Source organism: Phodopus roborovskii, unplaced genomic scaffold (genome assembly GCF_943737965.1).
Source record: "Phodopus roborovskii unplaced genomic scaffold, PHOROB, whole genome shotgun sequence".
NCBI classification, from domain to species: domain Eukaryota; kingdom Metazoa; phylum Chordata; class Mammalia; order Rodentia; family Cricetidae; genus Phodopus; species Phodopus roborovskii.
Window position 1 is genome coordinate 22,002,751 of NW_026126416.1, and position 72,089 is coordinate 22,074,839.

Here is a 72,089-nt window from a genome sequence, read left to right on the forward strand (position 1 = left end):
CTGAAGTTGCTCTCTGGGAAGTAAGCGGCAAATATTCCCTACAATTTCTAGTGTAATGTCTGCTTTAGTTTAGCGTCTTTGTAATATTTTAGTCTCACCGAAGGGTGTCAAGACGCACAGTTATTGCTCAGGGATTCCTGCGTCTTTCAGGGTGTGGCTTCCACTCCACACACAGGCCTGGGCTTGTACCTGTGAGTCCTGAAGTGCTCCTGAGCAGCTCTGGGCTATCCTGAGCAGAAAACCTGAGGGAAGACAGACCAGGGGAACCCCAGCTCGGCTGCTTCCTGTCTGTACTGGATGGCGACTACAGCAATGTAAACCTCAGTTTCCTGGCTACCCCCATGAGCAGGGAATCAGGTGCAGTGCACAGCAGTTTCTGCATTCTTTGGTTGGTCTATCACCTATTGTAGCTGCAAAAGTGGGAACAAGTCAGGTCCTATCCGGGTGGGGCATGGGGGCACTGAAACGCCTTATTAAACACACGCTGGGGAGGGGAGTACTTGGGAGAGACTTTTGAAGTGCCATGAGTTGCTACCCATTGGTAACTTCAGGACACTGGGGACTAGAGAGGGAGGACTGGGGTACCTCTGTCCACCTCTGCCGGCTCACCTCTGTGGCTGCCAGCCTTGTTTATTTTACAACGAACCAAATGAAACCCAGCAGGCAGACCATTGCTGGCTGGTCCACAGTGACTCGCAGTGCAGCTCCCCTTTCCAGCCAGAATTCACAGCGCTTGGTGGAGCAGATCTCTTTGATCAGCCGCCAGAGGACTCGCTGGTGGAGCTTGCTATCCTGCTTCTCCCGGGAGAACTCAGCCTGGTTGGCCGCCTGGGTAGCATTGATGCAGCTGGCCACCAGCATCTCCTTGGTCACATTGGCATCAGAGCAGCCTTCATAGTAGATCCCATCCGGGAACTGCCAGTAGTTGGTGGCATAGTACCTGTTGCCCTCTGTTCCGAAGTCGATGTCCAGCTTTCGGCCTTGCTTGATGAAAGTTCCTGGACGGTTCTCAGCCACACGGGCTTCGGTGATCTGGCCGCCGCTGCTGGGCAGGACCTTCCGGTTCCACTTGAACCTGTGCTTTATGCCCCTTGCCTTGACCGTGGAGAGGTGACTTGCAAGCAGCATGCAGAGGATGGCCAGTCCCCATGTACCCAGACGGTTCCTCATGGTGTGAGAATCTGTAACGGAAAGACTGGGTTGTCACCCTTCCCACAGGCCTTGGCCTCTCACCCTCCAAGAGGTGACAGATTTCAAAGGAAGCTTCAGCTCACAATGATGTCTCTCCCATGCACGGTCCTAGGGCTAAGGTCATTACCGGCTTTCTTTGTTTTGCATAGAGATTACTCCCCTTGGTCTGTGCTCTGCTATTTGGGAAAATGAGACCGCAAGGTGCCATTAGAAAGCTGTTGACCATGCATAGGAAAACTGATGCACAATGAAGGCAGCTTTCCCTTGTGTTGCCCAGGTCTTTCAAGCGAATACCCCCTGAGAGGTAAGAGTTGGAACCAAAGGGCCTGATCTAGGCTGTATTTTTGCTCTTCCTTATTTTCTATTGCCCCGAGTTGGCACTGTCCCAGACACAGTCCACTGTCCACTGTAAGAAACTTGCTGCTGATTCTTAAGAGGTCAGTGAGAGGAGGTGGTCATGATGGAGGGGGAAGGGAAGATGGGCATGCAGCCAGAGGTCCCCGTCTTCTGCATCACCATCAAACTGTGCTGTTGGTAGCTTTTCCAATCTCACCCTGGGGCCAATGTGTGCCCTCTGCTCATCCTAATAGCTTTTATTCATACACTTATTAAATGTTAGCTACTACTTCAAACCCTTCTGTGATATGATCTAATTCTCACAAGGATAAAGTACTTTTATTCAATTTTTTATAAGAATTTGTTCTGGGATTCAGACATATAAAGTAATTTTCCCTGAGCTGCACTGTAGTAGGTGGACAACTTGAATTCAATGGTGATTCCGAGAGCACATACCATTAACTGTCCCACAGCCCTTGGGGAAGTCAGGGGCCGGTGCTACTAATGGTTTGTGTCTCTGGGGGCATGATGGCTCCTAAGCCAACAGAAATCAGGGCTGTTGAAAGGTTTCAAGAGACATTAGAACAGTGGTTCTCAACCCTCTGGGCTCACATATCTTATATACTGCATATCATTTATTTACATTATATTTCATAACAGTAGCAACATTACAGTTATGAAGTCACAACAAAATTGCTTTATGGTTGGGGGTCACCGCAACACGAGGAACTGTATTGCAGGGTTGAGGCATTAGGAAGTTGGATAACGGCTGCATTGGAGGAAAGGGATGTTAGCAAGACTTGGGAGACTGCCAAGATTATCCCACGGTCCAAAGAGCTGCTGATCTCAGGGACTTTCCCACATCCTCATCATCACCAGTTGTACCAGCTGTGACATTTTGCTCCTGAAGCTAGCCACTGTGGAAATCCATCCTAAACCAACACCAGAGTGCCCTAGCACCAAGCCCTTTGCGTTGACCAGGGCCATAGGGAGATTCCTACAGCACAGTGGGGCAGGGCTGTCACTAGATGAAGACTTACTATGGGTCCCTGGAGTGCCATAGCAGACTTCCCCAGACAGGCCCCGTGCTCCTGTTACAGTGTTTGACTCTGGGGTGACACTGATGCTTATTTTACAAACAAAAACCAAAACAAGACCCAAGCCTATCCTAGCCTGAGAGCACACCCTGCAGCTTCTGGAGGATGCAGAGGGTCCTCACTGCCCCCCCCTTGTGGACACTGCCTGGCTCAGCCCTTGGGTGGGTAAAGTACCCAGCCCCCGGCACCTCCCATATCGACGGATCACAGTGAACGCAAACCAACTTTTCCCCAAAGAGGTCTAAGTATGAAGTAAATGCACATTGGTCTCCCCAAAAGGGGCATACCGCATGTTATCAGACCATGGGTCTTAAATAAGAGCAATATCATGGAAGATGTCTGAGTGAGTAAATATTTTTTTTTAAATGAAAGCACAGATTTCTTGAGAAAGGACTTAGTGTTCACAGATAAGGGTTTAAAAGCAGAAACGAAATTCCCGCCAGTTAGCCCTGAAGTAGCATTTCCCAGTAGCATCAGAGCATAGGAACGCAGGGGTAGCTGCTCCCAAAGCTTCCCTGCCTGGCACCCAGCGGCAGGAAGGGAAGTCACAAGCCACTGCTTAGGCTGGGAAACCCCTGCCACTTACCTCGATTCTCTGTTCCTGTGACCTCTGGAACCTGGAGCCTGCACTTCTCCGGAACACTTTCCCCAGGCCACCACTCAGCTATATAGGCGCTGTTGTTGGGCGGGGTAGGGGATGGCGGCAGCGGGGGGGGGGGGGGGGGTTGAGTGGGGGGAGCTCTACCGCCCTCCAAACAAGGCAGCCTTCCCTTCCCTGCGTGGCAGGACCAATCAAGGGCTCCCGGGTCACTCCTCCATCCTGGAAGCTCCTTACTCTTCACTGATGAAACCGCATGAAGATCTTGAAGTTAAAAAACGACCTGAGAACAGTATTCAGAACTACAGCTTGGGTGACTTCCACTGCCAGCAGGCAAGGGGGCTTAAGAAAGCCTCCCTGGACACATCTGTTGTCCTGCCCCTTCAGACAAGCTTCCAGCGGCAAGGGGCCTTTCAGGCAGCCTCTAAGGGAAGAGGAAATTAAGGACTGGCATTTGCCTGCCCCTAACGCCTTGTAGCTGGAGCCCATGAAAGTGGAAGAGTTACTAGGCTTCTAGTTAGGTGGGAAAGCAGGATGGAGTGAGTATAGAGACAAACTCGAGGACTTCCCAGAACTTTGGGCTGTTTGGGGTCCTTAGGGACATTTGAGGATCAAGGTTAGCCCCAAGGCCAATAGGTCACAGACCTGTGAAAACTGAGGAGGTAGAGCTAGATGGAGCAGAAACTAACCGTGCACTGAAAGTGTATTCCCTCAAGGGCCTTCACTACCTCAGATGCTCAGGTAGTGAGGAGGAGGGGCTAGAACATGCCTCCACCCAATGGTAGGAGGCTCTCAGGTACGGGTGACTGTCTCAAGGCCTTGAACATTGGGACTTAGCGGCGTGTTCCTGTTATGATCACTACGGAAAAGCAAAATTAAAAGTGAGTTCTGTAGGTGAGGATGGGTAAGATTGTCTGCAATGCGGTTTTCATGTGACCCCACTGCTGTTGGTGGCATCTCCAATTCTCAGCTCCGCAGCCAACTAAATTAAGCTGCATTTCCTATAGTAGTCAGCAGATGGCACCAGAAGAATGTACAAAGATTTTCAGCCTGGAGGCTAACTCATGCTGCTGCCCACCCCCAACTACTGTAGTTGAATTGAGATTTCCAGCTGAGCTCCTACCCCTTGCCTTTTAAATTTTTTTCATTTCCTCTTTTAAGAAATGTTTTCATTTCTTTGTAGACTTACAAACTTTCTGTGCATGTGAACACACATGACACAACACTCCCCCTTGTAATTCTAGTGAAGATTATTTGCAAAATGCAGAGAAACAAAAACAAACAACAACAAAACACTTCTAATATTTTACTACCCAAAGACAATTATCACTGAGTATATATATATATATAGTTTGCTGCAGAAGGACCCAGAATCTTCCAGTCTATCAACTCTGTTCTACAAGCCAGATGGGCCCAATGCCACTAGCCTGGTGGCAATGCAGCCTGTGTCTTCACCCCTCCATATTGATCCTGTGTACTGTCTCCGAATCTGCCCACCTCCCTCGGCTCTCTATTCCTTTTCTGAGTAGGGCTTTGGCCGAGTATGGTGGGAGGCAACATCCAAACTGAAGAGACTGCAGAGCCCTCTTGATAGTGAACAAAGGGCTGTTCTCAAAGGCACCAAGAAGTGTGGAGGACAGAACATGCTGGAAAAGAAGGAGGAGCTCTGAAGCAGCCAAGGAGACACATGTGAGCCAGCTGCGGAGCCGGCATAGCCAGCCCTGCCTACAGAGGGCCTTCTAGCCCGAAAGGATGGGAATGAACTGAGCCAGAGGGAGGGTCCTTTACAGGGGCAGAGACCAGGGCCAAGGGCAGTGTCTCCCCACCCTCACAGTGACGGGAAGGCTACCAGGGTGTAACGGGCCACCCGGCGTGTGGGTGTTCCGGGACCCTGGGGTCTAGGACACATATCTTGTGAATGTACAAATATCCTAAATGTAAGTGTGTCGAGAAGAAGTAACAGGGGAAAAGGGGGAACTGTTGTATGCACGAATGGGTCTTTATTTGATAAATTCTTCAATTTGATTAGCTCTTGGATGAGTTAAGTACACTTAAAAGTAAATACAGTGCCCATCATGATGCAACCTCCAATGTGAAATAAACTCTACTTCCAAAGGCAGAAGATCATTCTCAGCATTCATGCCAAGGAAGAGAATAGAATGGATTAGGGGAGCCAGGAAGGGTTAGCAACCAGGAAGAAAAGCAGAGAGTGAGGGACACACAGACACACAGACACACACACAGACACACACACACAGACACACACACACAGACACACACACACACAGACACACACACACAGACACACACACAGACACACACACAGACACACACAGATAGACACACAGATACACACACACACACACACACACACACACACACACACACACAGAGCTCCTAGCCTCGAGATGAGGTAGGGCCATGAAGAGACCGTTAAGAGACCGTGAAGGATGACTCCCAGGAGTGGACTTCGTGCCCTTGTAGAGAGGCTGAGAAGCCCCTCATTGCTGTGCCATGGGAAACAAGCAAAAGACAGTGTCTATGAAACAGGGAGCAGATCTTACCTTCACCTAGAACTTCCTTGTTGTGATTAATTTTGATCGTCAAATTGATGGGATTGGAGAAGTCACCTCTGGGGTGTCTCTGAGAGTGTTTGCAATACTGGTCAGATTCCCAGGGCTCTGACCTACTGACAGGATTCAACCTTCGGTGGACTGTCAGAAGGTGGAATGGTACAAGGCAGGCTTGGTTGGAAGAGAAATCCTGGACAGCTTCATCTTGCATTGGCCACTACTTCCTGCTTGGCCCTCTTCTCTGTTCCTGTCTAAGGTGAGGCGAGGACTCAGCATCAGAGAATGGAGCTATGGTATAGCAAGTTCCTCAGACTGAAGCTTCCCCTCCCAGGAGGAGAGGAAAGCTGGTTAAGACTTGGGAGCTAAGCTGGATGTGGTGGTGCATGCCTTTAACCTCAGCCCTTGGTAGGCAGAAGCAGTCAGATCTCTGTGAGTTCGAGGCCAGCCTGGTCTGCAAAGTGAGTTCCAGAATTGTCAGAGTTATACAGAGAAACAGTCTTGAAAAACAAAACAAAACAAACAAACAAAAAGGCTCGGGAACAAAACAAAGCTTCCAAGTTTCAGAAAGCTGAAACCTAAAGGATTCACAAGCCTCTCCCCTCCCACCCACGAGAATATATGATTGGCGGGGGACAAGTTACCAGAGGAGCCACCAGCTTTACTTGTGCAGGGACTCCAGGGATGCAACTGATCGTCACCGAAGCTTCGTGGTGATGCAGCAGCAGCTTCCTTTCAGTCAGTCATGTGTGCTCCCTACTCACATTCCTGGAAGTCGCAATAAACTCTCTGGTGCACTGAGCTAGACTTGAGTGGAGGTGTTTCTTGACTCTGTCATCCGGGACCTCTGTGTTACGGTAGACATTGGTTTGTGCCATCTGGGGAAAAGTCACACAGCACAATTGGCACATGAACAGGGACTGAGAGAACCGCAGGTGAGTAGAGGGCGAGTGACTTGGTGAAGCCAAGAAGGGGTCGAAGCATGCCCCAAACTCAGATTTTCTCACCCGGAGTGTGGCAGGAGTTTGGCAGACCCCGGCAGATAGACTTCCCCAAGTGCAGATGTGCCCAGATACACATAGCAATTGGTAAGCTCATACGTCTCCAAGGCTACAGGGACTGCCTGGTCAGATAAGAAGTCCTTATAGGGGCTGGCCTTACAAGGGCTGGGCTTCCTATATGACCCTATAAATTCCTTCTCCTGTCTCTTGTTACTCCCGGGTATGCAAATGAAGTGCCCTCCATGTTCTTGCCCCAGCCAATAACACCACATGAATTCAACCAGCGGTTCTTCTTAGGGTATAAATGTCCCTTGCCTCCTCCAAATAAATGAGCTATCTTCTGACACAGTCTCCTGGGCCTTCTTTCCGGTGCTGCTGGGATCCACTTTTGGTCCTGCCTATGCTAAGTTTCTCTAGTCTGACCATGCCAGGCAGTTGAAGCAGGGCTCAAGCCAGGCAGCCCTGCACTGGTAAGGAGCAGCTGCGTGGCCTTTGCACTGGGGAAGAGTGGCTATATGGTTCTGCACTGGAGAGGGGTGGCTATATGGCTGTCCCTGCATTGGGGAGAGGGGGCTGCATGGCCCCTGCGTGGGAAGGAGTGGTTGCATGATCCTGCTTTGTATACTGACATACGCGGCCAATCTGTGTGAGATGAGCAACTGTGTAGCGGGCAGTTCCCCCTGGCTCTTTGTCCCGTGCGGTATGAGGTGATGTGCCTATGTGCCTCCTTGAGGTGATGATGGTCGCATGCTCTTTGAGATGAGTGAGAGGACATGCAAGCAAGGCTAAGGCTGTCAGAGAATGGGTGTCCCTGGGGAATCTTAGGGTAGCCGTCTTCTCTATGATAAGGAGTGCTGTGTTTCCTTGATGAGCTACCACGTGAATGTGGGGGTGCCCCTTGAACCTCTGGTGAATAGAAGGTGCATTGCAATCCCTGAAGTATCATATTTGGGATTGAAAGCAGGCAGTGGCACCAGTTGCATGGCTTGTGTTGTGGGTAAATGAGTCATGTAAATAAGTCTCAGCTGTTTTTCCAGAAAAGAACACGTCTGTGTAAGGGGGGGGGTTTACAATGGGGAAATATGTATGGCTGTGCCTACACATTCGCCTCCAATTTGTCAGGGAAAGTAGAAGAAGGGAGGAGATGGAGACGCTGGCTTGCTGTTTCTTATAGCTAGCAAGATGCAATGGCAAGAGAATGCAAATTAGATATGTGCTGAGGAGCTCTTCCTGAGATCCAAAAGCTTGGAGCCTGTGAGAAAAGCTGGATAACAAGGAGGAAAAGAATGAGCTGAAGATGATTAAAGATACCTTTTGGGATTGACCTTTGGCACAAAGGAAGGGGGATATTCACTCCAGCATGTAGGTGGAACTTTAATAATGACCCGGTACCAAATACTATGTAATCAGGGAATACTCAACATCTGAACTGCTTGGGATGGAGGAACTTTTAAACACGCCCTGAAAGCATCACACCTTGGTCTGTGAGGCCAGGGGATGTGGGGATGAATGGGACCACTGAGTGCCCTGGAAACAGGAGAAGGGGCTAACACGACTGTTCAGCCCTCCACGAGAGAAAGGCTGCATAGCATGGAACAATACAAGGGGCACCATGATCCAATGGACTGGCTCCTGTGAGCAACTGGGGACACTTACGTATTGCCTAATGAGGTCCCCACAAATGTAAGGGACTGACAGACAATGCAAGAAAGACAAGCATTATTGGGGAACCGAGTATGAGAGTGTGGTGGTTCACCACGCTGGTTAGGGCTGGATTCGCAAGGGAGTTAAGAGAGACACCGATTCAGCAGGGACCTGGGGAATGGTATGCGCCTTCAAGTGGCTTTGCTGAGACCCATGGTGGAGTGTGATCATTATAAGGGAGGAGAAGCTCAGTGAATCCGAATGATTTAGAACAGCTCGCAAATAGATTCATTAACTGAACTCAAGAGGGGACGAGAGAAGGGCAAAACAGAAAGGGGGTCTGTCAGGGTCACTCAGAGGCAAATGTGCTGAGAATCATGCGAAGCTGGAGTTTTTAGAGGAAATTAACAGTCAGATGCTGAGCTGAAAGCATGTGGAAGGCTCTAAAGCCCGAGAAGCAGTTCACAGAATGCATAGGCAATAAAACAATGCAGACGAAAAGGCTTGGGCAGGGGGTGAGTGGTTCTCTCCCCTGACTATGCAGTCTCTCCCTGTCTGCCCGGTTCAGCTATCCAGTTGCCCAGTTCTTGACAGCCTTGTGTGGCCAAAAGAAAAGACTTTAGTGCTGGCCTGCAGCATGTTAGAACCAAGGGCTCCACTCCAGAGGCAGGCATGGTGGCTAGAGTGAAAACCCTCGGACTGAGCTGAACTGAGCTCTGCAGAGACCACCAACAGCAGCAGGGTCACAGAACGAGGAGTCAGGTGGCTCATGGAAGGCGGCTGATATGGAGAGCTCGAAAAGTACTGGTTTCCATTCATGCTGCCATATCCAAGGCTGTCTTTTAGACAAAGCAACCGACAGACACGATGAGAACATGTCGTACTGGACCTTGCTAGCATTTCTTTCTCAGCATCTCCATAGCTAAGGATGGATGGATGGCGGCCTTTAGAGATCTTGCCCATCCCCCACAAGAAGATTTCACTGTATAATAAAAAACGGTTTATGCCTTACAGATTTCTTTTCTTTTTTTAATTTTTATTTTGAGATAAGGTCATACCATATAGCTTTGGCTGGGTTGGAACTCACTATGTAGACCAAGTTGGCCTGCCTCCTGAGTGCTGGGACTAAAGGCATGCCACCATGACTGGAAATTCTACAGAGTTTTAAAAGCATCTGGAAGAACAGGAAGAGAAGAAGTTAAAGAGTTTAAATGAGGACACTGTGTGAGTAGGAAAAGGACATTCCTACGAGTTGTTGGCCAGGGAGACCCTCAAGCTCTTATAAATCATAAAAGCCATTTCCACTGCTGTTGGTTACCTGCCAGAACTAGATGGTAAGCACCTATTGCTGCAGACATTGCACACTTTGCATTCGGGACATGGGAAAATCAAGATGGGTATGAACTGGAAGTTCCCTCCAAGCTGACTGGCTTTGTTAGTGCCAAAAACTCCCATGTGGGCTGCTGGGGGAAAACTGTCACCAACTGTCCTGGGTGGCTATACAGCCTTTAGGTATGCAATTACCACATACATGCCAGGAAAGATATGCTCCCTCGTACAACTGTGGCACAGCTGTTAGGGCATAACCAACTGTTTTCCAATTGGATTTTCAGGCCCAGTCCACAATATGGGTCATGCAGCTGCCTTAGTCCCCCACACTCCTGTAGGCAACCCTATTACACACTCCTCTAGCAACCTCAGTAAATTCACTGGCTCACTAAGCTAGACCTGAATGGAATACTTTCTTTAATCTGTCAGTGTGGTCTTTTGGGTGGTGAATGAGCTATTTGTTCACATCTCCCCAGGAAAAGTCACACAACAGGGGCCAGTAAATAAATCATGGATGGCATCCTCTCAAACTATGAGCAAAATAAATCCTTTCCCCTTATCTGTGTCAGGTATTTGGTCTTAGTGACAATAAAGTGACTAATACACTCCCACCTACATCGTATGAGAGATAAACCTGTGCTGTTTATAAGCATAAAGACCCTGGTACTTTGTCTTGGAAGCATTGTGATACACCACAAGAAGTACAAGGCTGCTACACCTCACCAGGAAGGAGCAGGTGCTTGTGAGGTAGACTTTGGTTATAGAGAAAACAGTAGAGACTTGGAAAGGAGGACCAGAGTGGCTATTGTGTTTTCAGATGACCTCGGGACTGTCTGGAAATGAGTGGACCAGGAAAGGGTGGAGATTCCCAGCTGATGGTTGAAAGACTGGAGGAGGGACAGACAAGGCCATGCTCCTCCATCAGTTTAGAGTTCCTTGTTCTATGTTTCTCACTGTCTCTGATAATTTGAAAGCACGAGTAAGCGAGACTTGAACTTGAGCTTCTCTGGACTCAGACCTCTTGAGTCATGGGCTGACTACTTGATCTGCAGTTTATGCTGAATGAAATGAGGATATGACTGCTCCTAGGTGTGGATGAAGAGAAGATTTTTTATTGTAGACACAAGGGAGAGCACAGCCAGAGGCATCTGGAAGACTGAACATGGCCAGCAGAATAGACCAGGCCATGGCGGGTGGGGAGAGGGAGCCAGAGAGGAAGAAAGCAGAGAGGGAGCCAAGCAAGTGTACCAAGAAAGAGAGAAGAACAAGAGAACGAGGACAAAGAGGCCAAGAGAACTTGTGGCCAGAATGGCCGGATTATATAGGAAAGAGAAGCAGGGGCAAGTGAGGTTTAAGGTAGGAGGCAGGGTGAGCTGAGCAGGACCAGGACTCCGTAATAGCTACTTGTGATGTTGAGAGATTCTGGTCAGCACTGTCATCATCCTGGGTGGTCTTTTCTCTCAGGGAGATCCTCAGGTGTCTGCCATGAGCTCTGCCTATAGCCACTACAGTTATCATATTAGAGGAGAGTATGGAAAGAACCCTATGCCTTACACAGACACTGCTGTGACTTCTGGGCATCTCCGGGGGAGGCCACAGTTAACAATGACAATTGGGTTCTATCCTCATGGCACTACAATGAAGGCTTATCAAATGCTATAGGGCACATACATTTGGGAGGACAGAGTTCCATACACACCCTTCCCCTGAAATAGTATAAAGCATTCTAAGTTTACAATGGCTGCTTTGACTACACAGGCATGTGTTAACATGTTAATTGTTGACCTATCAGAAGCACTAATGAAGTATTAAGGGCTGTAAAAACAATTGGCAAAGAATAGAGAGGTTGGTGCCAGAGACAGGATCTGTGATAACCCTTGGTCTCAAATCAAAGCTCTCTATGCAAGTTAGTTTTGGTGAAGAAAGCAATTACCAAGCTGCAGGGCCAGACAAGAAATGCCAAGGAGGTCACTTCTCGGGACTAGATCTGGCAAGAAATAGGAATTAGGGACTCAGTATTTCAAGTGCTCTTATTAAAGTATAACATACAGAAAGTGTACACACACAAATATAAAATTCAGTCATTTTTAATAAACACTATACCTCTAGCTATATATGCAATAGATTATTCCTAGCACTCAGGGCTTGGGTGTTACCCAATGTCTTGACTTCTAATATCAAGTTGTCTTTCATATGGAATATGGATGAAATTGCATGGTAGTCTCTCCTTTATGGCTGGGTTCTTTTGACACCATGTGTGTGAGTTTCACCAGCATTATTATCTGAGGGACATGATCTTTTGATTCTCACTGCTGGTACTTGGTTATATAAACAGAACACGATATACTTGTCTGTGAATGAATCTATTACTATTAAAATTCTGTTGTAGGTCTTGGTAAACATAGATCCCATTTCTGTTGTGCAAATACTCAGGAGTGGAATTCTGGGCACTGGTGAGGCATCTGGTATACCCTTACAGTGACACCCACTTCCAAAATGGACATCCTCAATTTAAAAGATTGGCTAAATCCTCATTTCCCTCTAACCATCCCAGGAAAAAAATGTCAGATTTTTGCATCTGGATAATAACCAACAGTCCATGGAATTGACAAGCAGGTGTGAGGGTACACAGGGGAGGGACACCAGGTATGAAAGGAAGTCAGTGCAGGAAAGGCCAAATCATCCCAGACATGAGTCAGACAGGACAACACATTCTTAAGAGATTCGGCAAGGGCAGAGGAGAGGCAGCAGGTGAAGATGAGCGAGGAGGGATGAAACGTGGGCTTCTGAGATGCTGAGCCCCATGTGAAGCCTCCTCTTGCAATACCTGGCATTCACATGACCCAGGCTTTCGAAACATCTTAGCATGTGACAAGGGCACACCCTCACCACCTGCATAATTTCCTTGGAGGTAGAAAAGCAACATCTGGGCAGAATAAGAAACCAGGAGGGAAAAACACCAAGTTTCCACCAGGTGGAAGAGAGCTGTGGGGTGGGAATAGTCTCTACAAGGGCCACTTGGAATGAGTAGAGAAGGTAGTGTTGGACTTGTCTGGGGCCTGAAGCAACCCCTACAGCCCCAGAACACGCAGCATCCATTCTTTCATGGCCCAGAGCTCACCCCCAGAAAATCTTAGCTTGACTCTGAATGAACTTTTGGTCCATGCACATTCAAGAACCTTGTCCTATTTTTACTTTCTTCATGATCCCCGTTTTCAGTTATGAATCCTTAAAGGGGTCATTATTCAGTTTAGTAAGCTGGTGTGTAGAGAAAGGGTCTTCAGATTGGATTGTGAGAATAGACCAGTGTTCATGGTCTTTTTTTTTTTTTTTTTTTTTTTTAACTGAGTTCTCTGGTCCATGAGTCCACAATGGGCCACAGCAGGTGACACACAGCAGAGGGCCTGGAGGCTAAGGAATCTTCCACGTAGTTTTCCTTCTGCAGTGAAGTTGGGGCCTTGGAAAGGCTTCATAATGAGCTTTATTGTGAAGCTGAATGGATGGCTCTAGCATGTAAAGACACATCCCTTGCCTGAATGGTGTTGTTAAAGTGGGTGGCAGGCATGCCCACAGGGTGGGCTTTGCGTCATGAAGGCAGACGACCTTGCCAGCTTTCCACACTCCCAGTGAATTACAGCCCACATTCACTTCTCAATGTCAACTCATAATTAGTCTAGCTTCATGCCAGGACTGTTGGCCACATTATCTATGTGGGAGGGACACTATCTGGCTTAGAGTTTTTGCGTCTTCACAGACATCAGCCAAACTAAACAGATTTGGTCGAATGTAAGGAATAAGTTTTTCCACCCGCTGCTGGTCTTGTCCCGCCACCGCGCCAGCCCCAATTAACACACCGAGACTCTGTATTTGATATAATGTTGGCCAGGTATTTCCACGTGGTCTTTTCTTACCGGGGAGAGGCGGCTGGAGGTTCTGCTCTCCCCAGACTCTCCATCTTGCTTCTCCTTACTATTTCCTCTTTCCTCCTTGTCTCCTAGTCCCTCCTATCTTCCTTTCCTATTGGCCAACAGTGCTTTATTCATTAGCCAGTATGAGAAACATATTTACAGAATGACATCTCCCATCAGTTGAACATGAAACTTTTCACTTGGTGGCAGACCTCATGGTGCAGTGGTTGAGCTATATACAGAACGAAAATATTTCTGTTTGTTCTGCACTGGGCACAAGCACCAGTGCAGGGCACCTTGGTGATCCTAAAGCAAATGCTGAGCAGTGACATCCATCTGTGCAAGGGCGCAGAGGATACCAGATCCAAGTAGAGACCTTGGAGAGAGCCCAGAAGGCCCACACTGTTTTGAGGATGTCTTACAACTTTGTACAGAATGACAGGTACATTACTAGGATGCTTACAGAGATGGTGTCAACTGAATTGTGTCCTCACAGAACAGATAGGTTGAGATTGTAACCTAGTGCTTCAGAATGTGACTGTATTTGGAGACCAGGTTTGTAAAGGGGAGATTATGTGGTTAGGATGAGGTCATATGTATGAGCCATAATCCAAACACAGAGCAAGTCCTTATAAGGACAGGTGACTATGACACAGACATGCACAGAGGGAAGCCTTTTGCAGGGAGAAGGTGGCCTCTGTACCAGATTCCTGAGCACTAATGACATAGAGTACTTTTGGGACAACTAATGCTGTGCCTCTGGGCAAGTGACAGAAGAGTGTCTCTGGGTGTCAGCTTTTTAAATTGGAGACTATTCTGAGGACCTGATAAGGCCATATGTGACAAGAGCAAAGCACAGAGACTAGGCAGGACCCATGAAGGCAGTGGGCCAGGATGGTGTGTACTCTGAGGGGATTAGAAGTAATAATCACTAGTCTTCTCCCCTCTGTTCACTGAAAAAAAAAGCAAAATAGACAACCACGCAGAGCTCTCCTGAGAAACAGAGCCCAAAGTATTACCACGTATAGAAAAACACATGTATGATATGTAATATATATGTCTGAGAGGTTCATTATGAGGAACTGGCTCACATAATGGCAGAGGCTAAGAATTCCATGATCTGCTCTCTTCTAGATGAAAGCCTGGGTGTAAACCAGCAGTACCGGTGTAAACCCCAGGCACAGGGCTCAGGAGGTGAACACTCCAGCTGAGGTAGGCCAGTAGGAAGCGAATTGGGCAAATTCCTCCTGCTTCCCACCCTTTTGTTTTAGTCAGATCCCCTGGGGGATTTCATTCTGCCCAAACACAGTGGCAAGGACACTCCTTCACATAGCCTATTGATCTAAATGCTAATTTCATCGGCAAACACTCCAATAGACACTCTCAGATTAATGCTTTATCGGAACCCTTTGATGTATAAAACAATCATATTGTATTTTTTGGAAATATGAAAAATTAAAATAAAAATCACCATCCAGCAGTAACTGAAAGATCAGTATCGGATCAGGGCCCCCAAGACCAAGTTCTCAGCCCAAAGATTTATTTGTTCCAGAGGGACAGAGGGCAGGGAATAAGAGACAAGAAGAGGAGATAGAGGATGAGGGAAAAGGGGAAGGGAACAAGGGAAAGGTGGCAGGGATATTTGTCCTGGAGGACAAAGGATTGCCTCTGGATAGAGAGGAGACAGACAGGGCTCAAAGGCAAATGGCAGTTTATAAATGTAAAGGTGGAAACACCCTGTTAGGATGAGATGTTTAATTTTAATTGGGCATGTTAATTAGGTGAGTCAAAGAGGATTTGATTGCTAGACTTCAATACTTTGATAGCTGGGACTTTGTAGTCAGCCTCATGAGGAGGAATTGGCCAAATGAGGAACTAGACCTTGGTGGCTAGCTTGAGCAATATATACTAACAGCTTTTAGCAAGGCAGAGGGAATGGGAGAGAAGGGCAAGGCCTGCCAGAACCATGGCCACCACACTTGAGCTGGCCAGAGTCCCTTCAGTAACCACCACTGATATATCATTTTTAGTACTTTCCATGTGTATTTAATTTCTTTGTCTCCTAAAAATACATATATACCTACAGATTTGTACTATGATTTTTATAAAATAATATACAAATTTAAAGAGTTTTATAAGTATAAAAACTATATTCCACATATTATATATATATAGTTCCTTTTTTGTAGGAAACAAATGGGATATTTATGTATGTATGTATGTATTTATTTATTTATTAACTAAAAAGCAATACTGAGAAGACAGGGTAAGAAAGTAAACATAAACACAAGTTCTACCCTAGCCCTATTAACTCAAAGTAGCATAACCAGATGGACTTGTTGCCCAGACCACCTGGGCAACGAGGATGTAGCAACAACATCTCAAGTCTGGACTCCTGTTCATCTTTGTCCTCCTCTCCTCTTACCTTTGGTGGACCCAGAATGAGCACCAGTCAACACTGACGGGGGCTGGCGGTTGCATCAAATCTTGAGCATTAGTTCCTCCTTGGCAACCTGAGCCTCTTTGTATGTTTCATACTCAGCTAGAGTGCATCCAAGTATCCTGTACACCTGTCTGAGTTAAGGTGGATGGTTTTTATTTCCCCATATCTGGTGAATTTGTCACGGATATCTTCTTCAGTGGCTCCTTTATGGACTCCAGTGACAAAGAAAATCCAACCTTCAACAGAGGGTTGTGGTCCAGGTTCATCACCATTCTGCTTCACACTGTCACAATCCTCTCACACACGCATGCTTTCGACCTCTCTTTGGAGCCAAAGCTGCTATCCAGCTCTTTCTTCACTTTTTCTTTTAGTTTGTGGACTTCCTTGAAGTAACAAGTGTTTTTGGAAGCACAGTTTTTAGTTGCTGTGAAACATTCTATTGCACGAGTATATTGTATATGTATTTTAAAACTTAAATTGTGCTCCACTGCAATGTTAAAATCAAGTTGGTCTGAGGGTCAGAGTTCAGAATCAAGTGCTATCATATTCTCCAGTGGGATCAAGTATACTCTGGTTGTCTGATCAGTGGGCTCCTAACAATCTGAGACATGTTGTCATGGTTTATATTCTATGAAAGACTCATGTGTTGGAAGCTTGGTCCCTATCCAGTAGATGTAACCATTGAGAGATGACTGAGTTGTGTCAACACCAACCTTATTAATGGGTTAACCCTTTAATAAGTTCACACTGAAAGGGCTATTAGGAGGTAGGGCTTCTTTGGAGAAGGCAGGCTTCTGGGATGCCTTTGGAGGGCTAATTTATTCCTGGCCCCTTCCTGCCCCTGTCTCTCTCTGCTTTCTAACCATGAGGTGAGCAGCCAGCCCCACTACATCCTTCCCACCATAATCTTTGCCATCGGACACCCACAACCCACAACAGTGGTACCAAGTGACCATGAACTGAAACATCAGAAACTGTGGTCAAAGCCAAGTTTTCCTCCGTTAAACTGTCATCAGGTATTGATGGCAGTGGTGGAAAGTATAATTAACATGGATGCTAAGAAATTTCTGTAGCACTGGCCGCTTCTAGGGGGTCACCAAGAAAGTCCCTGGAGGAGAGACTCTCAAGGGTGATTGAACTGGCCAGAAGTTACCAATGTGACAATCTACTAATTTCTATGTATGAGAGGTGCCTTCTGTGAACATAAGACAATTATTTCATCCAAAGGAAAACTTAAAATTCTTTTCATGATTTGGGGCATTTGTCAGAGTAATGTAGAAATCCATCACATGATTGTAAAAATCCTTCACTTTCTTTACCATGGATGCTTTAGGACAGGGTTGCCTATGTATGGTATTAGCAGGGCTGAGAGAAGGAATTTAAAGGGAGGCCCTCAGCCTGTGCCCACCCCTCTTCTCTCTACCTTAATGAGTAAGGGTCTGGAGTTCATAGTCCCGCCTCAATGATTCCACCAAATGTCTGTCTGCCGCTAGAGAAGTATAAATGACTCCAACGTCCACATCCTTGTTTTTCACTTCTGGTCTTCAGATCAGCAGTAGAAAATCATCCAGGAGCTTGCAGACCCCTCAGACTCTGGAATTACACAGCCTGCCATGGCCTGCAGTCTCGGGGCCTGCATTCAACTAGCCTGGAAGTGACTGAGACTCATGCGTGAGGAGCTTTTATGGGTGTGATAGCTCCCACCCTGATTTAGCTGAACATCTCACTAACGGCAGACCTCAGGACTGGGGCTGAGCTTCATGGAGTCCACACAGAGGGACTTACCCATCCCTTTTCACACTCCATTTGTCATGCCCAGTTCTCTCCTAAGAGTATTTCCAGGCAGACACCTGGTCTCTGGTGCTATATGTCAGAGCTGGGTGGCCTTCCATTTCTTGATCTTCCAGAGGGCAGTAGATTTCTCGGCATAATGTCTGCATCAGCAACATCTTATCACCTGAGAATTTGTTAGAAATGTAAATTTCCAGGCTCCACCCCATTCTCAGGAATCAGCAACCCCAATGGGTGGGACCCATCACCGTGTAACAAGTTTTCCAAAGGTTGCAGATTCAATTATCAGTGTGGGAACTCACAAGGCCTTGTGCTAGAGTGGCCCATGGGTCCAGCACAGCATCATCTAGGAACTTTTTCTAAGATCCAGGAGTTGGGACTGGCAGATTCCTATGTACATTCAAGTTCAAGGAGCCAAGTTCCATGTCAAGAGGCATCCAACAAAACACGTGGGCCAGCCTATAGTTTCCCTGGCGAATGTGGGTAGGACTCATAGGTGAAGGCAAAGGATGGGAACAGGCTAGTGTAGCCAAATTCCATTGTCAGGTAGAGTTCTGTGGGGCCAGAGAGGTCACCTGGCTTAAGTGGAAATGAATCAGAATGTTTGGGTCAGCTGGCCAGGTCAGGCCAGAGGTCTAGAAAAGCTGGGGCTCTGGATTAAGGATCCTACTGGAGTAGACAGTAGTACACATCTATTTCCCTCCAGAGGCAGAGGACACTTTGAAGTCCTTAAAAGAGAAGGGGGTGGAGGGAAGATAAAGGCAGCATCTGGCAGTTCTCTAGAACCATCTGTAGGGGTCTGACACACAGAGGTAGATTTAAGGCATTAAGTTCTTTTTATTTTTTGAACTCTATCTCTAGTGTCGTTCTATGAGGGTGTGTTCATGTTTGATTGCATGTGGAGGCTGAAGGTCAAGCTTGAGTGTCATTCTTTATGAGCCATTCACTTTATTTTTGTGACATGTTCTCTCATGGACCTGGGACTCCCGGAGTAGGCGAGGCTGGCTACCTCCCCAGCACTGCATTACATGTGAATGCCATCACGCCTGGCTTTTTAATGTGGGTTCTGGGCATTGAACTCAGTCCCTCATATTTGCACAGCAAACACTGAGTTGTTGTCCCGGCATTAGTTGCTTTTTAGGTAAAAATTCTTCATGCAGAGCTTGTGAAAGGCAGGACCAGGTGGTGAGGACCCCAGCCACTCTCTGGACTGGTCTTATCCTTTAGTGGGCCAGCTGAGGATAATGGAGTTTATGTCTAAGTAGGAAACTGCCCAAAAGGCAGGGTGAAAATGGTCGTAAGAACTTTTATTAAGGATTGACTCTGAGGTGCATTTTCAGTTAAGCCGTGCTAGAGAGTTTGTTTGTTTGTTTTTTTTTAGTTTTGTGAATGATGTCTCAAGGTGTTACCCTTTCATCTTAGGTACAACACTCTGATTACTGCAGGAGACAGGTATCAGCATCGGGTTTCCCTGATGCCTCAGCATCTTCTACAAACAAGAAGGTACCCTGTCCAAGGCAACAAGTGCACCATATGATAAGTTGCCGCCTGATGCTGTTGATCATCTTTCAGCACTGAACCACACCCACAAGCCCAACCCACCCCACCTTCTGTGGACTCCTCCCTGACCTCAAGTTAAAGCCACTTGCTAAGGTCTTTGTCTCTGGGCTTCTCTCCTGCACTGTGGAGTCGCTCCAGGAGAAGTCTCCTATATGGGCTGTGAATGTCATGGCTGCCTTAATTCCACAGGCCTCTTGGAGTGGGATGCCCCTCCCCCACCCCTGCAGGTTGGGTGATCCTCAAAGGCCTGCTGATGATGCTATCATAGCAGGGGCATCTGTGGTAGGGAACACTGTGGTTTCCATCAAGGTTTCTTATAATTTCTTGTCCTGCCTCTGTACAGGACAGCTGCTCAGGAAAATTTCCACCAGGTGAGCAAGCACATGGCTGTGCTGATGCCTACTGTTACGATGGACACCTTAAGAGTAAATTGCCAAGTGGGGCCTTTTGAGCCAAAAGGTTGAACCTGAAATCACAGGGCCTGAGTTACGGAGGTTTAAAATGGGCACGTTGGAACTTAAAAGTTTCATTTTAATCAAGAAAATCTATTTCTAAACTGTGTGTGATGGTGCACACTTTTAATCCTGGCACCTGGGAGGCAGAAGTTGGCAGATTTCTGTGAGTTCAAGGTCAGCCTGTTTTATATAGTGAGTTCCAGGAGAGCCAGGGCTATGTAGAGACAGACACCCTATCTCAGAAAAAGAAAACCATGCATGTCTAAACTAGGTGTCTAAACTCACCACTGTAATCCCAACACTTGGGTGAGACTCGGGGCAGGAGGACCGTAAGAATTCAGGCATTACGTTGACCTGCCCCTGTCACCTGGCAGAATGCAGTACCCTGGTCAGCCCAGGGTTTCATGAGTACTAGTCTGCAGGCAGGTGTAAAGGACCCCTTTAAAAGTCAGACCCTGCTCACTTACGATCTCTTTTGCTCTTGCTCTTCTCTCTCTCTTTCCTCTTCTGTTCCCGGTGCCTCTATGTCTCTTCCCTTCCCCCTCACTCCCCTTTCTAAATAAACTTCTCACTTAAGCTCTGTCTGCCTGGCCTGTTATTCCCTCTGGCTCTTTCACCCTCACCTGCTATGGAACCTGCTATGCTCTCCCATGTGGTCCCTTACCTTGGGACCCCCACACGGTACCAACCCCTTCTTCAGCTTTATCCTATAACTATAACAAAAGAACAACAGGACAATGTAAGTTCAAGGCCAGTCTGGTTTACCTAGTGAGTTCCAGACCAGCCTAGGCTGTACAGTGAGAAAAATTAACATGATCTCACCCCCACAAAAAATCCCAAACCCCAAACCATATTTTTAGGTTTAGATTGAGGCACAGATCAGTATGTTTGAGACCTGGGCTCAATCACCACAGCATGGTCCAAACAAGCAGGGAGGGAGGGAGAAAAGGAAGAGAGAAACTGAATCTGAATTCAGGACAGAAAGACACCTCCACTGGGGTTGGAGCAGTGGATCAGTGGTTAACGCTATTCTCGCAGAGGACCTGGGTTTGAGTCCCAGAACCCACACAGTGGCTCACAAACATTTGTAACTTCAATTCCAGGGGATCTGATCCCCTCTTTTAACTTGAGGGCAAAGCATGTGGTGCAGATGACATGCATGCAGTAAAACACTGAAACACATTAAAGAAGGAAGGGAGGGAGAGAAGAAGGGAGGGAGGGAGGGAATGAGGGAGTGAGGGTGGGAGGGAGGGAAGGAGAAAGGAAGGGAACCTCTTTCAGAACATGACCCTACCTATATCCCCCACCTCCAGGACTGCCTTTGTGGCTCGGCAGTGGAAACAAACTGGTCCACGACCAGAGGTAAGAACTGAGGCCCACAGGCGCAGGTATGTGAAATTTGCCATTACCTGTCCTGTATGAGCGCTAAGCCACCCTGGCAACAAACACAAGGACTAGAAGCACAGAACAGAGGACAAAACCTGCAGGGGTGCTCATCATAGCTCCTATTTAATGTCAGTCAGATAGCAAACGTTTATAAACTTTTTATATGACAAAACAAGTACATGCGAAGTTACAAATATAGAAAATGTGAAGTACATGCAGATTTCAAAGACCAGCTAGGGGTCCACTTTGGATTCATAAATGGAACCGAGTGCATGTTGAAAGCCTAAGGGCCACACAGTAAGCATCTGGTACCGGACGAAATGGTCAGTATGTTACGAACTTCGGATGCATCAGAACAGAAGGCCTAAGCTTGTAGTAATACTTTATATATTCTACACAGAACACCCGCAGTGCAGGCTGATGCTATTGCAGAGTGGTTGTCTGCTCAGGGAAATACGGAGCAACTTCAGGAGCAAAGTTTGCCTAACTTAAGCAAGACTAACAGAATTTCTCTTTCCACTTTGAATGGTGCCTATTTCTCTCATCTGCAACCTAGGAGAATTTTTAGATTGTCTCTTTGTTGTCTGATTCAAATACAAGTATATTAACTAAAGGTATGAAGTAATTCTGGCTTTTGACAATTAATTATGAGTCAGGAATGAAGAAACTCAAGCGCTCTGACTTTATGTCCTAACCATCTCTCCCTTTGCAGGAGGACCACACTTTTACAGTGTTGGAACTCCTCAGAGTCAAAATCTCCTGGTTCAATCCAAGCAAGGCCAAAACGTCATTCTAGTTCCTAGGAAATGAACAGAGGTTTGCTTTGCTTTCAGTGTTAGTAGGGTAATTTTGTTTTATCCCCTGCTGCCTTACTCAGCTAGAGTTTATGTTAGTAAAGGAGGAATTCCACACATAGATGCTTTAAATATCCCAAATGGGAGGCTGTTTCTTAGGGACCATGCCCAAACAATGACTTCTTTGGCTGTAGAACCCTTTACCTATTTTTAACAGTTCTGTGTGTCTGTTACTGTGTACTCTGTGTGGAGGTTAGAGGGTCACACCAGTATTTACTGACTAGACCAAAACAAAGCCTGGACTACCCAGCGATTACTTGCTGTTATATTTGTACTGGCCTGGTGTTAGTGCTGGCCTGTGATGGGCCCAATCAAAAGAGTCTGGATCGAATAGCATCTGGTCTACTGTACATTTTCCAGGGCCCACCAGTGCCGAGGGCATTATTAGCCTACGGGGGACAAAGAGAGAAGCAAGAATGAGACGTCACCTCAATTAAAAGAGCTACAGGTGGACAACCCCTCCCCCAGCTCAGACCACAAGAACCAGAAAGTACAAGCGGGGAGGCTTCCCTCATCCCACTATCAGGAAGATGAGGAAGGAAATGAGGAGGATCCCGGGAGGGGAGGAGAAGAGCACCGCGCTGGACCTTCTCCCATCGTAGTAGGCCTGGGACTCCTTCTGGTACTGGGTGACGCACATCTGCTCCACCACACGCTCCATCATCTTGACGTCGGTCTCTGTGAAGTTCTCTCCCTTGGTGGTGGTGGTGACCGTGTGCTGCTTGATGGTGATATTGACGCAGTCGTGCACGAAGTTGTTCTGGTTGTTGTACTGGTCCACCGGCCGGTAGTACACTTGGTTAGGGTAGCGGTTCATGTTTTCACGGTAGTAGCGGTCCTCCCAGTCATTGCCAAAATGGATCATGGGCCTGCTCATGGCACTCCCCAGCATGTAGCCACCAAGGCCCCCCACCACTGCCCCGGCTGCAGCGGCACCGGCCACATGCTTCATGTTGGTTTTTGGCTTACTGGGCTTGTTCCACTGATTGTGGGTGCCACCTCCCTGACCCCAGCCACCGCCATGGGGCTGACCCCAGCCACCGCCATGGGGCTGACCCCAACCACCGCCATGGGGCTGTCCCCAGCCACCGCCATGGGGCTGCCCCCAGGTGCCACCACCCTGAGGTGGGTATCGGTTGCCTCCTGGGCTGCCCTGCCCAGGGTATCGGCTCCCACCAGTGTTCCATCCTCCAGGCTTTGGCCGCTTCTTGCAGAGGCCAACATCAGTCCAAGTAGCCACAAAGAGTGCCAGCAGCCAGTAGCTGAGGTTCGCCATGATGGCTGATCTGCAAAATGAAGAACAAGGCATCATTGTCCAGCCCGCAGGCTGAAGTTGCTTGACATTTGTTGCAGAACAAATGTGTGGCAGTCATGGCCTCAGCCACCCACTCTCTCCCAGGGCTTTTCCTTGACAGCATTTAGGAGAACAGTAACTGTAAACCACAGATATACATCTCATTCTCATTCTCTTAGGGAAAATTTGACAAATGTCTCTCTCTATTCCCTGGAAATAAGAATCGCCCCCAGTTGGTGAACTATTATGTCTGGTCTGGGAGAAAAGCAGTGCAGGGTGGCTGTGGCTTTGAGCTTCTTTAGATGAGTGGAATTTGGAACCGGGTATGATCTTGTGGGGAGCCTGGCAGCTGTACTCAGAAGGCTGCTATCATGGACTCTGGGTCCTGTGGGTTGTGCCTCTGCACTGAGAAGAACCATTATCCACATTTGTAGACAGAATCCCCAGCAACTCAAAAAGGAACCTGTGAGTACACCCATCCCGAGTAACCTAACCCCACTCAGTGTTTCCCTGGCATCTGTGGAGGTAGGGAATCAGTTTCTCAAAAGCCAGGTGTGGGGCGTGGGGCGGGGGTGGGGACAGGGACAGTGGGAGCCTATGATCACAGCACTTGGGAGGAAGAGGCAGAAACAGGAGGACTGTGAGTTCTAGACAAGTCGGGGCTTTATAGCTCATGCCTCAAAAACCAAACCAAGAGTGTCTTGTTTGTTGCCGTTTTCATTGGGCTATAGCAGCACCTGGCACAGGGCAGGGTACAATAGACAGCTGTTGAATGAGGAATTAATATCCCCTGAGCATATCACAGCCAAGAGTCTACTCGAAGGAATTCTCAACCCAAGTTTATTAGAGACAGGATACATCTAGGACTTAGCAGGTTTGCTTGAGAATTCCTCATTCTCTCCATAGACAAGAGAGACAGACAGGCTAGGCTGCCAAGAGTGGGAAAACATCTGTCTGCATTCACAAGTGCAGAGGTTTCATACCTGACGAGTAAGTCTGAGTTCAGAATGAATGCATGAATGCCACCCCCCCTCTGTCTCTGTCTCTGTCTTTCTCTTTTTTTGAGATAGGGTCTCACTCTGAAACCTAAGTTTGCCTTGAACTCATGGCAATCCTCCTGCCTCAGCCTCTTTAGAACTGGGATTACAGACAGCTATCATTACATTTAGCTTAGTATTAATGTTTATGAGTGGTTTGTTTTCTCCTGAGTTTTGGTGTAGAAGGGCTGGTATAGTTTAGAAAACAACAAGCATCTCAAATAGCCCTGATTACAACTTACAACCCTGCATCTTCACCAAACAACCGTTCAGATTAATGCTCTCATCATACCAGATGAGATCCAAAAACGGTTCGACAACACAAGAGATTACCAAACTGTATTGCCAAATCTTAGGCCAAACCACACATCCTGACACATCACTAAGACATAAAATCTAAAGGCCACAGTCTCACTCTGGTGAGTCCAACTCCCACCACTGACATTCTTGTCATACTGGAAATATCAGGAAATTAGTTTTCAATTAAACAGACTTCTGGAAGTTTCTTCTAGTGAGGGTCAGCTGGCAGGACACACTCCCACACTTCCAGCGCCCCGTCTTTCAGGTCTGCTTCCTGCTCTACCCCATTTTCTTACGGCCTAGTCCTTCACGCTTCAGGGAGTCTAGCTCACGACTGTACCCTCATTTTCCGTCTTAGTCTACGATGGACTTGGAGGTAGACTTTATAATCCCAGCAAATGGGAGGCTGAGACAGGACAATTTGCAGTTGAGTGTGAGGGCTGGGAAAGAAGCTCAGTGATAGAGAATTCACTCAGCATGTGCGAGGCCTGGGTTCAAACCCAGAACCTCAATCAACCAACCAACCAACCAACCAACCAACCAACCAACCAACCAACCAACCAACCAACCAACCAATCTTACAGTCTTCAATCACGCTGCTGAGCCAAGCCTAGCCAGAAGTTCTTGAATTTTCTCTTTGTCACAGAACACATGAAACTCTATTAGGGACTCTTTTCATTCTGTCTTTATCACGAATCCTAAGCCCTTTTACATCTTTCAACACTATCTTAGCTGATGCTTCCATCCCTGCTCATCTGAGTCTTCCCACAGCTGTCCCCCAGCTTTCTTGCCCATCCCCACCCCTGCCCCAGCTCCTATCTTACATTTTCCTTTTAATATGCAGTCACACTGTACTGGTTCCCCAAGAGTCATTCTAACCCAGGTTAAAATACAAAGTCCTGGCCACGTTGGCTGGGAATCACAGGACTTGGCTTCCTTCCCTTCTCCCTGCAGCCTACTTAAACCTGTTAGAAACAAAGAATACCCTCAGTTACACAAAGAAACGTATGCACAAAGTGAAAGTAGTGAGGCAAGGCAATTTCTTTTTGAAAAAGGGGTTATCATGCCAGACCGAAATGGAGTCATAGCAAAGACATGGCAGCAAGGCGTTGGCTTGGTTTTTATTCTAAGGCAGGTGGTGATTGTATCTTTTCCTCACTGGCTAGGATCTTACCTCACAGTCATTTTGGACAAGCTAGCTTTTTTTTTTTTTTTTTAATTTTTATTTATGTGCATTGGTGTTTTGTGTGTCGGGTACCCTGGAACTGGAGTTACAGACAGTTGGGACCAGCTAGCTTCACAGGTGTTCGTGTCTTTCGTCAATCATGGAAATTTCCAGCTGCTAGCGCTTCAGATCATATCTGCCTGAAGTACTCAGAGAGAGACTTGGCCCTCATGTGGTCTCAAGCTCTCCTTGTGGTTTTCAATCTCATTCCTCAGACTGAATTTCCATTGTGTTCCCCTGGAAGAACAGCCAGCGCTCTCAGCCCCTGAGCCATCTCTCCAGCCCCCAGACAGGCTAGTTTTAAAAGAATCAGCACAGAGTTAATGAAAGGGAGAAAGATTGACTGTCAGAGGCCATCCCAGAGGTCTGGGAATGTGGGGTTCATTCATAGGAGGCTGGGGCTTTGTGGAAACAAAGGCTTTACCAGGTGGAGGAGATTAAAAGATCTGTAAAAATGTTTTACAAGGTGTATGTGGGGTGATTTACAGAATCTTGGCTGGCTACCTTTGGTAGGAAGCAAACATTCCTCATAAACCCCCCAAATGGGCCCTTGCACTTGCTGCTTCCTTGGCCTAGACAGCTCCTCCCCCAGGTACTCATGTGACTCTCAAACAGCAGGGGAGGGGCTCTTCATACTGTCTAGTACAGCACCCCCTGTCCTGTCTGCTTTTCCTGCTTCACTTCTTTCCAGAGTAAGCAATATACTTGACATGTTTGTTATTGTGGACACATTGTCCATTTTCTCTACCGCCGGGCAGGTTCCTCCAGGGCAGAGTCTTGGTTCTGTTTACCCAGTGTCCCCAGACATAGTGCCTGATCAGTAAACATGCACAGTAGATGCCGAAGGGTTAACTACAAAGACATCTTTGCTGAAATGTCACTAACAAGCCACTAGGACGTGGAAGGATCCCTGCATTTGACCACTTATAAACCAGTCTGCCCACAGTTTCACCGAACTAACAAACACCTATTTCCTACACCAGCCACAATGGCAGCCTCAGCCTGGCTGAAGATAGTGTTATATGATACAGACAGGGTGGGGGCCAGAGAAGGCTGCCGGGAATCATGCTGAGTTGGGCTTTGCATGTGCTTCTTTAAGGCCCCACGGGTGCCAGCTAGGGGTGTGGCCCAGCGGAAGGGCATTTGCCTGGACGTGCCCTAGTATCCATCTACTGCAGTGCAAAGAAAATAGGAGTTTCAGTCCTGAGATCTGGGGAGGCAGGAGTGGGAATCGACAGCACACAGTGGTAAGGACACAGGAGAGGAAGGAACTGGCTCGAATGTGGCGTAGGAGGGAGAGACAGCAGCTAGAGTGGAGGTGGGTGAGGTAAAAGGGGCACTGGCAGAGCTCAGGACACCTGAGCCTGCGGGGCTGTAGTGTACAGTGGAAAGGCTGGCAGGGGTCAGGTGACAGGGCCACCCATGCAAAACGAGCAGACAGATTACACCCACCATTCTTGGTCTAACATTACTATGTCTCTTTTAGTCTCAAGACTACCTGTTTTAAAAAGACAGCAAAACACAGTGTCCTTGCAACCCGCCCCTCCCATTTGGAGGCTGGTTCTGTGGCAGCCCTAATGATAAGGCCTGTGAAAGGCCTGGCCTGGGTCTGGAGCTTCATGAGCCACTGAAGAGTTTGGGTTCTTTTTTTCAGAAAGAACATTAGTGAAGCAGGGGCTGTGTGTGCATGCATGCCTGTCTGGGCTTGTATGTGTAAACAGCAGGGAGGCTAAGCCTGAGGCCACTGTACTAATGGTGCTGAGGTGGAAGGATTCAGTGATTCAGCGGCAGCCTCTGGGGAGAGCACAGTGTGGGATATAAATGGTAAGAGACTGAAAGAATCTATGTGGGACTAGGTAGTCACATGGCCAGAACATGGAAAGTGCATCCCATCTGGAAGGAGGTGGATAAAGGTGCCTACACTGTTGTTAAGCAACATGTGGGTCAGGAGCTTCAAGTGTCTGAGGATAAGGAATGAACTGCCCCCCCCCCCACACACACACAACAGGATATCATAGCCATGGGCACATGAGACTTGCTGGTACTGAAACTGATATTGGATAATGCTGGGGATTTAGAAAATACATCAAGACAGGATCATTCAAAGTCAGTTGAGAACAAGAAAAGCAACGGTTAATCATGAAATTTCTTTACAGAATCATTTCTAAAGAGGGACTCAGACCTTACACAAGACCTAGGCAAGCTTGGATATTAAATTCAAAGCCCTTACTCTACAAATCGGCCACCCAAGTGAGTAGCTCCTGGGTTGTGAATGTATTGAGCAGTAGAGCATTTGCCTAATTTCCAGCTCCAGCACAACAAAAGATTGTTCATTAGGTTGCTGGGAATGGAGAGTAGGTTTCTGAGTTCATGGCTGGTTGTGATGTCACCTAAGATATTTTAGTAATGTACTTAGTAAAGGTAATTATTTTTCACTAAGAACACTCCTAGAACAATAGCAACAGGAGTTTCCTTAGCTCGACAAACATTACAATAAAACCAGGAAACATAATGAACAACCTTTGAATATTTCCCTTTTAAGATCAGAAGCAGATAAAAAAAAAAAAAATCTAAAACAAACTTCCATTGTTTAAGGTGCTAACAGTGCCATGTGTAAAGATGAAGAAATAGTAGATACAGGGACCATGAGGAAAGAGGTCAAACTGACATCATCTGCAATTATCAGGAGCATAACAGAAAACACAGCAGAAGCAGACAAGATAAGGGTGCTGCACGCCTTTAATGATAGCATCCAGGAGGCAGAGGCAGGTGGATCTCTGAGTTTGAGGCCAGCCTGGCCTCTGGAGGAGTTCCAGGACAGGCAGGGCTACACAGAGAAACAAAAAGTAAACCAAACCAAACCAAGGCAAGCAAACCAACAAAAACCCAATACCAGAATTTAGCAAGATTCCAGGATATAAGATGTGTGTCTTACTTTTCTATTGCTGTGGTAAAACACTATGGCCAAGGTGGCTTATAGAAAGAAGGGTTTATCTGGTGCTAACACTTCCGGGGGGGGCTCTATCACTATAATGGGGGTGGGGAGCATGGCAGCAGGCAGGAAGGCAAGGTACTGCAGCAGCAATTGAGCACCCCATATTACCCACAAGCAGGAGGCAGAGAGAGAGAGGGAGGGAGAGAGCAAACTATACAACACCTAGAAACAGCAAACTAAAAAATAAAAAGAGATTTTATAAGGCAGAAATTCAAAACTTTATTTTAATTCCAGGTCCATCTTTTTTTTTTTTTTTTTTTTTTAGGGAGCTTAATAAACTCACATAGAAAAAAAGGCATGTCTATTAATCACAAAGCCAGCCTTAAAGGAAGATTGAGGGGAGAATGTGGCACACCAGATTTAAATCATACTATATAAAGCCACTAAAAAAATACCATAAAGCCATTAAAATCCAGAAACAGACCAGCAGGCTAAAGTTCAAATATGGAAGCATGCATACACTCTGTAACAAGGGCCTGGCATACCAGTGGGTACCACAAACCAATAAGGTTTGATGCTTCTGGGAAACTGAAGAAAAATAAAAATGGATCCCCAATCCCTTGTGCAAAAGGAGACTCTAGAGAGACCAAAGACTTAAATGTGAGTGAGGCAGAGTGTGCCCCAGTATAACCCAGCTCCCTGGAACTTAGACAAGACTGCCTGCCAAGCTTCAGGCCAGTGATGCGGTGAGACACAGCTCTAAAACGTGAACAATAAACAGGCCACTGAAGTGAATAGTTTTCCAAACTACAAATGGTCACCAGACAGCTGAGAGAGGTCCACTGTCACTGGCTGTCAGAGAAGTGCAAGTTAACAGAGGTTCCATTTCATCCAAGTCAGAATGTCTACCATTAAGAAACAAATAACCTGGGCTGTAGAGATAGATGGCTCATCAAACACTGACTGCTTTTCCAAAGGATCCAGGTTCAATTCCCAGCACCTACACAGTAGTTTACAACTCTCTGTAATTCTAGTCCCAGGGGTCCAGACTCTTTTGACCTCCACAGGCACCCAATATACAAGTAGTACATAGACATACAGGCGGGCAAAAGGCCACAAACATAAAATAATTCTGCTGGGCGGGGGTGGGGTGGGTGGGTGGGGTTGGGTGGGAGGCATGGGGCGTGGGGCATGGGGGTGCAGTGGCTGTACATGCCTTTAATCCCCGCACTTGGGAGGCAGGTGGATCTCTGTGAGTTTGAGATCAGTCTGATCTACAGAGCAAATTCCAGGACAGCCAAGGCTGTTACACAGCCTTGAAAAAACCTGTCTTGAAAAAAGAAAAGTAAATGAAAACAAATAACAAATGCTGATAAGGATGAAGAGTAAAGGGAATTTTTACACATTGCTGGTAGGACTACATATTAGAGCTCACTATGGAAATTGATATGGCGGTAATGTAGAAAACTAAAACTAGATCTACCATATGTCTTAGCTAAACCACTGCTGGGTATTTACCCAAAGGGTTCCAAGTCAGCATGCCAGGGACACTTGCACATTCACGTTTGCTACAGCACGATTTACTAAAGACAAGTTATGGAACTAACTGGGGTGTCAATCAATAAAAAAAAAAAAAGAAAAGAAAAGAAAATGGGACTTTATTCAGCCATAATGAAAAGCAAAATCATGCCATTTGGAGAAAATGGATACAAAGATCATCATTTTAATCGGATTAAGTCAGACAAATGTTGCATGTTTTCGCTCACATATAATCCCAAGATTTTACATAGATACATAAAATAATGTCTGTCTGACATGAAAGGGTAAGTAAACTGGTCTAGGGGACTAATGAGAGGAAGACAAAAGTGTAGGTAAAGGACACAGTTCACGTACATTACATATTGGTATGAAAATGTCCTTCTATAATGCAATACTATGTACAATAACTATATGTCAATTTAAAAAATTGTATGTTCTACTGCTGCCCCTTATTGTGTGAGTACATGGTGTATGCATGTGTGTATGCAGGTGAGCATGTATGTGTGTGCACATGGATGAGGAGGACTGAAATGGCTGCTGGGTGTCTTCATTGTCTTCTGCCTTTTTACCTATCTATCTATCTATCTATCTATCTATCTATCTATCTATCTATCTATCTATCGGGGGGAGGGCACTCACTAAAAGGGAAGTAGTCCACTAACTCAGTGAAGCTGGCTGGCCTGTGAGCATGACGGTCACTTGTCTCTGCCTCCTGGTGCTGGATTATGTGATTCTGCAGCTGTCCCCAGCTCTCTATGTGGGTGTTGGGAAGCTGAACGCAGGTCCTCACGCTTGTGTGGCAAGTACTTAAATAAATGAGTTATCTCACCAGCTCCACCATTATCCCTTGTAAGAGAGAAGGTTTACTGGCAAGAGCAAATAGCTGTATATTTCTCTCTGATCCTACTTTACTGTGAAGACCACATTTGGTAATAATAAAACCTCAGAAGAATGAAACTCATACTTTAAAAAAAAGGGTGGTGGTGGTGGTGGCTATCTAATGTGAAAGGTAAAAGTATATTAGAAGAAAATACAGACGAGGGTCTTTGTAAGCCCGAGGGAAAAGGGCTTTCCAGACAAGGAGACACAAAAAACACTGGCAAAACCAGAGGGGCGAATTTGGTTAATAACAACTAAGACATCTTACTCAACACTATGAAGAACACCATGAGCAAAGTCAACAGAAAAAGTGCATAACGGTAACATGCATAATGCTAACAGTGTTTGTAGCATTAACACTAAACAAGAAGGTTCTTTCTAGAAAATACAAGGAAGTTGTACAAAAAAGTAAGACACTGGTTTCCTGAGAAAAATGGCTAAGACATAAATAGTTAATTTGCAGAAGTGGGAGAGCCAAATGGGTCCTGTAGCATATTAAAAGTCTTTATGAACCAGATAAGACCAAAAAGAAAAGGGAAGTTGGAGGATATCAAGAGGGCAGAACCGTGGGGTGCAGGGATCCACGCAGCCACCAGGAGAACATGATGGCATGACTGAATAGGAAGAATGAGAGCACATTAAAGGCTACCCCACTCAAGAAAGAATATGGAGAGAGGATTTCAAAATGGACTGTTGTATTTGTAAGATATAAGAGAGAGAAGTAGAATTTACTAAAAGCATCTAGCATACACGGACTTTCTAAATAAAATCAAGTTATTTCATAATATGGACACAACTGCATCACTAGAAAACACAGCAATGGCCAGGCAGTGGTGGTGTACACCTTTAATCCCAGTACTCGGGAGGCAGAGGCAGGTGGATTTCTGTGAGTTCGAGGCCAGCCTGGTCTACAAAGTGAGTTACAGGACAGCCAGGGCTACAGAGAGAAACCCTGTCTCAAAAGAAGGAAGAAAGGAAGGAAGGAAGGAAGGGAGGGAGGAAAAGAGGAAGGAAGGGAGGGAGGGAGGGAGGAAAACAGCAACAAAATGCATTGTAGCTCAGTGGCACAGCACTTGGCTAGGATGTGCAAAAAAAAAAAAAAAAAGAAAAAAGAAAAAACACCTCCAAAGCTGGCAGCTGCAGGTTGGACAGAAAAAAGGGAGAACAGCTTCAGAAAGAGAAAGCTCTAGAGCAGTGGTTCTCAACCTTCCTAATGCTGTGACCCTGACACCCCATGCTGTATGGAGCCTCTGTCATTAAAGTATTTTCATTGCTACTTTATAATTGTAATTTTGCTAGTGTTATGAACCATGATATAAACATCTGATGTGCAGGATGGTCTTAGGTGACACTGTGAAGGGGTCATTTGACCTTCAAATGGGTCATGACCCAAAGGTTGAGAACCACAGGTTTCGAGGGAAGTACAATATATACTATATTTGTTTTATGAATTAGAAATCTTTGTGAAATGGGCACCATTTCTATTAATATATAAATTACCAAAATGCCTTTAAAATGAATCCACTCAACAAATCTATATGCATTTTAAAAAGTAGACCTAGGTGTGGTGGCACACACCTATAATCCTAGTAGAAGAAAGAGTTTTCATTAATGTGATGAAAACACCAAGTCTATGTGTCCTTAGACTGTTCTGGGAGCTTATAGAGTTGTAATTTTCTATGTGAAAACTATGGAAAATCACCAAGAAAGGCCTTTGGTTGGGATTAGGGGGTGGTGAGGATAAGTCTTTCAAGTTTGCCTCACCTCAAGACATAGTGGGGTAAACGTTCCATTCATAATGACATTAAGAAACTCAAAATATCTAGGGTTCATCCTCAAAATAAGCAGCAGACTTTCTGAGGAAAGCTATACAATTTTGCTGAGATATTAGAAAAAAGACTAGCAAAAGCAAAAAGACAAGTATTAATGGAATTAAGAAATCAATATTAAAAAGAGATTCCAATTATATCCAAATAACTCAGAGTGAACACTCTTTACCGAAACTTAGGATTTTAAGAAGCACAGTGCAGTGACACTAAGAAGGACGCAAGGCATGGTGTCCCATAAATGTAACCCCAGTGGCTGAAAAGTCGAGTCAGAAGGATCAGGAATTCAAGATCAGCCTTGCTTACACAGTGAGTCTGAGGCCAGACTAGGCTGCATGAGACAGGCTCATCCTTCCCTGCCTGCCTGTCTAAAAAGGACTGGATGGAGGATATAGCCCAAAGCTAGAGCACTTGCCTGGTACATGAAAGACTCTGAATTTGGATCCCAGCACTGAAACAAAACAAAATAAAAAGCCCTAAAAACTGAAGAAATGTTTATGTGGGAAGAGAATTCAGAGCACATCTGGCTGGCCATGGCTTAGAATGCAAAACTATATAGACATCACAAGAGCAACACGTACAGTTACAGAACGGGAGGGGGGGAGAGAACAAAAGGCCCACAGCTCTCCAGTTATTCTATTCTTGTTATGCATGGCATCAAGGGGCAGAGCTGCTAAGAACATGCCCCAACAGTTAAGGATGCTGCTGCTGAGATCCACATATACTGACCAGTTTCTGTAGTCCACTAAAGCAGTGCTATGATGTTCAGAACACATGAAACTTGAAGTTCAATCAGTTAAAGCATGAAGCAGAGAGGATAACACATACACACACACACACACACACACACACACACACACACACACACACGCAAATACATACACATAGGCACAGACAGACAGACACACTCAGACACACACACACACATGCACAAATACATACACATACAACCCCCACCATCCCTGGGGGAATTTCCTGTCTCTTGTGCTCTGTAAAATTATTTCTCGTCATTTGAGATCACTGGCTCTTAAGGAAACATTTTAGTGGTTTTAACTGGTATCTTAAGGTCCATCTCTGGATCAAATAGGGTAAAGGGTCCTTAAGCTTCCTCATCATCAGAACTACTTCAACAAGTACTAAAAAAAAAAAAAAAAAAACAAAAACAAAAACAAAAAAAAAAACTATCAGAGACCTGGAAGTATTTAGTGATGGAACCTGAGAGGTTGGAAAAGTCTACCTCGGGGCCTGTCATCCACCTGCCCTCCTTTCCTTGTCAAACTATGTCACCAAGAACCCAACATGTTCACTTATTCTGCTTTCTGCTAAGAGGGTGCAGCTCCCTCAGAGCAACCACACAATACTGAGGTAGCAGTGAGCAGAATATTCATCCTCTGACTAAAAGGACTGCTTAAAACATTGGGACTTAGAGCTAGTGCACACATTATCCATTTATGTATCATTTTATAACACTATAGACATCCCCTCATTAGATACAACACATTTCCAAGTGTTTATTATACAGCATCTCACAGATACCTTGAGAAAATGGAATGGGAAAGTTAAAAATCCTCATTCAGAAAACCCCGCTGGCTGTGGTGGCTGGTGCTTGGCTCCCAGCTCCTAACTAACGGGAGTGCAAGGTTGTATATAGGGAGTTTCAGGTCAGCTTGGGCAATATGAAACCCTGCCCCAAAACAAGCAAAATTAAAAAACCCAAACTAAGAACAAACAAAAGAAAAAACCCAAATTAAAACCAAACCAAAACAAGACAAAAACAAAAACAAACAAACAAACAAAAAACATGCAAAACCAAAAAAACCTCTTCATTCTATCTTTCTTACTTGGTTGAGATTTGGCATAGAAATTTTATCCATTATTATTACTTTTAAAACGCTTGCAGTTCCCTACCCTGACACAGTCCTAGAGAAAGCTGTGGCCTTTGTCCCCTGATCTCAAGCTGACTTTACAGGAGATCAGTGCATAGCGAGCCATATGGCCCACATCACTAGGTGGCCTCTGGAGCAAGCGTGGAGCTTAGTCTTTTCTGATCCCCACCTCCCCAGAGAGTTGGCAACTTTCAAGCCCTATACTAAGCTTCATAGGGCACTTACAGTCTGCTGTGGCTCTCCTAACAGGACTGGTACCTCTAGGAAGGCAGAGTACTTCAGATGAGCTGAATTTATTTGGTTTTGGGATATATTCAGGAGCCCTTCAAAACACAAAAAAAGGAAAATTAGAATTGATAAATAAACCTAACAACTGAAATACAATCTAATCTAATAAACAAATTACCAAACCACTAATAAATATAGGCAGATAGATTCCAAAAAGCAAACATGGTATGGTCTATGTCATTTTAGAAACTAAATACTATCCCTGTGTTCAATCTCCAGTATTTTAAGAAAAGAAGCCTGGGAACTGTTTTGTTTTTTTCCAGACAAGCTAGTGGAAATAGTACATCCACAAAGTTAAGATCAGAGGTATTTTCTGTGTCCTGTCATTTCTGTCCTTTTTCTGGGTTTTCACATACATAGGGCATGAATGAGTCCAGGAGAGGCTATACGTTGACTCTCAGTCTTCCCCAGTGATACATGGAGTCCAAACTGAAGAGTGTTCAGGATCACTGTGGTTCCTTTCACGAACCAGCCATCGTTTTTCTTAGCTGCTCAGCTGGTAAACATTTAGACTGATTCTTGGCATATGGCTCCCATAGCTCTTTGCTCTATCGCAGGTAAACTGCCAGAAGTAGGGTTTCTGGGTCACAGCTCAATACTAATAATACCTCACCAGATTGTTCCACTGTGGGGCATAGTGGCTAGTGCCTGTAATCCAGCATTCTGGGGAGTACCAGGGAGAACAACCACAAATGTGAGGCCTGCCTGGTCTATAGCAAAGTCCCGGCCAGCCAGAGCTACATATTGATAGCCCGTTATGAGTGGTTATGAACTCACAAAGATGCAAGTACTCCAAACTAACCAATGAACCAAACAAAAGATTTACAACTCATTTACAATATCCTCAGTTAAGTGTGAATGGGAAATAGAACAGTAGACATTCAACGTCAGGTTTTACACAGACCATTAATCTTTGCAATAGATGCCAGACATAGGTAGGTAGCATTTTCTCCTTTCTAAGAATGGATGACAGGGGTTGGAGAGCTGGCCCTGCAGTTAAGAGTGCTGGTTGCTCTTCCAGAGGACCTGGATTTGGTTCTGAGTTCCCACGTGGTACTAGCTCATGACCATCCATAACTCCAGTTTGAGGGCAGCCAACGCCCTCTTCAGACCTCCACAGAACTAGGCACATACATGCATATGTGGATGCAAAACACCCACACACATAAGATAAATACTTAAGTCCTAAACAAAATAGAACAAACAAAAGGAACCTCAGGATATTGAAGTCATAAAGTTGGTCGTAACACCATCTTTGTAGCCCTTCAGTAGGGCCACCTGCCCCCAAACCTGAATATGGTGGTTTCAAGGAACCTCTCAGTCAGGGTTGCTGTTGCCATTGTTTTTGTCTATTTAGTAGATGTAAAAACAACAATCAAACTTGCTTTAATTGGCATCTTATTCAGAAAAATGACTCATCATTTAGTCCCTGTTATAAATAATATGGAAAGCTTGTGTCAAATAAAAATAAAACACAAACAAATCACCTTAGTTTTCTACTTCCTTGCCCTCTTTAAGGCGCTTAGATGTGTGTGTAGGTAAAGTAGTTCCTTTTCTTCACTGAATAATTTTTCCACTGGTCTGGTATTTTAATTAAAAAATGTGGCTCTTGTTTGTTATATAATTAGATTTACAAAAGTCTTTAACCGCATGCTACCAGGAATTTCTCTTAATGAAATAGGGAATTCAGCACATGGGCATCTGTTAGTAAGCCATGATATTCAAAATACAAGAAAATAAGATAGCCATGAAAACGCCAAGGTAGGGCAGTGAAATCTGAGGCAGGGCCGTGAAACTGCACGGCTTTGGGTATGGACTGAGAGATGCTGAGGACAGACGAGACCACAGTGGAACTACAGGTAAAATTATGTTCGCTGTAGCTATTACAAAGAGAAGAAAACAGCAAACGACAGTCAAAAGATGCCACCCCATCTCCCACCCCCGAGCGACGCTGAGGTGAACCGGGCTGGCTCCTGGCCTCTCCTGGGGTTCGGTCCCTCCAGGAGACGCGCAGCAGCGGGTGCGCGGTCACCTCCCAGCCAGGCTCAGCCTCAGCCTCAGTCCCGCGGCCTCAGCGCCCCGAGAGTCGTAGCAAGCCGGGCTTGGCTCTGGGAAGGCCGAGGGCTTACCGAGGCCTGTCTCCAGCACCCTTCCCGGGGCCAGGCTTCAGAAGCCGCTTACCTGACACCGACGCGGACACGAAGCGTCAATTCGGTCTGCTGCTCCGACGCCGCGGGGGGAGCTGGGCGGGGTCGGGAGAGGGGCGGGACTGGGCTGGGCTGGGTGGGGCGGGGCTGGCGTCGTGCTCACCAATGGCCGCGCTGCTTCCCCCCTGGGGGAATGAGTCACAGCTCTAGACTGGCTTAAGTGCTTGTGTCTGTTTAAACCGCCCCCAGGTGTCATCACTCCCTGACGTCGCTCACCGACAATAAAAATCATCTTTAATGGAAGACTGGTCCAGAACCCAATGCTCCTGTTACATAATGGGGAAGGTGAGAAAATGAAAGGTTACCTAACGGGGCGAGAAAACAATCGCTGAAACTTTGGTAGCCAAGAAATTGCTAACGATGAAGATTTTTGAGCTCAATATTTAGGCATTTCCCCATAAACTATAACAATTAGAGGCCTAGAAAGTGCATTGGTCATTGGCTGTTGGTTTATTCTCTGTTCTTTCCCCTTCTGTCCTTTTTCTTTTCCCTCCCTCCTTCTTTCTTTGTCTTTGGAGATGGTTTCTGTAGCCCAAGTTGGCTTGGACTGCCCACTAATTAGTTCAAGCTGACCTCAAACTCAAAGCAGGTCTTCCGCCCCAGCCTCCTGAGTGCTAGGAGTCTAGGCATGAACTAGTGTGCCCATCTCATTTGGTCACTTTTTCCCACAGAGAAAAATTTAGCAGCCTCTTCTGCTCGTGTCCTGAAGCAGCTTAGAGAAAACAATACTTTTGCGCAAGGTGCCTGCTGAGTCGGACAGATGAAGTCTGTAACTCCAGCTATTCAGGAAGTCGAAGCGGGAGACCCAAGTTCAAGGCTCAGCTGGGCAACTTAATGAGACCTTGCCAAAAAGAGGGGGTAGGAAGCTGAGGGGCTGGCTCAGTTCTTGAGAATGAGGACCCAAGTTTTGAACCCAGGAACTCCTGGAGACAGTCATTGGGAAGACATCTGACATTGACCTCTGACCTCCACACGCAGGACCACATGTACCCATGTACGTGGGCACACAGCCCCGTTCACATTTTACACAGTCCCAGGGCATGCACACGAGTTGCTGCTGATACTGGGACAGAAGGGGCCACAAACCCCAGGGGAAACAGAACTTCCTGCCCCCTTGCTGAGGAAGAGATGCCGAACACCACTGACAGACACAAAATTGGACTGGGATCAAATACTTGCGTCCAGTATCAGGATCCGGGAGGGCATGGTGGTAAGGGAGTGTAGGAGCCAGGAGAATTACAGTTGTTAAAATGTAATCATGTCAGTGTGTGTGTGTGTGTGTGTGTGTGTGTGTGTGTGTGTGTGTGTGTGTGGAGGCTCTTAACAGCTGAGGAAAATGAGAGGGCTGGAAAACAGCCTTTGGCTGAGATGATTCCATTACAGTGAAACTAGATTTCAGCCGGTTAGAGACAAGCAGTGCCAGTGGCTGCTTGACGTTTAGTCTGTGTCAATGAGTACATTGATCATCTCCCAGAGCCTTGCCTTCTTGCCTTAGAGAGTACACACTGTGAAGACACCCACTTGCCTGTTCTGGGTCAGGGTGAACACACCTTTGCACTTCTCAAAGGCCTTCCACTTGTGTCAGGAGGGCAAGGGAGGGGTGGGAGAGGTTAGGAAAGGGACCAGCACTCCCCCCACCCACCCCCAAGGGACTCTGAAAGGCTTGGTTAGAAGATATCAGACCCCAGCTCTTTCTTCAAATGAATCAGTTATCTATTGGGTGACTGCTCTCTACCCATCAGGAAGAAGGGGGTTTAGAAATGAAATGGGGTTGGCTGCTAGGTAGTCTGCCTGGTTAGATTGCTATGCAGAGCTGGGCATGGTAGTGTAAGCCTGTCAACCTAGCATTTGAGAAGTCACTGCTGGAAGAAAGGACATATTTTAAAATCAGCATGTGGCTGGTGAGTTTTATTGCAAGGCTGACAGGAATCTGCTGTTTGGTGGCTGTCCTAGGTTACAGTACAGTGAGGTAGTGTCATGGGTTTGTTGTTTGCTTGCCGTTGTTATGAATGGCAGAGCAAAAATGTGAACATGAAGATGGTTGGAGCTATCACCAAAGCTAATTTGTAATAGTGGCTTATTTTTCTCTCATTAAATAAAATGAGACACTAGAGGCTTGACAAATGTGGTCAGTTGAGGCAATCACAAAGCTTCCTCTGAAAATTCTGGCTTCTTCTTGTCAATGCTTTTTGCTTCTGGTTTTTCTGGGAAGGGAAGGCACCTTGAGAGGGGAAGCTAAAGAGTGAGCACCTGGTAGAGGGATGCCTCAAGGTAGAAGCATGAACTGTTGCTAAACACATCCCAGGCAACGGGCCTGTTGGGATAGAATCTTGGGGAAGGACCACTTGCCTGAAAGTGGGTTGTCACATCGGTCGGTGGCTCAAACCTCGCATTTGCAACCTTCTGCCTTCCTACAAATGACAAGATGGAACTATTTGATCCTAATGTACAGATGACATAAGATGGTGTTACAGTTTGAATGTGTCCCCTTCCAATGTCACCAGTGGGTTAGGAGTCTCCTTCTCACAACCCCCAGCCTTCCCCCTGTAGCCTCATGATTTGGATGTAATGCCCCAGACAGCTAGTGCTGTTCTAGGGGTTTTAGAGCCTTTGGGATATGACCCCTAACTGGTGGGTATAGGTCACTTGGGTAGACCTTGAAGACTTCTCCTCTGGTGCTGGTCTGAGCTCTCTGCTTGCTGTCATGAGCACCAGCATGCCACCTTTGTTATGATGATGACCTGAGAACTACCTGTAACCTGAGCATCCCCCTTTAAGTGTTTCTTGCTGCAGAACAATCCTTTTCTACACTATGAATATATATTCTCATTGCTTGATAAAGAGCTGATAGGCCGGTAGCTGTGCCAGAAGTTAAAAAGTGCAGGTTAGTAGTTAGTCACCTATTATAATCAAACTTGTAGTCATGTTAGGAATGTTTTCAAGGTCAAAGAGAAATATATTTTTGATAGATAGGTGGTCTACACTTCAAAGATATACAGAATATGGCATTTAAGATGTTTTAATAACATAAGTTTTTTTTTTCTTTTTATCACAATGAGACATGTCTGCTCCTGGCAGCACTAATCTACTTCAGAGAAGATGATGAGTATCAAAGAAACTCCATATGGAGTTTGTTTTCTTTAAGGCAAAGAAACTGTCCTTGCCTCAATTGCTAACAGTTACTGGGCCAACAGGATATAAGAAAGGTGACTGCAGAATTTTGCCAAGACAGGGTAGGACAGTCCTTTAAAATTTCCTGCTTCTGAAAAAAAAAATCTGTCAGATATTCTAGGCCTGTAGGTCAAAGGTGGATGCTCAGTGTTGCAGAGGACTATGCAGGTGACTATATAGGCAGCCAGCTATTTCTGTCATTTCTCACTTTTTTTTTTTTTTGGAAGTCACTTGCTTGTACTTCTTGCTTACTCAAGTAATATTATTTCCTTTTGGGGTTTTTGATGGAGTTGAAGACTAAATAGATAGTTTTCTTTAGTTGTAATAGAAAGTAAGTTAGATACAAAACTTTAGACTTACTAAGATAGCTAATTAAGTATTTCTTTTTCTAATTTTGTCAAATACAAATGGATTGGATATTGTTACTATAATTCTTACTTAATAACTGTTTGTTGTATATAGTTTTACTATGTTAAGGTTAAAATCTTCAATGTAAATTCAATAAAAAGGGAACAATACTTTTCTACACCATGAACGTGTATTACTCAGTGGTTAATAAAAATCTGACAGGCCGGTAGCTGGGCAGGAAGTTAGGTGGAAAGCCAAATTGAGAATGCTAGGAAGAGGGAGGGTGGAGTTGGAGGAGACACCAGCCAGCCATCCAGGAAGCAAGGCATGCTAAAGGGCGGGTAAGGCCATGAGCCATGTGGCAGTACATACATGAATCAAAATGGGTTAATTTAAGTTGTAAAAGCTAGTTAGTAATAAGTCTGAGGTATGGCCAAGCATTTGTAATTCGTATTCAGCCTCTGAGTTGGTTATTTGGGACGGGGTAGTCGGGACAGGAAAGGTCTGTTAATAGTTTCTGTCAGGAATCACAGCAGAACATTGCCCAACACAGCTGGCTTGTTCCATGTTCTGCACTGGTGTGGGACTCAGTTTTCTTGCCCCCCCCCAGAGGATACAGCAATAAAGCACCACCTTGAAAGGAGACAGAAGGTGTCACCAGACACCAACCCTGCTAATATCTTGACCTTGGACTCTCTACCCTCCGTAATTGTGAAAAATAAACGTCTGGTCTTTATAAATTATTAAGCCTATGGTGTTCTGCAATAGTATTAGACGCAGACTAAGATAGGGTTTCCACAACTCCTGATACTGAGAATTCTGTGGAGGTAGAGAAGAGATCCAATACGTGGTTTAATTCTTTGGTTAGGATGTCCAGATGGTTTGAATTTGGGGTTGGAGAACATTGCCTGGCACAAAGAAAACACAACTTGTTTTTTTTAAATAAAATTTTTTATTTAAATTAAACACAATCTTATTTTACTTACCAATCCCAGTTCCCTCTCCTTCCCATCTTCCCATTCCCCTCACCAGCGCTTCCCATCTCTCCCCCATCCACTCCCCAGGGAAGGTGAGGTCTCCCATGGGGGATCATCCAAGTCTGTCACAAGAAAACACAGCTTATTATGAAGTACTAGATGACAATCAACGCGAGAGGACAGACAGCCAAGCCTTCTCAGACAGACAGCATGTGAACAGCTGCCCCTCTCATCTCCTTCCTTCAGTCATTTGTTATGTATAAGGACATTAGAAAATATAGACAGCAATAAAGACAAATACTCACCAGCTGCTCTTCCAGACATCCTGGGTTCAATTCCCAGCATCCACGTGGTAGCTCACAAACCTCTGAAACTCCGATTCTAGGGGATCTGATGCTATCTTTTGGCCTCTGCAGGAATCAGGCATACATGGTACACACACCACTTTTGGGCAAGCACCATACACACAAAACAATAAAACTAAAAATATTTAAAAACAAATAGTTTTGGTTTTATTTCTCTCATCTTTTCTGCACTTAACCAGATACACTCCTGAGTTTTGGACTCGTCTCTCCCTGGATAAAAGTATCTTCTGAGATGCTGTTTTAATGGTTCCAGTAAGTACCTGAAACATATATCCCTGCAGCTAGACACACTGTCAGGAGTCAGCAGCATGGGAAGCCTGGGCAGGTTTCTTGGCCTTGAGATCAAGAAGCCAACATGGTTGAAGCAGTGTTTGTTTCCACAAAATGGCCCGTGGCGTCTCCTGATGCTGCCTTACAGCTGTTTACTAATCACTGTCAATCCCATACCTGAAGATGGTGTCTGTGCAACGAATGCTTGATGGTTTTTCAGTTGGTATAAGATTAATCGTGAAATCCTGGAACTTCCAAGAATTCCAAGAGGCAGAATGCTGAGGAAATGTTCCAACTTCAAAAGGCAGGACGTGGGGATTGCATATCAATCCTTCGGTCACTTGGCCTTGGTTTCCTGTCTCTTTCCTCTTTTTTACTTGGGTACTCATCTAACTTACTATCAGCATTGAGTTTATACCCTGTGTTTCATGAGTGTTGCTGTATCTACAACAAACAAGCCTGAGGTTATGTGTTATTCGTCCCCTCTTCCTGGTGTGTATGTGTCCAGGCATGTTTGTGTGGAAGCCAGAGATTGACACTGGGATGTCTTCCCCTATCACTCTGTGCATTATTTGTTGAGATGGGGGTCTCTCACCAAACCTGAGCCCACCACTGCAGCTGGGCTTGCTGGCCTGAGTCTCTGGGACTCACCTGTCATGGTGCACAGGTCAAGGCACCTGGCTTTCAGGTCCTCATGCTTTCCCAGCAAGGATTATACCCACTGAAAAATCTCCCCAGTTCCAATTCCAAAATGTGGAATTTTGATAGGAAAGTGGAAAAAGTGGAAATTTTGTCTTGGAGTAAACTTCTTCGTCTTTTTAAAAAGAGGTTTATTTATTATGTATATAGTGTTCTGCCTACGTGTATGCCTGCACACCAAAAGAGGCCACCAGATCTCATCATAGGTGGTTGTGAGCCACCATATGGTTGCTGGGAATTGAACTCAGGACCTCTGGAAGGATAGTTAGTGCTCTTAACTTCTGAGCCATCTCTCCAGCCCCTGAGTAAATGTCAAGGAGAAATTACAGTTCTTCTTCCTTATCATACAATTCCCCAATGTCTCCAATTTTTAGGCTATGTTTTCTCTCTCAGTGCCTCCCACCCCCCCAAAACTGGATGTTAATTGCAGCAATCCTGGTGGACAGTTTTTAAAATTCCTTGCCTTAAAAAAAATTTTTTTTTGAAGAGTCTTACTTGGTACTCCAAGCCCAAGACTAGTCAAAACTCTAGCATAGGCTGGCCTTGATCATGAACAGTCTTCCTGGGTCAGCCTCTGGAATGCTAAGATAACAGTTGTGACTCACCAGGCCTGGCTTCCTCCCCAACAATAGTTAGAAATTAGGGAGGAACAGCTGTTTATTATATTAACATTTGCTAACTTGATTCTGAGTCAAAAGTGAGTGGGAACATGTTTCCTGGGAACATGGGTCCAGGTTGTCCTGAATAACATGTCCTGTGAAGGTAGAGATTACATGAATGTTTGCTTGCCCTCGCTCTCTGGCTCTGTAGTTCTAGAGATGGAACCATGTGAGTCAAGATCAAGTGCTGTACCTTCAGTCATCTTCTTACTTTCCATTTGGGACACAGTCTCCCTGAGTTGCTAAGGAAGTGCTTGTGATCCTAAGTAGCAGGGACCGCAGACTTGGGGAGCTGCCTGCAAACCAGGTCCTTCATTAATTCTTATAGAAAAATATCCTGAATGGACAAGTTTGACAATGGCTAGGCAAGCTGAAGTAAGGTGGGCTGTCTCAGTTAGGGTTTCTCTTGCTGTGAAGAGACACCACGACTATGGCAACTCTTATAAAGGAAACAGTTAACTGTGACTAATTTACAGTTTTAGAGGTTTAGTCCATTATCTTCATGTCAGCATGTAGACTGACATGGTGCTGGAGAAGGAGCAGAGAGTTCTACATCTTGGTCCACAGGCAGCAGAAGCAACTGTGTGCCACACTGAGCAGAGATTGAGCACAGGAAACCTCAAAGCCCACAACGAGACACTTCTCTAACAAGGCCACACCTCCTAATAGTCCCACACCCTTTGGGGGCCATTTTCTTTCAAACCACCACATGGGGGAATCTATAGGGTTTCCATGCATCCTTATGGCCTTAGCTTTAAGGTTCAAAGAAGTTAGGTGAATAACACACTCCCATAGTACACACCCCTTCTGAACTCTCCTCCACAACCGCGTGGAGATAGATTGTAATTTTATGTAGATATAGTGTTTCAATTGATATGGTTTGAAAATGCTACCTATAACTGTGCCATGTAGGAGGTTTTGGTTTAGTTCCTTTCTTACATAACTTATTTGTTTCCCTAGAGTTGATAGTTATTCAATTCTTGTTTTCTGTTTGGTTGTTTAAAAATTTTTTTTATACTTAATTCATTTCATTTTTATTTATGTGTGTATACCATGTGGGTAGAGGAGCCCTTGGAGGCCAGAAGATGTATGTTGGATCTTTTGGAGCTACAGGTGGTTGTGAGCTATCAGGTAGGTGCTGGGAACTGAATCTCAGTCCTCTGGAAGAGCAGTCAGTGCTCTTTACTACTGGGCCATCTCTCCAGCCCAGTTAGTGTTTTTGAGACAGCGTTACACTATATTGCCCTGTACAATTGAGACAAACATTCTAACACTGAGTTACTCCCCCACCCAGCCCCACCCTCACATCTCTCCATTCCCTGTCCCTGTGGAGGAGCATGCTGTCATGTCACATGAATACAGTCAACAGAAGTAGCTAACTCTCCTTTTAAAGACAAGGAAAGAGACCCACCTCTTCCCTTTCTCTTAGTTTTGTTTGATTGCTTTTTGAGGCAGGCTCTGGATGGCTTTGAATGCTCCCTACAACCAGCTACCACCCAATTCAGAGTTTTCCTGCCTTAGCTTCCCAAGTGCTGGAATCCCAAGCATTCGGCTCCATATTTGATCTTTTCTTAGTTTTTACTTTAAGGTACTTGTAATTTTTTTTCTGTCTCTGTTATGGTTTGTGCCCCAGTACTCCTGCAGAGGTCTGTGTTCTAAAGGCTGGCGGTGCTAAATCATATATTCTGGTCCCCACAGTACAAACCCCAACAAACTGAAAACTGAGCCGAAAGAAGCCCTTCCTTCCCCAGTTGTCCTGGTCAGGCCTTCTGTCACAATGAGAGTAACTAATACAATCTTTTTGAAATGCTATTTAAACCTTTTTAAAAGTTAACTAAATCTCAATGCAGTTTTGCAACTTAGAAATATCTTCGTGAGAACCTGGAAAAGCCAGCTTACACCTGTAATCCCAACACTCAGGAGGCCGAGGCAGTAGGATTACCACGAGTTTCAGACCCACTTAAACTTTATAGAGAGTTCCAGTCCAGTCTGGGCTAGAGCCAAACAAAACAAAACAAAACAAAACAAAACAAAACAAAACAAAACAAAACAAAACAAAAACCCCAAACCATTCAAACTAAACCAAGAAACCTGGGAGCCATTTTTTAAGAAGTAAACTCCAGGGAGAGATGGCTCCTCATCCCCCAGTGTCTGAGGTAGACAGAAGCCTGGCTTTGATGGACACTGTTCTCTAAGTAGCAGGATTGCCTCCTGTCCTGGGCCTGGGTAAAACTTGTCTTCATTTTGGACAAAGCTTATCAGGAAGTACGTGACAGCCCCATTTGCCAGATGAGTTTAGGTTAAACTATGTGATAAATGGTGCTGTCAAGTTGAGGACTAATTACTAAAAACATATACAACATCCAGCACCTTTGGGATTATATAAAAGGCGACATCCCTCCTGTCTGTTCACTCCCTTAGCAGATTGCCCGTGGTGCGCATCACACTCTGGTTGAATGCTTATTCAATAATACAGCTCTTTTCTTTTTCTACTATCTTTGTGTGGAATTTTATTTTTTTTAAACCATTTATTTTCCATCCATCATTCCATTTTGCTAAAATATCTGCTGAAGAATACCTTAGGACCACCCAGTGGTTGTTCAGACCCATTCAGTATCCTGAGAAGTGGGAACCGTAAAGCAGCCCTCCACAGCTGGCTGGGCATTTCTGTCTTCAGTAGGAAACTTCTGGACTGGCACAGAGGGTACTCACATACCCTCAGACCAGTTTGCCACTTCAGGCAGTGAATTCAGAAGCCAGCATGGTCCATTTGCCCCGGCACCCTTCCCCAGTCACAGCTTTTCATCTGTGCTTGCTCTCCCTTCTCCGTAGAGTGGGCATGACCTCTCACAGGTCCTCCAGGGTGATGGTACCACACACGCTCAGAGCTTCCTTACCCAGCATCCATCTCATTACATGTCTGAGTGAGCTCCTTTTCTGTGGCATGGGACGGCAATGTCCAGTGGCAACAGCAAATGTCAACACAGCTCGCTGATGGGTATTCCGGGAAGAGATGATGCTGATGTTGGCAGGGTTCTCAATGGCGGCAATGGTTGGGATTTGCCTGGGTCCTTTTCACATTTGTCATGTAGATAGCATGGTTTTTCTGTTTGTAGAGAATTTGAGAACATCCTCTTTCATTTGCAGGACATCAAGGGCTCTGGACCTTGTGTGAGATTCCCTTTCAGTTATGATGAGAGTCAATAGCAACATTGCCTGAACGCCTCCCGTGGAGCACAGGAAGGTTGAAAGATCTTCTAGGTTGGGAGAAGGCTGTAGTTCCAATTAAATTTCCTGACAACACCCATTAGTGGTTTCCTGAGATAATGTTCTAAATTACGTTTTGAATATCTTTTTGGGGGAAGGGGGCAGCACAACATAAGGCCTGTAGCATGCTAGGCAAGTACTCCAGCACTAAGCCACATCCTTAGACCATCCTCCCCTCCCCCATTAGGTAGAAAATATAACCCAGGCTGGCCTTGAACTCACAACAGTCCTACTGACTTAGCCTCTCATGAATTAAGATTAAGGCGTCTTCACCACACCCCGGGTGAATAGAACCTTGGCGTAATAAAAGTGTTTGTATGATACATCGTTGGGGCTGAGGCGCAGAGGATAAAAGACAATGAAGGGAGGGGACGTTTCTTTTTTTTGTGTAGCAACAACTTTCCCCTTCTCTAGCAAGTGTGTTTTCTCTTTTAATGTGCAAGGCTTTTGCTGCCTGGGTACCTGTGAAACACCAGGGAAAGGGACCCAGAAACAGCAGAGGAAGTGGATTAAATGCCACATATTTTCCTCTGACGTGTAAGTGCTCATGAAAGTACCGGCAAAAGACAGTTTTTGAAAATAGCCTCGTTCTCCACCCTCCACGTAGCCGTGACTCAGTCTGTAGTCAAGACACACTGACCTGCCAGGGAGACATGAGCCAGGCCTCACCCTGGGGGCTGTCGGCAGCCTGAGTGGAAGGGTTCCTGGCTTATATTCCTATGAGGCAACCTCCAGGGGTGACAGTGTCCAGAAATAGCAGCAATACTCTTGAACCTTGTATCACTCTGCATTCTGACAGCCTTCCACCCCACCCTCCTCTGTGTCTGGGCTGTGAATCTGGACGACATGAGGGATTTGTCTCTTCATCTGAGGGTCTCCCTGGATTCTCTGTTTCTCCTAGGACCCTTGACAAAAATCTCTCACTTCCAGGATTTGTTCCCGATCCTACGTGTTCTGGGAGGGAAGCCATCTGCCATGAAGGAAGCAAGAGAGGACTCGTTTACATTCCTGACATTCATACCCACTAGTGCTGACACGAAAATCTTGGAATTGTTTATGCATTTGTCAGGAAAATCCTACAGGGCTCAGATTTATTATAAATGGCCAAAGAGTGAAGGAGGGAATGGGAGAAGGGGGGGAGAGGGGAGACAGCATGGGCTAGGAACATAGGAATAAATGGTGTTACAGATGTTAGATCCCTACATGAAAAAAGAAAGTGTTTGTCAGATGTGATTTGCAGCCTGTGACATGTGCCACCAAAACATTGTTTCTTTGGTTTGGCTGAGAAGTTAGAGGGGAACCACTCCTAACTTGCGCTCCAGGAAACAGGTTGGCTGTGTAACAGTGATTGGGTGTAAGGGTATACAAGGTCAATGCTAAGAGAATGCAAAGCCAAGGGGCCCTGTAGTAACTGAATCAAGAGAGACACAAGTTTGATGAAGGAGCCATGTCTGCAAATAGCCAGACCAAAGGCACTGTAAATTAGAGGGCGTGTGGTGTCACTACAAGGAGTTGACAAAGGCTGGACTACTTCACAAAGAAACTTGGACTGTTTGGCTTACGGTTTTGAAAGGGTAAAGGACATGCACTGGCTTCCTTTTATTCCTGAGGAAGATGTCTTGTTGGTAGGAATGTGTGCAAGAGGAGAGATCACACAATAAGACAAGAAGCCAGAAAAAGTACATCAGGGGGTTAGCCTCCCTCTTGTTCCTGTGAGAACTCTCAGACTCACAGTTTGGGGAGAAAGACCTTAAGCCTTTCTGAGGACAGAGCTCCTAATGAGGTAGTTATCAGGCCCCTCCTCTTAAAGGTCCACACCACTTGCTAAGATTGCCACCTTATGGAGTAGGTGCCTAAAGCATGAGCCTTTGCAGGGGGTGGGGGTGGGGAGACAGAATGCCTCTGCACTGTGGAAAGTTGAGAAGTAGAGTGTCTTATGGCCCTGCTCCTTAACAGGACTTGCAGCATCAGCACCTCTAGGAGCTGGTAAGAAATGAAGATTTCACACAGAATCAGCATTTTCACATAAGCCTCAGGGGTCCCAGTTCAAGTCTGAGAAATTGTCCAGTGTTCCCGATATAGGGCTCTTGAGGGTGAGTGTCTGATGCTTACACACATTTCTGGACATTCGACCTGTGGCTTGAGTGTTTGCTATGTCGCAGTAACCGACAGTGGATGCTTAAGGGTTTTAGGGATGCTTCACGGAGCATCCCTAGTTTCCTTCCCCAAATCAAAAGTGTGTGTTTCTATGGAATAGCCCTCCTTGGTCATATATGTTTTCCTCTTGTGTAAATAGTTGTCAGTAGATTAATTACTATAAGTGAGCACATAAAATTTTGATATTGTGAAATTTCCTAGCAAAAAATACACCCATTTGCATTTCTGCTAACAGTGTTGAGAGCACATGTCTTCACGCCTTTGCCATTAGTTCTTAGTTTTAAAAACCTTGGCATTTGAATGCATACAAAAATTATATTTAGTAATTCAAATTTCCATGATTGGAAAGTTGTTCTGGGCATGGTGGCTTATACCTTTAATTATAGCGCTTAGAAGCCTTCAACCTAATGAAGATTGGTGTGAATTTGAGGACCATCACGAGTTATGTAGTACTCTGTTTCAAAAAAGCTACAAAAAAAAAAAAAAAAAGAAACTTGGATCTTTCATGTTTAAAGCCATTTGTTATCTTTTCTATAATCTGATCACACACTTTACTTTTTCAACAAGATAGTTGGGTTTTTGTTGCTGATAAAATACTATGACCAGAAGCAACTCAGGGAGGAAAGGGTTTATTTCAATCTCTAGCATATAGCAAGCCCATCATTCAGGGAAGTCAGGGCAGGAACCTGGAGGCAGGAAGAGAAGTAGAGGTCACAGAGGAATGCTGCTTACTGGCTTTCTACCCATGGTTTGCTCAGCTTGCTTTCTTATATCAAGCACCACTTGTCCAGGGGCGACCCTGCCCACAGTCAATCACTAATCAAGAAAATACACCACAAGATTTCCCACAAACATTTTCTCAAGTAAGATTCTTACCAGACGATCCTATCTTGTGTCACGTTGACATAAAAACTAGTCAAATTGGACTCTTGTCAGTTTGACACATACACATATCACTTACTAAGCCGTAACCTTCCCTTTTTTCTTGTCCCCAAGATCCATGTCAATATTAATATGACAACATAAGAATGTCAACTTTTAAAAATCACACAGTCCTTAAAGATCAAACACTTTAAAAATCCAGTATTTTTAAAAAGTACCCAAAGTCTTGAAAGTATCTGAAATCTCTCTAAAACTCTATAAAGTCTCTTCAAAATTCTGAAATCTCTTTAAAACTTCAGTCTCTCAATTGTGGGAAAATAAGTTATATCCTTTCTTATTTCAAGAGGATAGAACCAGAGTGCAGGCAAAACCAAAGTCCAACAGTGTCAGAGTTCTGGAACTTACGATCTTCTGGGCTCCAAAGGGCTTGGCAGTAGTACTTTCCTAGCTCTGCCTGCTGTAGCACACATAGCTTGTCTTCTAGGCTAAGGCTGACTCTACTCCTTGACGGCTTCCGTTCTTGGTGGCCATCCCACGGTACTGGCAGCTCCAGAATGCTGGAGTCTTTGTTGCAACTGGACTACACCTGAACTACCAATAGCCTCTGAGGCAAAAAGCCACATGGTACCAACCCTCAGTTTCTCCCCACAACCCCTTCAGTCCTGTGTTTTTCAGGGCTACGGAGGCTGTGCCTTCATCAATGGCCTCTTCTGGCCTCTCACAGAGTTGAGTCTCAGCTATCTCCATGAGTACCTTCAGAATTGTAGCAACTGGAAAACTCTTACACTTTATTAAGTTTCGCTGTCAGAATAAGGCATAACTTCAGCCCCTCATGGACAACTTCTATGTGCTGACACTGAAGAAATCTTCCCAGGTTAATGGTCTTCAATGATGCTGGCCTCTTCTTAACCACTGCTAATTTCTAAGCTCCAGCATTAATTGTCCCAGTAAAACAAAGGTTTCACTTTAGTAGCTCTGATCTCTTGTTAATCACAACCAATTCTTCAGCCCCAGCTGATCAATATATATCACAGATCCTTAAAACTCAAAATAATAGATGAGTCCATAGACTCTTTAAGGGACTCCCAAACTTCCCTCCAAAACTTCCCAAGCCAGGCCTTCATCATCTACATTGCCTCTCAGAGTCCCACCGAAGAGCTGGCTGACCTCTGAGAGCCCAGTGGCTTTCCAGCTCAAGGTTGTAAAATGCTACCATAGTCTCCCCAAAACAGGTTATTAGGTCTGTCACAGTAATACCTCACCACCTGGTACCAGTTTCTGTCTTAGTCTCTAGTGCTTTGATAAAATACCATAACCAAAAATAAGTTAGGGAGGAAAGAGTTTATTTCATTTTCCAGTTTGTAGTTCATAGTTTAAGGAAGTCAGAAAGGAACTCAAGGCAGGAAACTGGGAGGCAGGAACTGGTGTAAAGGCCATGGAGGATGCTACCAAGGCTTGCTTAGCCTTTCTTGTATCATCCAAGACCACCTGTTCATGGGTGGCACCACCCATGGGATGGGCTCATTCATGTCAACTATAAATTAAAAAATGTGCCACAGGAGTATCTGCTGGTTAATCTGGAGGGGACATTTTCTAGATTAAGATTTCTTCTTCCTAGATGGCCCTAGCTTGTGTCAAGTGAACACAAAAACTAGCTTAATAACAGGAAATCAATTTTTGGTCTATTTCCTATATCATGGATATTTTACTTTGATTTCATTTGAGACACAGACTCCCACACTTACTCAAACATACCCTCACAGTGTAGGAAAAGGAAAATGTGAGGTAGTGCCTTAGGCATTTTTGTGCTACAGAATACTTGAGAGCTTGTAATTTATAAATAATGGGGATTTATTTCTTACAGTGTTGGAGGATAGAAGGTAAAAACCAAGAGGTTTGCTCTTGGGCAAGAGCTTCTTTGCTGCTACATCCCAAAGTATAAGAAAGGACCAGAATGCACACACATGAAAGTGGAGGATGGAGCAGACTCATCCTTCCCCGGGGAGCCTGTCTTGCAGCAACTTACACCCTCCTGCGATGATGGCATCAAAACACTCATCAGAACGGTGCCCTGGTGCTCTGAAGGCCTCTAAAATGTTGATAGCTTGGCACTGTCACGCATGAGCTGTGGACAGAGGAGGCCATCACATGATTTATCAGACCCCTGGCAGCTTCCAGCCCCAGGTTCTCCCATTTGTCTAAAAGATTCACTGTGAAAGCAGTCTTTTAATTTACATTTAAAAATTAAATCTGTGTTTCAAAAAGGCCAAATTTTGATTAAAAGATGAAGCCACACACTACTTGTGTTCCCCAAGTGGTTGACAGATCGTCCCCACAGATGGCCTCATCTGACACAGATTTTCCTCCACTGCTTTGAAATGTCATCTTTAAAATAATATACAGAATTTTCATATGTACTTGAGTTTATTATGTATTTTAATTCTTTTGTCTGTCTGCCAATTTTTATGTTTTCTTTTAACTAGTTCCACCATTTGTTTTAATGTTTCTTAGTCTTAGCTTACCTACACTGTTTTCCTCTTTTCTTCGGGAAGTTTCTTTGGCTGTTCTCGGATATTCTTTTAGGAAATAAAAATAGCAGTAACACATCCGTGTTCTGTGCCAGGGGCTGTCAGAAACACTTTCACATGTTAATTAATTCAGTCTTTTATTACAAGAGCTTTTATTAATTCTGCTACACATCTGAGGAAATTGGTAGTGATGCTTGTAACATTGTTGAAAAAGAAAGACACAATGGGCTGGAGAGATGGCTCAGCAGTTAGCAGCCACAGCCATCTGTAACTCCAGTTCCAAAGGATCCAATTCTTCTGGTCTCTGGGGGCACTGGACACACGTATGCTGCACAGATATGCATGCAGGCAACATACCCATGTACATAAAATACAATTAAACAAAATAGAAACTAAAATAAAATACAGACAGACAGACAAGGGTGACAGCAACCTGGAGATAGCAGAGGCTTTCCTGTGGAAGAGGTCTGCTAATGGGCACCGCGGTAACACCATGTATTTCCAAGTGGACAGACTTGGAAAAGGAGACTGGAGAACAGCCTCCTTTTTTTTTTTTTTTTTTTTTTCAGCCAGGAAAGTAAGATGAGTTGTCAATTATAGAATGTCAGGTACTCATAAAAACTCATTACCAGGAGGGCAGATTCTAGAAAAGCAAGTTACTGTAGTGTGGGAGCCAGATTTCTTTAGTGAGAGGAACTGTCATCGTATGAGTAAAATGATGCTTTACACAGTGTGTGGCCATGGCTCCCAGGGCAAAGCAGCCACCTAAGTGTGTCCAGCAGAACTCAGACCGACTTTCTTTTGTCTTTTCATTCTCCCTCAGCAGTACTGGAGACTGAGACTATGACCTTATGCATGTGAAACGACAGCTGTGCCACTTAAGCTTTATCCCTCCCTTTCTGCTTTGAGGAGGACTGTACCATGTGGGCGATGGGAATCGAACCTGGGTCCTCCCTCTGCAAGAGCAGCATCTGCTCTAAACCACCAGGCTGCCTTCCTTGCTGCCATTGGAATCTTTGTATCTCCTATAGTTTTCTTTTAGTTTGTTTTACATTATTATGCGGGATCTTGCCATTGGCATCTAGGCTTTTAAGTGGATCATGTACACTTCTTGCCACGAATATTCGGCAAGTTTTTATTGCTATTGTGAATGAAATATTTCTTTCATCGTCATTATTTTTTTTGACTAGTTTCTATTTAATTAGAGAAAAACCTCTTTTATGCTAATTTCACAATCTGCCACTTCACTAAAGTCTCAAATTGTTTCTGAAGACATGTGTAGTCCGTCTTTCCCATTGCAGAAGCATGCTCACAGGAGCCACCAAGTACGATGACAAGGCCTCCTTTGTGCGGCATTTGCCATTCTGTCCTCTTTGCTGCTTGGACTAGGGAAGGCGTTTAGAACTGTGGTAGATTTGTGGTAGTAATGGCTGTCCTTGCTGGGTCCTTCCTGTAAAGGCAGCCCCATTCAGCATGGTGCTGTGGGTGATGGTGAGGCAATATCTATGTTTACCCTCTTACTAAACATTAAGTAAACCCAGGAGTGGATTTTGCCAAATATCATTTCCTTGTTTATCCCTTCAAACATGTGAGTTACAATACATTTCCTAATACTGAAACACTTGGCTAAATAACATGATCTTAATGAAGGTAGGCCTGTTCTAATAGTTAACTTAGAAGTGTGTTTTGATACTCTCAGGAGTGGCTGGGTTGCAAAATGTTTTCCCCTCTGCCCTATTAGCAGTTTCAGAACAGAGATTTTGCCAAGAGACTCATTAGTATGAGCCAGTGAGTGGTTCACTCTGGCAGCGGACGTAGCCAGCCTTTGACAGTGTCCAGGGCTTCTTCAAGGGGCAGAGCTCCAGCACAGCAAAAGGGTCAACAGGGTGGAGAGTGGCCTATAAGATGGGAGAAAGTATTTAAAAAGTATATACCCAACAAGGGCTAAGATTAGGACACTTAAGTAATCTAACTCAATGGAAAAAACAATGAAAGTGAGCTGAATTTAAAAGGGACTAGATACCTTCGTCAATGACTTGTCTTTAGCTCTGACTAAATCCTTGACACAAACAACTAAAAGAAGGGAAGGTTCAGTGAGCTCCTGGTGTCAAATGCAGGGAGTCAGCTCAGCGTGCTTCATGCTGGCCCAGGAATCAGAACAAGGGGGATGCTGGTCCTTGATTAACTTTCTCCATTTTCCTCTCTTATTTTGCCTGGACCCTGTAGTCAGCCAGCTACCTAATCATGACACAAAGACATATTATTAATTACAAAAGCTTGTATGGCAGCTTAGGACTGTTTCTAACTAGCTCTCATAACTTAAATTAACCCATATCTTTTACCCTACATTCTTTTACATAGCTCAGTTATCTTTACTTTGTAATGCCCATGCTGCTTGCTCTGTGTCCCTGAAGTCTCCACCCTTCTTCCCAGTATCCTCTGTGCCTGGAAATCCTGCCTAGCTATTGGTTTGCTGTTCAGCAGTATATTAAACTAATCAGAGTGACATAACTTTACACAGTGTAATCAAATACCCTGCAACAGGACCCTGAGTCAATGGGAATGGTGCCTCCCACACTTGCCCACACTCAGAATGTGTCTTCCCCCACCCCTCAGTTATTCTTATCCGAAAACACACTCACAGACACACCAAGAGTAAGCTTCACCAATCTCCTAGGTGATTTAAAATGTAGTCAAGTTAGCAATAAAGACCAACCATTAAAAAAGCTTAGTAAACATTTCCCAAAAGAAGACACACAGTGGTCAAAAGGGCATATGAAATAGTGCCAACATCACTATCCATCCAGGAAATGAAAATCAAAGCCACAGTGAGCCAGAATGTGTATTATAAGGAAATCCCAAAAGATAAATGTTGATGAGGATATCAAGAAAAGGAGACTTGAAAACTTTGTCAATAAGAATATAAATTTGTTTGTTGTTGTGGAAAGTTGTGAAGGTTCCACAAAAAGGTAAAGTTAGACTAGACCTCTGATCAGCAACCCCAGCAATGTGTACACATCCTAAGGCAGTGAAAGCAGCAATCCAAGATGTTCCTGAATTTCTATGCAACACCATTCACAACGGCCACTTGAGTGTCTTTCAGTGCACAAGGAAAAGAACAAGTATGGTATGCATTTACAAGGGGACACTATTCAGCCAAAGAATGAAAACCTGCTATTTGTTGTGACATGGGTGAACCCAGAAGATAATATATTAGCTAAAATAAGCCACACACAGATATAAAAAAATTAACAATGCATGCTCTCACTCACAGAGTCTCATTAAAATTTGAATTGTAGAAGCAAAGCAGGAAATGGAGGTTACCAGAGGGTGAGATATTGGGGCAGAGAAGAAAGAAAGATCAAGGGATGGATTGTACTGCAGGATGGCCATAGTTAATGACACCACACTTCAAAAGGGTAGGCTGTACTTCAGGGTGACCATAGTTAACAATACCATGTTGAAGTCTTGAAAAATGTAGAGAGTAGATGCTATTTGCTTTACAAAACAAACACACATACAGTGCAATGTTTTTGTTAATTAGCAATGTTACCATCCCACAACGGACTTCAAAATATCATGTTTTATATGATAAAATCACATGGTTATCCATACATTCCCCAGACCGCTAGTCTGTAGACTGATATATAACATTTAAATTGTCATTGATGAGCTGGGCATGGTGGAACAACCCTTTAATCCCAGTACTTGACGGGCAGAGACAGGAGGATCTCTGTGAGTTGAAGGCCAGCCTGCTCTACACAGTGAATTAATTCCATGAGAGCCAGGATGAGAAAGAAGTGTTTTTTTTATTTTTTTTAAACCGGGGCATTACATAATTGAAACTCACCACTACAATCCACACTTATGGCAGTTCATTTGTGTAGCTTGTTGAGCTTTGGTAACTTGTATCTATGGAAACACAGCCTCGACTAGGACAGAGAACAGATCCCTATCTTAAGAGGGTCTCTTGTGAACTTGACCTCACTCTGTACTCAGCTCCAGGCCACCACTGTCTGCTTCCCATCACTAAATAATGAATGTGTACAGGTTGTAACACTTTTTTACTTCTCCAGCCATGTTGCTGAGATTTATCCATATTATGTTGTTATTTCATATCTTTGCTAAATTGCACAGGAAACTAAGACATTTGGCAGTCCAACAATGTTTGAGGGTAAAAAGAGAGATCTAATAGGAAGTTCATCAGATTAGTAGCTCCCATCTCTCCAGAAAATCTTGTTTCTCATCCGTGACTCTGTGCTCCTCAGAGAATGCCTGCTTTTCTGGGATCCAAGGAAACAATGAGCCTTGCTTGGGAGTGGGTGTGGGGTGGTGCAGCTGCAGCCCCCACAGGCAGCAGCCTGGCTCCTTCCTCTGGTTTCTGCATCCTCTCCAGGGGCTATGCTTTCTTTGTTTCCCTGCCTGTCCTCAGCCTCCTTTAGGGAATCTGGTTTACAGAAGTTTGGTTTGGGCTGCTGATGGGGGCGTGTATGTTTTTAAATAATATCTTAAGGCTCTTTCAGTTTCTCAGGCTTAGAGACAAAAGTGTACAGTGATGCCCTGAATAACAAATAATGACATGAACAATACTTCAGGTTTTGAATGTGTGAGCGTATAGCAAACCGAAATAAAAGAATAAATAACAACAAGCAGGTAGACAGCTAAACTAACAGGAGCTCAAAACATCCAGCGGAAATGCACTGGCAAAGATGAGGCAGCCATCTGAAGTCCCCAGTAGAGTCCCAGGCTGAGTCAGATACCTTCAACCAAGGGTTGCAAGCAGAAGAACAAATAGTAACAGACAGAAATGACACCATCAAGTTGGGCGCTCACAACATCCCTCAGACACCGCCTGAGGAAGTTGAGGCTGACACCAGTCTTCATGATGAGCTTTCCAGGGCTGAACTTCCAGCTTCTTTCTTCCCCTACAGACACTTCCGTTTTTTTGTTTTTTGTTTTTGTTTTTTTTCCCTCTTAGGCTGTTTTGCATTTCCCTTCCTTCCATACCACAGAGTTGGAAGGGTAACCCATCCCCAGACAAGAGGTTTTGGAGGACACGCTAAGACAGGCATGCTTGGGTTTGAAGTGGGAGGAAGAGCACAGGCCAGCTTCCACAGCCAGTTCTCAGGGAATTCAAAAGCACATGGCAATTTAACAACATAATGTATAACTATTATTATCAATGACTTCTTGTTTGACATTTAAAACAGAAGTGTGACAGTTGCATTGTTTTCAGGGAAAACCAAGAGACATTTTAAAGACTTTAAAGTTTAATGGCCAAACTTTCTCCTCTCCTGAACTATTCAATTCACCATCTTGTCTTTCTGGGCCAGGGAAAGGCCTTGCCATTTCCATGGGGGCTGAGGCAATGGCATCTTGATGTGGTCATGTCAAGAATACACATTCATTCAGGATTTCAGGGGTCCCCCCACAGTCTGTTTATTCTTTGCATAATATGCAAATAACATCTGCAGCTGTGGGGACTGAGCCTGTGGCCTTGAGCACAGCAGACAAGTACTCCACCACTGAGCTAGTCCTCAGTCCTTTGCCTTAGTCCCCATTTTACTTTTGATGTTGAAACAACCTGGCTTTGACCTTACTCTGAAGCCCACATAGAGCTTAAACTTGAGGTCCTCTGTCTCACTCTCCAGAATGTAGTCCAGGCTCAACTGGTGTGTGTGTGTGTGTGTGTGTGTGTGTGTGTGTGTGTGTGTACATGCTATGTATTATATATGGGGGTCAAAGAATGATTTTCAGAAGAAAGTTGTTTCTCACCTTCCACCTTGTCTAGGGAGGGTCTCTCTTACTGCGTGTGTTGCTGTGGTGTGTATTCTAGGCTAGTTGGCCTCCAGCTTCTGGGCCAGGCTCCTTTCTCTGCCTTCCATCTTGCATAGATGTTGCTGGGATCACAGGTGGGTGCCCCTGTGCTCAGCTGTCTGTGGGTCCTAGCCATCACAGCCAGGTCCTGGGTTTTTGCAGCCAACCCCTCTCCCTGCTGTGAATCTTTCCAGCCTTCAACTTTTTTTGAATAAAGTAGAATTCTTGCAGAATATCTGAGGCATGGACCCCCCCCTTTCCCATTGATGTTTCTAGAGTGAGACAGAGAGTTTATATTGTTCTTTTTGAGGATGAGTTTTCTATGTTGCACCAGCAGGCCTTGATCCCTAAGTGCCAGGATTACAGGTGTGCACTACAACCATCCATATGCAGCTATAACTTTAAGAAATACAACATTGAAATATACAGTTACTGTCCCATTTTGGCACAGACTTGTTCTGTTATGCCTTTGCTCATGGGTGCTAGTCTGGTTATCTTTCTCCGGAAGAGCCTTGCTCTCTGGCTTTGTTCTCAGGTCTCTGATTTTTATCTGCTGCATCCCTCTCTCCTCTTTTCATCTCTATTGTTTTCTCTGCATTTGAGAAGCAAGGTGTGAATGTGGTCCAATGTCAGGGCGTGAGATAAGTGAGGGCCTTAATGACATTCCAGATCCTGGTGGGTGCCTGGGACAACAGCCTGAGCTGGAACCACAAGTCTGACCTGTTAGGGTGACAGGGGACAGGTCTAAACAAGTGCCCTTCCTTATGCAAGGCCCCAGGAGCTTGGTGGAGGAGTACACCTACCTCCTTTTCCACAGGAACACACACACACTCACACACACACACACACACACACACACACACACACACACACACACACTCACACACTCCATCCCAAACCCTAGCTTCTCTGCCACGTCCCCGTCCCCCTCTCTGGGGCCACACCACCTGCCCTTCTGTTCTTGTTGTCCCATTCTCCTGGCTGTCGGAAATCCCACTGCCCTTTGTCATATTCCCTTCAGAATGGAGTTCCATTAATCCAAGATGCCCCTGGTTGGATTTGTTCAGCCAGCTTTCTTGGACTATATGAGGCTAGCTCTCTTAGGGTTACTGTGAAAAGACATGCGGTGAAAAGACACCATGTTCCATGACTACAGCAACTCTTATACAGAAAACACTTAATTGGGGGTGTCTTGCTTACAGTTTCAAAGGTCCAGTCCATTATCATCGTGACCGGGAGGATGGTGACTTACAGGCAGACGTTGTGCTGGAGCTGAATAGGAATGTCTTGCAGGAAGTGGACCGACTGTCACACTGAGGGAATCTTGAACAAAAGAGACCTCAAAGCTGGTGTCCCCACAGTGACACACTTTCTACAGCAAGGCCACACCTAATAGAGCCACTCCCTTTCAGGGCCATTTTCTTTCAAATCACCACAGTAGGCTTGGGAGCTGTAACTGACTGAGACTTCCCCAGGGCGTGTGCTGCCCCTTGGGGCTGGAGTTGCTGTGAGGTTCACACAGTCACAGACACTCTAACAGGCTATCTGCTTAGTCTGTTCTGCTCCTGCCAGGCATCTTAGGTGAGCATCACGAAGACCCCCGTGGCTCCTCCCTACCTTTTACTTCCTCCTTGTCAGTGCTGATTGAACTCCAAGCTTAGGCCCTAGTGGGGATTTCTGCTCTCCCTCCAGGTGGGGGAAGCTACAAGTTCACCACACACTGCAGTGTGGCCATGGAAATGTCTGCTTTACAGGTGGCTTTGCTCTTCAAAAGGAGTTGTTCTACTGAGTACTTGTATACATTATGTTTGATTAATTTGTTCTATTACTCCCCCAAAGGCTCTGGCAACCTGTGTTTCCACCAAGAATGTGTGGATTGTGCCTTTGACATTATATCTAAGAAATCGCCATCAGACACAGGGTTACATAGATTTTTTTGTTTGTTTGTTTCTGTTTTCCTCAAAAGATTAAACTTTGGGGGGAATTTTAAATTTTAATTATTTGCATAAATGTGTATCTCTTTACCCAAGGGTTCCCTGGGGGGCCAGCAGAGGGTGTCACATACCCTAAGCCTGGAGTTACAGGCAGTTTTGGATGCTGGGAGCAAAACTCAGGGCCTCTGAAGAGCAACGGGTGTTCTTAATGACGGAGTCGTCTTTCTAGCCCTCCTCTAAAACATATCCTCTTAGGATTTTGGCTTTATATTTAGGTCTACAGTCCATTTTGGGTTAGCATTTGTGTACTGTGCACATTTGGGCCACATTCTTTTCTGAGTGGCAATGAAATGCAATTCTGCTGACGGCCTTTCCACTTTTCTCAGAAGTCAGTTCACTGTCTGTAATGACCTGTCTTCCATGCCCTGTTTCTGAGAGTGACCTGTCTTCCATGCCCTGTTTCTGAGTGTGATCTGTCTTCCATGCCCTGTTTCTGAGAGTGACCTGTCTTCCATGCCCTGTTTCTCTATGTGACCTGTCTTCCATACCCTGTTTCTGAGTGTGACCTGTCTTCCATGCCCTGTTTCTGTATGTGATCTGTCTTCCATGCCCTGTTTCTGAGTGTGACCTGTCTTCCATATCCTGTTTCTGAGTGTGATCTGTCTTCCATGTCCTGTTTCTGAGTGTGACCTGTCTTCCATGCCCTGTTTCTGAGAGTGACCTGTCTTCCATATCCTGTTTCTGAGTGTGATCTGTCTTCCATGCCCTGTTTCTGAGAGTGACCTGTCTTCCATACCCTGTTTCTGAGTGTGTCTGTTCTTCCTCTAACACTGGTTATACATGCCAGGCTCACTAGCCCATCAGCGCCAGAGAGTTTCCTGTTTGAACCTCTGATCTGAGTGTAGGAGCACTGGCATTATATAAACATGGACACCTTAACTGGCATTCCACAGGTTCTGGGGATTTGAACTCAGGCCCTCATGCTTGCCTGACAAGTGCTTTACCTCTGATTTCTAGGCTTTCATAATAAAGAGAATTGTTGAATACTCTCTGCTTTTATGGGAATGATCATATGGACCTCCCTATCTAGTTGGTAGTATGATAAACAGCATGATTTGCAGATATTGAATTAATTTTATATTACTAGAAAAAGCCTCCTTTGACTATGAAGTATTTCTTTTTTTAGATATATTTTTATTATATAATAACGTGAATGTGTATGTGTGTGGAGGGGGTATATGTACATGAATGTAGGTGCCCAGAGGTCAGAGGTATCATATACCCCTGTAGCTGGAGTTACAGACAGTTATGAGCTGCCTGATGTGGGTGCTAGGACCTGAACTCAGGTCTTCTTCCTCACCCCCAACTTACAGTATTTCTAGTCCCAGCTTATATCTGTGTCTTACTCTTTAGCTGTATTTATGTTCATTTTTAACGTTTTTTTTTTGAAACAGGCCTTACTGTGTAGCAAGACTGCCTAGAACATACTAAGTAGCTGAGGCTAACATTGGTCCTCTCCTCTCATACTTAATTACACCCAGTTTATTTTTAATGTTTTAAATATTTACTTATTGGGAGTGAGAGGGGAGTCAGAAGATGACTGGAGGGCATTGATGGGGTCTGTGGTGTGAAGCACACAAGCTCTCCCCGTGCCTTCATAGCTGTGGCCCTTCCAGGCAGAGTGACGGCATGTCACTCCCACCCTAGTTTGTATGCAGACTCCTGCAGTTCACCAAAACAGTAGTGTAAGTGCTGTTGTCCGCAGATCCATCCTAATGACTTGCATTCTGGGTAAGAAAATCCGAGAGCTACATCTCTGAGGTCCTGGTGCCTTTGCAAGAGAGATCAGGAAACTGCTTATTCTATGGCCTCAGGGGTCTGGTGGTTCTGAGAAATCAGCTGTCTTCTATCTCCTCAAGCACCTTCTTTCATTAAGAGCTCCCTGTATTTAGAGTTCATGAGAAATTGCTGGAATGGATGAAAAACTGTTCACCATCAGAGCAGAGAACTGTGCAGACATGGTTTTTGGTTGAACCCGGTGATGGTGAACGAGCTATCACTTTCTGTAGCGGCTTAGTGATGAGCTCTGTGTTCTCCCTCTTTTCTTAAAAGCACTAAAATATAATCAACAGCTGAGTGTTGAGTTAAGTAAGCATTGGGGCTTTGGTTGGTGAATGAGGGCAGGGACAGGGGTATGTGACTAGCAGTAATGACGGTGAATAAACAAAAGAGAACAGGACACCCAAGCTCAGTAAGTCAGGGACTAAGGGAGGGTAAACAGGTAAAAGGTAAGCCAGATGTGCCGTGGCCTGTAACCTCAGTATTGCTGTGGGCTGTGAGTTTGAGGCTAGCCTTGGCTAAATAGTGAGTGTCAAGCCAGGGCTCCAGGGTGACCCCCTGCCTTGCACCCCACATAGCAAAGAAAAAAAAAAAAAAAAGAAAGAAAGAAGGAAGGAAGAAAGGAATGGAGAAATAAAGAAAGAAAGCAAAAGAGATATGCTTTTGATCCTAGCTACCAAGGAGGCTGAGGTAGGTGCATATTGAGTTCAAGGCCTTCCCCAGGCTACACACTGAGTTTGAGGATAACAAGAGAAATTTAGAAAGATCCTGTCTCAGAATAAAAAGTAAAAGGCCTTTGGGAACATAGTTCAGTGGTAGAGTGCTTGCTTGGCATGTGCAAGGTCCCAGGTTCCATAAAACCAAAACCAGCAAACAAACAAGCCTTCTGATGTCCATAGAACCAGAGAGTGCACACAGGCTTGCATACTCCCCCTTTCCTCTCACACACACTCAGACCCACACATTAACTTTCATTGTACTGAACATTCAGACCTTTTCCTTTCCATTGTTTCCTTAACATCAGAGTATGGCCGCTGCTTTCATTGTATTAGGTATTAAATAATGCAGAGGTGATTTGAACTGTACATAATGGCATTTATATAAGGGACTTGAGCACATGTGATCGTGGTGTCTGTGTGGAACCCTGAAATGAAGCTACCCAGGGATGAGTGTACTGTCCTGTGAAAGCCCCAACTTTGACAGGACGTTTCCACCATGAGACTGAGCTCCTGCTTCCTTGTTGTAGTGTTTGTTTGTTTTGTGTTTGAGATGGGGTTTCTCTGTCTAGTCCTTGTTTTTGTTCTTACATCTTCCACTCTCCCAGGCAAACCTAGTGTAATCCATCACCAACCCACAGCCGGCTTTCCTCTTTTCCCTCCTTAACACGTGTGTGTGTGTGTGTGTGTGTGTGTGTGTGTGTGTGTGTGTGTGTGTATGTGTGTCTGATGACCCTGGAATGCTCAACTGTGAGACCTCTAACTAAACCAACAGGCCACCCTGAGAGCTGAACTCATGTGCCGAATAATCAGTTGAATGTTAAGGGTGAGGAATCCAAGTCCCTTTCTGGTATCTTTAACAGGAAGTTATTCCTCTCCTGTCAACAAGGCACATAGCAAGTGCCACACAGAAATCATTGTGTCACCCTTCCAGCTGACAGCAGGACATTTTGTGTCTGCCTGTCTGCTGCAGTGTGCCTACTTGTTACATACAGCAGCCAGCAAAGCCTAGGAGGAACAAGATGAATTGGTTAAAATAAGCCGCTGCCGCCTTGGGTTTTCAGGTTGTCATGGACACCAAATTTCCTATTGTTAGTAACTCTGGTCTCTATGGTGAGCTAACACTTAGAGGGAGAACCTTAGAAAGACAAGAAAGACAATTGGATGTTGAATAGAGGAGGGAGGGCAAGTTTGGGGAGAACAGACAGATGGGAAATGGCTTAAAAGAAAGACATTCCAAACCCCCCCCCGTAAACATTATATTTCAGATAGGTTTGAATCTTGTTTTATATCCATTCCATCTGTTCCAGCTGAGGAACAGATCATATGTAAGATCACAGTACCTTCACAAATGACCGGGTGAGTGTTAAGGTGAGGGGGGATGTCTCAGTAAGTAGTAGTGGAAGCCTGTGCTGGATGGCAAGGGGTGTGCTAGCGACAGCACAGGCTCTGCATCTGTGAAGGGACCCAGGGCATGCCCTGAGTATAAGGATTCAGGCATTACGCCGGCCTGTCCATGTCACCTAGCAGAATGTACTCAGGCAGTAAGTACCCTGATCAGCCCAGGGTTCCATGGAGCCTGCACGAAGGTGCAAAGGACTCCTTTAAAAGAAAGACCCCACCCACTTAACGTCTTTTTTTGCCTGCTCATCTCTTTCTACTTTCTTTCTCTTTCTGCTCTCCTTTTCCTGCTCTTCCCCCAGGGACTTTTCCTGTCTCCCTCTTCTCTCCTGTCCTCTCTTTGTCTCTGTGTCTCTTTTTCTCTTTTCTCTTCCCTTTCCCCTTCCACCTCTGTTCCTGGTTGGCCAACACCTACCTCTCCCTTTGCTTTCTTCCTCAGTAAACACCATGTGGGTTTGTTGAGCTTTATGCTTCGTATTTCATCGCCCGTAGCTGCAGCAAAACAACATTGAGTCCTATCTTGTGAGTGTGTGATGCACTGATGGGGCGGGCCCTCTAATCCAACTGATGAAAGATAAGGCAGGGTTATTGGAAGCATGTGGGGAACTTGGTCTGCCCTTTGTCTGGCATCCACAGGGCTTGACCTTCGCCAACACAAGGCTGCAGCCTTAGGAAAGGAGTGCCGTATGGCTGGAACTTGGAATCGTCAAACCTGGGCTTAGCTAACTATGATGTTTGAGGGCACAGTTTCCATACAAAATCATTTCTAATGTCAATTAAGTTTAGGGAATCTTCCAAAAGCCCCTAACTTTGGGTAAGCCATTACAAGCCTCAGAGGACTCACTGGAAGCTATTGAATACATAGGGCAGGCGTGGAGGAGTTTCAAAGGTGAAGCTCCGATGCTCTCCCGAGGGAGTTAGGGTGTGACACACTTCCATAAGACTGTTTGCAGAGTATTGCTAACCAGAGAAACTCACAAGAGGTCAGGGCCTAGACAGTCCTCACTGGGACTTCATTGTGTCAGCTTGAGCTCAGTCTCCAGGTCACTGATAGTGCCACCCACACCACATGGCTGATCTTTCTGGTATGGCCACCCCAGAAGACTTAACCACATCTTAGACAAAAACAAACTGCCATCAGATTTGGCATAGCTTGCCTCTCTGAAGCCAACACAAAGGCCAGACCTCCTTTTGTGCAAGGCCAAACTCACTACACAGTCACACAGAAAGCTGGAAAGTTAATTCACCCAGGGAAGAAAGGTCCCTTGTCAAGAAGAGCACGTGACTGTGATTTCTTTCTCTTTCTTGCCTGGTGGATCTGTCAAGTTTATGTCAACTGGCTCTCAAGCCTAGGAACTGAGATACAGATATGCATAGCTGAGAGCCTCACTGTGAGCCACCATGTGGTTGCTGGGAACTGAACTCAGGACCTCTGGAGGAAGACCAGCTAGTGTTCTTAACCACTGACCCATGTCTCCAGCCCCCCGAAAATCGCACTGTAAGGAAAGCTGGTCCTTACTGGCAATCCAAACAGCATGGTTAGCTGGCTCTTTCTTTGTAAAAGTTAATAAAACAAAAAGGAAGAAGAAGCCAGATGAGGTATTTAATAACTAGTACCAGCTCTTATAAGGTTGATGCAGGGGGATTGCAGTGAGTTTGAGGCCAGTTTAGGTAGCATACTGTATTCTAGACCAGCCTAGACTACAGATTGAGACTCTGCCTTGAAAAAAAAAATCTTCGTAACACCCACTCTGAGTTGGGCAGCTAAGAAAGTATTTGATGACTAAGAGATATATTAAGATATATAGAAAGGAAGTCTTTTTTGTTGGGGAAAAATAGGTAAAGAAGATAGAATATGTTTTAAAAGTACCTATGAAGTATTCTCAGTATAACTAGGCATGGTCGTGAAGAGATGAATGGTGGATGCTGTCCTAGTTGGTGTCTCTGTTGCTGGGATAAACACTCTGACTTAAAGCAACTTGAGGAGGAGGGTTTTACTTTGCCTTATAGGTTATAGTCCATCCTGAAGGGAAGTCAGGACAGGAACACAAGCAGGCACCTGGAGGCAGGCACTGAAGCAGAGCCTCACATGGGGGAGTACTGCTTACATGCTTGCTCTCCATGGCTTGCTTAACCTGCTTTCTTATACAACCCAGGGCCACCAGCCCAAGTGTGGTGCTGCCTGCAGTGGACTGGACCCTCCCGCATCAATCATTTGTCAAAAAAAAAAAAAAAAATGCCCCACTTATTAGTCTACAAGCCAGTATGATAGACCCAATTCCCCAACTGGGGTTATCTTTTCTCAAGTGACTCTAGTTCGCCTCTAGTTGACAAAAACTAACAGGCAAGGATTAAAATAAAGTAGGAATCACAAGGTAGATGGGGGAGAAATAATCAAAAGTAGAGGTAAAAGATAAATAAAGGTGTATTAGGGTTCTCTAGAGGAAAATAATTTATAGAATGAATGTATGTATAAAGGGGATTCATTAGAATGCCTTACAGGCTGTGGTTTAACTAGTACAACAATGGCTGTCTACCAATGGAAGGTCCAAGAATCCAGTTGTTATTCAGTCCTTGGGGCTGGATATCTCAGTTGGTCTTCAGTTACACCAGAATTCTGAAGAAGTAGGTTCTAATGCCAGTGGATGGAATTTCCAGTGACAGTATGAGCAAGCAGGCAAAGAGAAAAGCTTCCTTCTTCCATGTCCGTATATAGGCAGCCAGCAGAAGGTGGGGCCCAGGTTAAAGAGGGATCTTCCCTGGGGCTGGAGAGATGGCTCAGCAGTTAAGAACACTGGCTGATCTTCCAGAGGACCTGGGTTCAATTCCCAGTATCCACATGGCAGCTCATAGCTTTCTACAGCTCCAATTCCAGGAGATCTGGCAACTTCACAGACATACATGCAGGCAAAACACATAAAAATAAAAATAAATAAGTAAATTAATATTAGAATAAGATGACTCTTCCCACCTCATAAGATCCAGATTGAAAGTGATTCTTTCCACTTCAAATGATTTCATCTAACTCCTCCCTCCCTATGTGCCCAGCCACTTTTGGGTTTTAGTTAATTCCAGATGTAGTCAAATTGACAACCAAGGACAGTCATTACAAAAGGGGTGACTTATACATTCTCAGTCTTCAAAGGTAAGTGCAGCTCTCCACAACCGCACAGCTCAGGCAGCTGAGGCAATACTGAATTTGAGCTCAGGTCTTATCTCTAAACAAAACACTTCTTCAAAAGGCGGTTAAGAAAGACAGAAGAAGAATGAGGCCTGCCTAAAATAAAATTAGTGATGTGGAGAGAAAACCTGAGGACAGTTCCCAGAATGCTGAGAAGGCTTGATCGCAGCATGCAGATATACCAGGAGTAAAATGGAAGCAACCTTTCTCTGTGTGTTACATTGATTGATTGATTGATTGATGATTGATTGATTGATTGATTAGTGTGTGGAAGTCAGAGAACAACTTTCAGGAGTTGGTTTTCTCCTATCATGCGAATCCCAGGGATTGAATCCAGGCTGTTAGGCTGAGCAGCAGGTGCCTTTACCAGCTGAACCATTCCCAGAATCCTTTCTTGATCCACCTTCAAGGTGGCTCCCAAGGGTCTGCATATTGCACTGGGGGCTTGTTTATGTGACCAAGAGCATGTAGCAGAAGTGCTAAACTAAGCAACAATTTATCACTCTGGTTAGAGCATGAAGGCACAGTGGGTCTATTTTGTTTGTTCTCTCTCTCTCTCTCTCTCTCTCTCTCTCTCTCTCTCTCTCTCCCTCTCCCTCCCTCCCTGTCTCTCTGGAGAACTCAGGCTTCCATGTTGCATGTGACTTGTGGATAAGCCTGTATGAGGGAGGAACTGATGCCCTCTGACCAACTGCTATGTGAGAATCCAGAGTCACTAAGATTCTGACAATGGCACCCTAGGCAATACCATGAGGTCTCCTGACCCAGATCTATCCAGCTAAGTCACTCCTTGGTTCCTAGAGAGATAATGTGTTTAGTTCTGTTGTAACTTGCTAAATTTGGAGATGATTTGTTATGAAGCAATAGATAACCAATAAGTGATGGCGTGGAGGGGGAGGCAGAGGGAAATTAGGAGAAAATTAGAGACTTTCAAGAGACCATGTGTCAGCACCCATGGAGGAATTCAACAGAGAGGAAGACTGCAGATGCAGTGTGGGAAAGGGACATGCAAGAGCAGGAGGGTCCTGAGAATGAGGGTGGAGGTGAGGTCTAGAGGCCAGGGGTGGGGCCTGGCTTTCAGCAGGAGGAAGGGAGCTTTTTAAAGGTCCCAAGTCCTCATTTGTTTGATAGTGTATTTGAGTGTGAGATCAATTGTAGTCAAAGAGACAAGTAGGACAAATATCAGTGGGGTACTGCAGGGAGAATGGATAAGATTAAAAGTGATATGAGAATTAATTTGGCTAACAAAAAGCCATTGTAGGAATATGACACAAAACTGTAAGCTTAAACACTGGAAAATTCAGTTAAATTCGAGAGGCGAGGGTCAGTCTGGGCTAATATGAGATTCTGATTCAAAACAAACAAGCAAAATTGAGACTCCAAATAAGAGTTTCTTTCAATGACCAATTTTTCCCTCTAATAACCGATTTCTAGAACTGCTTTATAGATAGAAAACTGAGAATAATAGTGGGAATGGGACAGGGGTGGGATGTGTGTGTTTCATGGATTATTCCATTCAAACTCTAAAGTTGTATTGTCCAATCCAATAATAAATGATAGAATGATAAAGTGTGGCTATTTAAACCTAAATTGATTAAAGTAAGTAAGATTCAAAATTCAGAGCTTTAACTGATTTCAAGTGCCCAGGAGTTTCATGTGACAAGTAGTTGCCATGTTGGACAGTATAGAATAGAATGTCTCTACCACTATAGAATCATCCATGGGCCAGTCATGTAGCATCAGCAGAGATCATTCTTATTCTAAGTCACGTGTTTTCCAGTGCATAACAAAAGCTAAGAATGCACCAGCTTGCTTTATTAAACTATGTTCACTTTGATGCTGAAACACAGGGTTATGGTGGGTTTTAATGTCAGCTTGTCTTAAGTCACACGAATAGGGAGCCTTAGCTGAAGATGTGTCTTGATTGCTTTGATTGATGGAGGTAAGGCCCACCTTGATTTGGGGGACCATACCATTGAGGCATTTAGCTTCAAGGACCAAGGGACTTGTGGGTTCTAAGTTTCTCAGGTGTGAATCAGATGTTGTTACTAGTTGAAAGCTGACCAATAAATCTATAATCTCCCATTGGCTCTGTTCCTTTAGAGAATGATGACTAATACACACAATGACATCATGATAGTTCTAAGTATTTGCTAAAATTAGAGACAAATATAAGTCAATTGGTTTGCTAAGTAATGGGCTTATCAGCATGATGCTGCCAAATAGCCAGGTCATATTTAGTGATGGATATTGCACATCTTCCAACTGAAGTGTGGATTAGAGAAGCCTAAGGCCTGGCCTGCAGTCATTCCTATAATTTAGTGCCACTTCAGAATTTCCAGCATCAGTAATGGTTAAGAAGTACAAAGGAAAGGGACAGAGCTAGAATATTAAGATTTTAGACATGAGGGTGGGACAACAGTGGCACATACTTGGAACCCAAACACTCAGGAATCAGAAGCAAATCAAGAACCTCAAGTTTGAGGCTAGCCTTGGCAACATTACACTACATTTATGAATCTCATTTCTCTGCTTTTTTCATTGTCTCTTTGGTTTGGTATATTGAGGACCCTCTGCTGAGTATAATTAGATTGGGGTACCAGAGTCCAGGCTGGTACCTGGTAACAGTAAGCAGCAGTATTGAAATAATCCATTTTCTTCCAGATTTGTCTAGTTTCCAGTTCACAACTGCCCTCAAATGGTATGAACTGAGAAAGATGCAGAGAAGGACACCAGGAGACCTACATGGGAAAACCCCCCTACTCTTATGTCAATGCATGTGATTTCTGCTTCTGGAATAGCAAAGAATTACACAGTTTGCTAGCTTCTTGAAGCCAGTCTTTGACTGTGGCCATTGGTAACAAAGTTCATAGAAAGGAACCACACCATCAAATGGAAACTTCTGCAAGTCTAATTGTTGTGATAATATTATTTATGATTTATTAAAGCTTGCCAGAGGTTTTAGAAAGGAAAAGTCACCCACAAGCCACAGGCACACACCTTTAACAGCAGCAGCCAGAAGCTAGGAGGTGGTGGTACACACCTTTAATCCTAGGAGTCAGGATTAAGAGCTACATGGATCTTTGTGAATTCAAGGCCACCCAGATCTACACAAAATTAATTCAGTCCTAAAGAGAAACTGCTCACACAAACATGATCTCAGTACCTGGGATCACATACCTTTAATCCCTGCTTTAGGGAGGTATAAAAGATAGGAGCAAGGTCTTACTATCTGGCATTCATTCTCCAGCCACATTGAGGATAGGAAGACATTGAAGTCTCAGGATTCTCCAGCCTCCCTGAGGAGAGGCAAAAGTCTGAGGCTTGGTGAGAGCTCATGGAGTCAGGACCAGACCTTTCAGCCTGAGGTAAAGGTAAGAGGTAGAGAGGTTCGGCTGCTTTGCTTTTCTGATCTTCAGGCAAGCTTTAATAAATCATAAGTAATTTATCACCACATCTAATTGACTTGTTAGCTCTTCAGTAATTGTGGAGAGCTTGGAATGTTCCTAGTCTGGAGCCAAATGGACTCAGGCAATCTTTAACCCCGTTCTTAGTCATCTTTTGCCCTCCCAAGATCTTTTGTGACTTTATGGATGGCTTGGAATGTACAAACAGGGCGCCAGTTTTTCTTTGGAATGTTTCAGTTTGGCAAACCACTAGCTTCCACCACCCCAAAAGCTGAGTGCCATTAGAGAGCATCTGGGGCCTCACTTTTTTTTGTAGCCCATCTTTCTGATGTGTTCACCAATAGATTAGAAGAGTCTTGATTTATGATTTTCCTTGTTCTGTAACCACAACAATGGTTTTAAACTGCTTCTACATTGGAACATGGAATTGGGAGTGATGCAAATCTGTGTTACCAGGCCATGATGATTCATATTTGGCTCCATAATAAATTATTTATCTCCTCTGAAGTGAGAATGTTATTGAACTGGGTGATCTCCCCACCCCCGAAGCCCATCTTGCAAGTCTGTCTTCCCATTGTGGTCACACTGAATAAATCTCCTTTTTCTGTCTTCCACCTTTGCTTTGTCTCTTTTAATTGGCTTATTGAGGACACACAGCCATATCTAGTTTAGAGTACACATTGTGACCCCAAATGCAATAATAAGAGTTGTGTGGCATTATGATGCTCCGAGAAACATCCTTTTTTCTTTTTTTTTTGTTTTTTTTAGACAGGGTTTTTTTCTGTGTAGTAGATTTACTCTACTGACCAGGCTGGCCTTGAACTCAGAGATCTACCTGCCTCTGTCTCCTGAGTGTTGGGATTTAAGGCATGCACCACCACTACAACCAGGC

General features: G+C 45.0%; 2 protein-coding genes across 3 annotated transcripts; both read right to left on the reverse strand.

The window, feature by feature from the left end:
* Positions 1-630: 630 nt before the first annotated feature.
* Prnd (prion like protein doppel) lies at positions 631-3,299 on the reverse strand. Its single transcript, XM_051183126.1, has 2 exons — positions 3,211-3,299; positions 631-1,181 (listed from the first exon to the last, which is right to left on the reverse strand). The coding sequence occupies exon 2, from the start codon at positions 1,168-1,170 to the stop codon at positions 631-633; it is 540 nt and encodes a 179-aa protein (XP_051039083.1). The 5' UTR covers positions 1,171-1,181; positions 3,211-3,299.
* Positions 3,300-21,413: 18,114 nt separating this feature from the next.
* On the reverse strand, positions 21,414-37,561 carry Prnp (prion protein). Of its 2 annotated transcripts, none has more exons than XM_051183339.1 (2): positions 37,554-37,561; positions 21,414-23,449 (listed from the first exon to the last, which is right to left on the reverse strand). In XM_051183339.1, the coding sequence occupies exon 2, from the start codon at positions 23,437-23,439 to the stop codon at positions 22,675-22,677; it is 765 nt and encodes a 254-aa protein (XP_051039296.1). In that variant the 5' UTR covers positions 23,440-23,449; positions 37,554-37,561; the 3' UTR covers positions 21,414-22,674. The 2 variants fall into 2 exon arrangements, with proteins under 2 accessions (XP_051039296.1, XP_051039295.1); XM_051183338.1 differs by lacking the exon at positions 37,554-37,561 and adding an exon at positions 35,310-35,377.
* Between the last annotated feature and the right edge of the window lie 34,528 nt (positions 37,562-72,089).

Coding starts and splice junctions, on each gene's coding strand:
- Prnd (XM_051183126.1), bottom strand. CDS start 1,170: ATGAGGAACCGTCTGGGTACATGGGGACTGGCCATCCTCTGCATGCTG.
- Prnp (XM_051183339.1), bottom strand. CDS start 23,439: ATGGCGAACCTCAGCTACTGGCTGCTGGCACTCTTTGTGGCTACTTGG.